Source organism: Melanostigma gelatinosum (genome assembly GCF_949748355.1).
Source record: "Melanostigma gelatinosum genome assembly, chromosome: 23".
Classification (NCBI taxonomy): Eukaryota; Metazoa; Chordata; class Actinopteri; order Perciformes; family Zoarcidae; genus Melanostigma; species Melanostigma gelatinosum.
This window is the reverse complement of record NC_136656.1, coordinates 2,645,449-2,705,492: the sequence shown is the minus strand read 5'-3', so window position 1 is coordinate 2,705,492 and position 60,044 is coordinate 2,645,449. Positions and strand designations below refer to the sequence as shown.

The following is a 60,044-nucleotide window of genomic DNA, read 5'->3' as shown; positions in this document are numbered from 1 at the left end:
TGCTGTGGATTGATTCAGCCATCTGGTTTTTTTAAATATTTATTTCAGTTCAAATTGTATTCAGTCTCACCTGCAGACCACTGCGTTATACTGGGCATGTCAAGTCCCAGTCAGGTGGAACAGATGGATTCAACATCTGCTGCAGGCCCCAAGTGGATTTCACTTGACTCAAGACCATTGTTCTGGACCACACCGGCTTTCATGGATCATAAAGCGCTGGAGAATCTCAGGGCCTGTGAGCTGGCGTTCAGAAAAAGCTCTCGGGTCAAAAACGTGTCACGTTTTCTATAAAGCTTGGTGTTGAACTCGACTTGATTTTCTCTAAAGTCTCACTCTAGACTTGGTTTCAACCCCCTTTTGAATCTAAGCAAAAGTCTGAGCAGTAGAAAAAGTCTGACGGTCTGTAGCTGTCTGACTGGAAGCGAACCAAGCTCATCTGCCTCCTCGATCAACATCGCTGACCGCTGGGCACGCGCAGACCGCTTACAGGTGTTTGTGGTGATGTAAAGGCAGCAAAAGAAAGGCTGTTGAGAGGAGAGAGAGAGAGAGGAGAGAGAGGGAGCGAGAGAGAGAGTGAGTGAGAGAGCGAGAGAGAGCGAGTGAGAGAGAGAGTTTCTACTTTGCAATTACATATTCTGAGAGAAGACAAAGAAATCTCTATTCACCAACAAAAAAAAAAAATATCACTTGAGAGTTAACTGCACGATATGTCTTTTTTAGTCACTTTCCAATGGGACAAATAATGAACAAAACATATTAATGTCCCTTTAAATGATCTATCTGCTGTTGCTTTTCTTGCAATGTTCTGCTTTGGCAACGTGTGGCATTAGTGCCCCACGAGAGAGCACTGTTGAAACAGAGGGGGGGGGGGGGGAAGGGAGGGAGAGAAAGAAAGAGAGCTCCAGGGTGATGAAGAGGTTAAGCCAGCCCCCTCTTGCAGCCCATCAGTCCACCGCTGCCTCCCTCAGCAGCTTTACGCAGAGGTTCAACCTCCGCTTTACGCAGCAGCTGAGGACAGATCGGAACTGTTTTAACTTCCAGGTCGTGCGTCTCCTCTCCGGCCCGCTCGCGTCTCCTCCCCTCGCTCCTCACGAGAAGCCCCATCGTCGGCAGCAGCGGACGCATGGAGATCTAACTCCTCCACATTCTTTTTTTCTCGCTCGTTTTTGGCTGCTCCGTCGGATCTTTTTTGTTTGTTTGTTGTTGTGGTCTGCTCATGCGTCCGGGAATGCCATGGCCACTCCGAGCGCACAGCAGCAGGATTATTTCAGATCGGTGAGCAGCGAGTCCACCACCTACATGATGGTCCCGGCCGGCGGGCCGAGCGGGACGAGGCGCCGGGAGGCGCCGTCCAAGGTGTGGGTGGCGATGGTGGTGATCGTGGTGGTGGTGCTGCAGATCGCCTCCACCACGGGGCTCTTCCTCTACCTGAACATGTCCATATCGCAGGTAAGAGCTGGCTGTAACCCTGCATAGAATGCGCTCTTTTGCGCACTGATTCAGCGAGAAATACATGCTTTGCGCGAGGGAAGTTTTCATGTGTGGAAACTTCGTCCCCGCGCTCTCACGCGGAGAACAGCTCAGCGTGACTGAATTTGTGAAACAATGCAATCCGGAGTTTACAAGCACAAAAGACCAGAGGGAATGAGCCGGCAGCGTGTAGCCAACGAAACGGGTCTAAACTGCGTGCTTAAGTCAACATATTGGAGCCATTTGGGTCGAAAGTAGTGCCTTTAAGTTGCCTTTAAGTAGGTTGCAGATGTTGTGTGCAGAGGTGAACTATGCAGGTCAGTGATGGAGGTGGGATAACACCCTCCTCGGGTTTTATTCAAGCCCTTTTTATCCACTTTCTAAATATATTTCTACAACCTCCAGAGCAACAAGTCCTCTGCTGCAACATTTGCACAGCTGAGGTTTGATTGCTGCACTCTAGAAATCAGAGCTGCTGTGGCCGCGGGAGAATCTCTGTGGCACTGCAGATGTGCACGTGAGTGTTGCCCCATCAGGGGGGGAAACACGAAATTAAATCAGCAGCTTCGGTTCAGTGCAGCGAGGCAGAAGTCCACTTTAACATCACTGTGCTCATCCTCATCATCTGTTATGGATTTAAGGAACAGTTGCTGTGATTTAAAGGCACACACACGATAAGGAAGACAAATGATACGCAAGGTTTTCCTTCAGAGGCTTTTGCGGCAATCAAAACAGCGGGTGTTGACATTCAAAGCTTTCTAAGCTACTGCTTTTACCAGGAAGGGAGTGAGCCATCAGGGGCTCGGTGTGATGGAACATTTGTGTGTTGAAAGCATCACATTTTTGGACATTTTGGCGAGCCGGCGTTGAGCAACAAGTGGAAACAATCCCGGTATCTTTAGCTCATCGCCGTATTGTTTTTACTCCCCATCAATAGATGCTTTTGTGTGAAGAAGACAGAACTACAGGTTGCATATACGTTACAATAGCATGACGCACTGCCTTCAACAGCAAACTAACAGAAAGGTTTCTTAACGAATGAAAGGATTAAGTTGAGCAAAAGCAAGTTAACATCTGTCTCGGATGTGAGTGCGAACACAGAGGATGAAAACTGATTTTAAATCATGCATTGAACCTTTTTGCATCAGAATTTCTGAATTTCTTTTTGTACACGACTGTCCTGCCACGAGAGGAACTTGCCTGCTTCCAATTGACTTACTGTCATGAAACATGAAAGCAACAATCCTGTGCATCACAGCGGCGCAGCGATAGAAATGTATTGTACGTGCGTCATCGCATTAGATCATAAGTGAATACATCGATGTGTTAGGGAGGTCAAAAGGCTAAGTTACAGCTCCATCTCTGGGTTTGATTTCTTCAGGAAATCGCATCAGGAATAGTTTAGGGATGACACCGGAGGGAGACCGGAGGGGACAACACGGCGCTGTATCGCCCGCATGGTGAGGATTTGGGAATCCCCCGGTTCTCAAGCGAAGGCCAGCTATTTTTACATCTGGAAACAGGCCCCTGTTCTTTGAATCGCAGTGGAGTCACCACCCCGAACGCCGCGCCGGCGGAGACAAAAAAGATGCCGAACAAATGAACGGGGCACAAAGAGGAACGCTCCGGTGTTGCCTCGGCTGCTGCATTCACAAACAAAGCAAGCAAACACGCAGATGTAGCCTCAATACAGAAGCTCGCTGGATGTTTCCTGCCGGTTCGTGTCGGGATGAGGCTGTTTGTGCAAACCGGTTATTTCTACGTGAACGCGCGGACAGATTGAGAAATGCTTCTCCATTTCTAACTCCAGAGGCGGAATTAAACCCAGTGGTTGAGTCACATCTCCCAGTTGGCTCGCAGAGACAGTGAACTCAAGACCGACGTCCCGTTTGGAGGAATAATAGACCTTTTCATTGGCGTTCCGTTGCGAGGACAACAGCTTCGGTCCAAGTTTAACTTCCTGTTCGCTGAAGCATTAACAAACACTAACAGGAAATACAAAAGGAGCCCATTCAGATGGTTTATGTTCATTCAGATGGTTTATGTTCATTCAGATGGTTTATGTTCTCGAGCAGGTAGAAATAGAACAGGAGCAGAACGGACAAAAGACAATGGTGATTGTTGTTAGCTGTCATGGTGACAACGCATGTAAGTGGGGCCATAAAGTGTGACGGCAGCTCGCTGGGAGGAGAGCGGCCCATTGTAACCGGTGCAGCATTAAAGCACGGTGGCATTAGCTTACTAGCGAGCTACTTAGCTAGCGTGCTAATGCCACCGTGCTTTAATGCTGCACCGGTTACTGAAAATGAGCCCAAACAGAGTTTTAGTCGGCGGTTTGCCGTAAGTCTGTTTTGTTTCTGCACTAGTTAGCCCGCTACGACGCTCCCAATGACAACGAATGAATTAATCAGTAAAACACACATGAGTTGCAGCCCGTCTGTCTGTTATCTATCTTTGTGTCTTTGTCAAGACTGAAGAGATGAAACCATATCAGCTGTGTTTCAGTTGCAATGTGTTCCATCTTTTGATCTTAAAATGGGGGTTTTCTGTGTGTGTGTGTGATTGGCATTCCATTCCTCACACTTCACTGGTCCACTTTATTATTGTTTGGGTTCACAGACAGGCTGACTCACCCCTACATGCAACAATACACCCGGTGTGTGTGTGTGTGTGTGTGTGTGTGTGTGTGTGTGTGTGTGTGTGTGTGTGTGTGTGTGTTTGTGGTCTGACTCACACAGAAGAAGCTTACTGTGGACGTTTCTTAGGGTGTGTGGTCCGGTTAGCCACCCCCAAAAAGTCTATTTTTTGGTCTTTTCTGTGTGTTTGTGTGATTTAAGTGTGTTTTTACGTGTGTGATCGTATGCTGTTATCTTTGTGATAACATGAAAACCTCCACACATAGAACAAATATGTCAGGTCCACGAAGAAACAGATTTTACTTTGGATCAGGTGTTAAGAGTTCGGCTGAAGTTACAGTAGATACGGTAACCAGCCTTATTAGAGCACTTCAGTTCTTTGACAACCAAATAATTACATTTTGAACGCTTATTGTCAACAACACTGAACTCTCGTGGATCGTTTCTGCACAGTTTTTCGGTGGGAGCCGGTACATTTGCAAGTGATCCGAGCAAAGTCGCTAGAGATAAAAGGCAGCGCTGCAGTTGATTCATCTAACAGCCGATCAACAGAAAATTAAGCTGCAACTTTTTTGATCATCAAAAACTCGTTTAAGTCATTAAACACAAAGATTTCATGCTTTTCTTTGCCGCAGAGGATAGTAAACTACACATCTTGGGGTTTTGGACTGTTGGTTGCACGTAATAAGACGTCATGTTGGGATGTTTTATAAACAAAATGATTAATAGACGAATCGATAAAGCAGATTCATTGATCGTCAACATTTACAGTTCTTTACAGCTAGAGATCCAGCAGACATTTGCCCTCCAAAGGTGGCATGTTTAATCACACCGTCCCCGGTTAAAACGCTGCATTCTCTCTACTGTCCACCAGGGGGCGACTCCTCTGATTGTATAGAAGTCTGTGAGTTGTACTTAGCTCCACCCTCTGGTGTCACTTCTGGTTGCTAAAAACCAAGATGGCGACGGCCAAAATGCCAAATTTAAGGCTTCAAAAACAGCAGTCCACAAAAACCAATGGGTGACGTCACAGTGAATACGTCTACTGCCTACATACAGTTCATGGTCACCTTCCATATTTCATCTTTAACTCTACATTTAACCGTCAAATCAAGACAGAAATCCCCTTCATTTAAGAGTTAAAAGTGGAACAAAATGAATCTGTGTCGATAATGTCTGCAAACAAATGTTGCTCTGATTCCTCTGGGATTTCCCTTCATAAAGATAGCGCCTGACGAGGAGCCGGACAGGAAACACGAGGAGAGAGATCTTTCAGTGTGTTCATCATCAGACACCAATTTAGACTCAAATCATATCCTACACTGCAAATATTTAGATTTAATTTAAAGCTTCTAATATAAACCTCCATCACCAGACTCCGTTGCCAAAATACACATCTTTCGGCCTCTCTCTTCATCGCACCTTCCTTCTTTCCTTCTCTCTCTCCCTGTCTCCCCCCCCTGCAGTCTCTGGTGTTATGGTTCAAGTCCAAATCGGAGAATCGAGTTACAGTTTTAGGACTCTTGGGGGAGGGAGGATGAATTTTTCAGGAGTGACACGCAAGCAGTTCTTTTCTTTTGCTTTTTATGGAGGTAGGAGTGGAGGAGTTATTCTTTGGCAGTGGATGTGTGTGTGTGTGTGTGCATCTAAACAGGGCCTGGGCCGCTCTCCAAAGTTACGCGAGGTGTTTATATGGGTGTAACACAAGAAGAACAAGGCACGGTTAACGGGAGACGGTGAAAGACATATATTTGGCCTTATTTCGCCTTCATGACTCAACGAAGACGACGAGGCCAAAACTGACGTCAACTGAGTAATCCCAGAGTAACAGACATGTCGGCTACAGCAGTTTAATACACACGTTATTAAAAATGACAAACCTTTGCGACCCAATTTACAAGAGGTCATTATTTTTACTGCCATTTCCACCAAAAAACTGCTTTGTTTTACGCGTGTTTTATTGAAAACACAAACACACGTTAACTACTTTGTGAATGAGGCTAAATGAATGCATTCAGGTGGCGTTTACAGACTCTGAAGTCACTCTTTGGGAGTCACACATTCGGACAATCTCCGTGGTTTTGTTGCTAAAACAATAATAGAGTTGGAAAAAAACCTGCTCGGCAGAACCAGTCTTAAGCTCGGCTCTTCATATTTGGGCGTGACGTGCAGAAGTTGCTTGTAAACACTCGTCATAGCAGAAACACACGCACAGACCTGCTGTTTCTGCAGCTGCTCCGCTAACGTGCTAACGTGCTAACAGACTGTTCACCCGTTGTTGCTGCTGTTCAAAGATTGGACAATAAACTTATGGAGATACACGGTTGTGTCTTTGATGATGAGAAAGACGGTCGTGATGATGATGAGAAATGGATATGAGGTTCTTCAATTAGACTTCTAGACTTTTAAATCCTACATTTCTTTGCCTTTTTCCAAACATTTGAAAGCTCCCTTTAGAGCCAAACGAGACATAACCCAAATGTTTTCACAAGCTGAGAAGTACTCCTCAGGATGGGTGAACTGTGTGAAATTGATAGTGAATGTTGAATCAGAATACTTAAAGATTTAAACTCTGATGAACTCTTCTGTGGCTCCTATTTTTTGCAAACTCATGTCGTTCAGCGGAGCAGGATTTAAACCCAGAGTTCTATATTTCAAATTCCCCAAAGTCTCCGAAAATATCAAATATGTCAGCTTCAAGTCCAAGCAAACGTGTGAAATCCAGTATATTTTCATTTGAATAAATGTTACAGCTGTTGGCATCTTGGGTTTGAATAATACTTGAAGTGAAGCGTTATGAATATATATGATCCGATGCTGTGTCTTCTAAAAGATAAACATATTTAAGGGGAAAGTCGAGAACTGAAGAAGTTAAAGTCTTAACTAAACATGTCTTTTCCACTATTTGTGCTAAGCTAAGCTAACTGGCTGCTGTGCCGGTGTTACAGACACGAAAGTAGCATCAATCTATTCGTCCAAGTCTCTGCAAGAAGGGAACATACGGTATTTCCCAAAACATTGAACTGTTCCTTCAATACGACTCTTAGAAAACCAACAGTAAGATCTCAGGAAACAAGATTATCAAAAACTTTTGAGGAAAATATCATTTTAAATTAGAAGTCATTTAAATGCACGCAGCACTCAAGACAAGCAGAAATAAATTTCGCTCTAAAATCCTCGCAGCTATGATGTGTTTGAGCCTTAATCTGCAACCTTTGGGCGCATCATCTTTGCTCCCAATCTTTCCCGTTTCTGAGACAAGATTTCTAACAAATGAGGTAATAAAAGTTAGCAAACATGGCGTTTCCTCACCACAAAGTGTCTCATCAGTGGTGGAAGATGCAGTTGCAACAGAGAGAGATCATCAACGAGGACTGGAGAGGAGTCTGTCGCTGTGCATTACGTCATATGATGGACGGCAGATCCCCCCCCCCCCCCCACACACACACGCACACACACACACACACACACACACACACACACACAACCTTGGTTCAGCAGCTTGACACATGAAAACAGGATTCCCCGTTGTGTTTCCGCGTTGGAATGCTCATTAGGATGTGGCTACAGCTGTGTGTGTGTGTGTGTGTGTGTGTGTGTGTGTGTGTGTGTGCCAACAGCTGGTACTGTGTTATCACTCTTGTTTGCTCAGTCAACATGGCTATAAAGCGCTGATGAACTATTTTGGGGCGCTGATGGACCTCTGCTACGTGCGGTGGCTGATATCGGTGCTGCCGAACCTTCTGTGCACACGTTAGCGCCTGTTTTCACTTCTTTAGATATGTTTATGGCGCGTTGACTGCCGAGTCAGCTGAATATCTGTGCTCTGCATATTCGAGTCAGTTGGTCACCGTCTCCGGCCGATGAGATGAAAATCAAGACTTTGAATGACAGTGAGACGAAAAGGAGGAAAGAGATGAAACGTATTGAGCACAGGAAGTAGAAATGTCTTAGTTCAGTGGAACCTGTTGCATCAGTCTCACAATACTTGTGTTATTACAACAACTTTATCAGAATCACAATAAAAAGAATTTGAATAAAAACAGCTGATATCATGCTTTCTCCTCAGTAAGAAACAACAAACGGTGCGGTCTGTATGAACCTGAAATGGAGTTTGTCGGTTTATTTAACAGAAACAGACCTGGGAGCCGACGCGTGATTCAGTTTCGGTAAATAAGCCTCTGGAAAACACACACACACACACACACACACACACACGCCTAATGTGCTGAATATGCACCTCCTGTAACACCTGGAATCACTGAGCGCACAACTCTTTGACAAAACTCCTTGAGTTCATGTTTCTCTCCACTTGAGCTTAAAGGATTTATTGATTAGAAAATAAATCATTTTGATATTAACTTTGGTTTCAGGCTCTCACTTCTTCCTTTCAAGTGACCGCAAAGTGGATTTTGGACCGTTTCCTGGACTATATTTGACATCGTGTGTCGACCAAACAATGAAACATTCTGCAGGTTAATTGATAATGAATATACAGATAATTGTGAGTAAAGAACAGGCTTGTGCCATCATTGTGCTGTGATGGTAATGCTACACGGTGGTTACAGAAAAAGTCAAAGAAAAGATGTGAGTGTGTGTGTGTGTGTGTGTGTGTGTGATTAGCCAGTGGTTGATTGGATGGAAAGTTCTAGTCGGTCGAACGTGATCTGATGCTGGGAATGGGCACACATCTCTGTCCTGGGCACAAGAAGGAGGGCTTGTTAGTGTCAGTTGAAAATCTGTCCAATCCAAGTACGCACGCACACACACACACACACACACACACACACACACGCCCGCACACACACACACACACATGCTTGTTCTCTCTCCGATATCAGCATTGGACTCTCTCAGTAACAGAACCCTCCTGTCAGCTCTCATTTCTCTACCAATTAAACGACCGGTGAACTCGTTTCTCCCTCCAACATTATCTCCTCCATCTTTCCACCCACTCGTGTCCCACTTCCACAGCCCCCTCCGTGAACCGCAGTGTTGGCCGTCCTTTTGTCTCGCTCCCGTCTCATCGACTGTCAAGAACAACTTTTTTTTGGGGGGGGGGGGGGGGGGGGGGCTTTTAATGAAAGCATACCCGAAGCCTATCATCACTGGCTTTTGTATAGATCCAAAAAAGCCACAGGAAAACATAATGGCTGATGCTTCACTTCCTCAGCTCTCCGCTGAGCTCCAGACTGCTGCTTGTTCTTTGGCTTCGTGACTCACAACAGAACACGGAGTCGTTGGAGGCGTGTTAGGTTCTTGGGCGATCGCAGGTCATCCGTGACTCAGTGAATCAAACCCTGAGCAGGGATTTGGCTTCGTGTGCAGCTGCTGAATGAAAAACCTTCATAAAAAAGAAAAGCTCCGGAAAAAGGACGGAAGACTTAGAAATAACGTGAGTTTTCTGCTCAAAGTTTGGTCAGTTAAAAGTTGGCGGCTAAGCAAGTTTAAGAGTGCAGACGTTGGCTCCGTTGCTAACGGCGCCGTAACTTTAGCCGTATAATTTTAGCTCTCTCGGAAATTAAAAGTTGGACGAACGAGTCGGGCAATTTATGTTGTTTCGATCTGCATCAGCACGAGTCATCGTTGATGAAAAGAAGGCAATTGCCGGCCTCTGGAATTCACGGCGTCTTACGTTAAAGCTCAGTTGCAGCTGGCAAGGATCTAAATCAGTGGTGCCAGATATAGTTTTGATTTTGGGCCACAAACAGAAAAATAGGCCGAACAATAGTGAATGAGTTCACAGGAGTTTAACACCGCGCATTGCCTAAGTGCCAACTTAGAATATTACAATGGTGTGTGTAATTAGAGGTACAACACGCCAAATGCTGGTGTCTGTTCGTGGCCTGGAGGCCCGCTGAGAAGATTAGGATGCAAATGTAAATCTGTAAGTCTTACATTTCCTGTTTCGAGAGGTCAAGACGGAGGTGACGCAGGAGTTCCGTCAACCCCAGATCCAAATCACTCCGTCTATCCAGAGGAAATGAAGGCCAACATACTGTACTTGTTTGGACGAAAAGACAGAAGTCAAGCTACTGCACACTGATGTCTTGGCCTCTTGTGGAGGAGATACACATCTTGTATGAAAGGTTATGAAAACATGTGTCTGATGGAGTATTGAGTTTCTCTGCTGTCCAAAAAGGTCTCAGATCTCAGGCTTTGTTGCTTCCAAAATATTATGACTAGAGAGGGATACTTGAGACAAATCGAGATTGTGACCACGAGAGGTTGAAAAGGCTATTTTTAAGTCACAATAGTTTATTTTAGTTGAGGACAAAGACAGAATGTTGAAAAAAAAAAGAGCCATGTTGAAGTTAAATAGCTATTCATCCTGAGGGGGACGTGGACGTCTCCACCATATTTCACGGTAATCCATCTGATCTTTGTGTTTCGAGGACGGAGGACGGAGTTTAGTCGACAGTAAGAACCGGATTAACTTCCCGCTTTAGATTCTCAGAAAGGCCAACGGTATGTTTTTGGCAGATAACAGAATGAGCAGCGGAGAATCCCATCGGGGAGATCGCAGAGATCCTTTTTAGGAGTTGGCAAAAAGAAGTGCGAGCTGGCAGCGAATGCAGCGCTCATGAGACGTTCGATTAAATGCAGGAAAAAAAAGGGCCGACGCGCTTCACGTCAACAGATAGCAGCCGCCGAAAGGGTTCAATGCTGCAAATCAATCTGTTTCTTTACCGAATGAAGCTCGACCGATTCAAGTCACGACTGAAGTGAGCAACACGTTTTTAGACAATGAGGGAAACGAAGGGGATACGTTCAATGTCAGTCTCCATAAAGGGAGTTAACTCATTCTTCCTCACCCGTCCGAGTCGTCTGAGACTGTTGAAAGGATTCGGAGCCTCGTGATCAGTCACGGTGACGGCTCGCGATAACCTTTGACCTCGCCGTCAAGCTGTCGTCGAAGTCTCGCCTGATGAAGTGTGGTCATTTTGAGAGTTATCTGCGTCATCGCCATTTCTAATGAATGTAGTTTACCTTGGTAGGCTCTTTCTCTTCTAGTGTTACAACCCCTGCAGATAGATATCCTTCTACAGGTATTAGCATTTAGTTTGAATATTTCACAGTAACGCAGGAAACTGAAGCTTAAAATTTCACGTATACATAAGCGATCATACATTTTTTGTGTATTCAGTGTTTTGTGTAGAAGAAGTATGTAATTTTGAGAAAATTGTGGATTTGTTTTGTTGCAGTGACCCTAAATAATCTACAGTAATACACTGTTATTTGTGCCATATGTGTGCAGAGACTCATTCATGCATTACTACAATATCCCACACACAGGAGGGACGCCATCGGACCTCCAAATGAGCAGTTATTTAAAAAAGACAACCTTATTTTTCCTCTTCACCCTGGCTGCTTGTTTTAACTTTGCCATCTTGAGCATTATATGAACATGAAATGCATTGGTAAGCTCTTGTTCAACCCCCTTTGTTTTTTTGTTACATTTCTAAAAATAATTCTGACCTTTGTCTGAGAAATAACCATTCAACGGGCATTCTGGTGGGAACCTCTGGTCCCCACCAGAGAACACACAGATCAGCTACAGTCTCTGAGAACAATAACTCTCGTAAAGGCCTCACTTGAGTCATACCCGCTCGCCGGCTCCGGCACAAAGACAACCACATTTCCTGACACTTTTGTTGCCCACCCATGCTGGACCTGCCCACCCACCAGCACCCAGAGGACCCCACAGCAGCCTGCCGACCTGAACCGCTTCAACTGCATTGTGTGTTCTTTGGTGGAACATCCACCTTCGTTTTCACCCTGTAAGTTTCCCAAATGTGATCATCCAGTGGTGGAACATATCATCTGAAGTCAAAGTGTTATCGTAAGAGGCAGAGTTGCTAAGTGGCTCATTGGACGAAGCTAAAACCAGTTCTTAATCCTATCAGAGCGACAGCTAAACACCTGAAGGACACCTAAATGATCTCTAATGATCTCCAGCTGTTTGACTTGTTTGGATTCGGTTGCCATGGAGCGACCATTAGCATCAATTCACGGCTGGCATACAAGTCCACACGTCAAGACAGATTACATCGACGTCAACGGGACCCGATGGATCAGGACAAGCAGCTTTCTCCGGTCTGAATTTGTTTCTCTTCCCAGAAGCCACCACGCGCCAATCAGATTGTTCACTGTTTGTTCTCGATAACAGCCTGGGTGTGTTCGCGTATATTACTTTTTACTTGGTGCACTATTTGCCGGTTGGCCCTTATGCGTTTTAAGTTACACGTCAAATTTGGGGCTCCATTTGGTAAACTTGGAAATGATTGAGCTGCACCATTAGTTTGGCAGCAGCTCATCTATCCTCCTTTTAAATCGTTCTTTGTCTCGCTCACATCAACCTCGTCGCCCGGAGCGTTTCTTTTCCTCGGTGTGTGCGCACAGGTGACTGAGACTAACTGGAAAGTCCCGACCTCTTCTTGCTCTCGTCTTTTTCTTTTTCCTCTTCCCCGTTCAGAGCCAGATGACAAGAACCAGAAACTTAACCCTTGGAACGAGAGCAAAAGTTTTACGGCGACTCTTTAATTTCTCAGTGATAAGGCAGCTCACACTCTCATAAACAGAGCTTACAGTAAACTCTTGAGATAAGTTTTTACAACTTTGCTTCAACCTAAACAGCAGCATTCTCAATTGTCTCTACGGGCAACAAGGAAGTTAAAAGAGAAAGGACGAAATGACCGGAATATCAGCAGGCAGGTCCACCCTTTCTTCAAACCTTATTTAAACTGGAAGGAATCCAAAACAGCAGAAACTGACAAAGAGAGGTCATAGGTCCACACGAGAAGGCTGGGAGTGGTACTGCTGCCCCGCTGCCGAGGGATCATTAACGCTGCCTCCTGCAATCATTTGCATTGATGCAAACACGCAATCGTGCAAAGACAAACACGTAGCGTGCACAGATTTGCGGTGAAGCTCGCAGGTAAAAACAAAGAAAACCCGTCGGATCACTTGCAGCATTCCTCGTCACAAAGGAACGCTAAATAGTTTAAACACACGCGCACAAACAAACACACTGAACAGGACGCAACGAGAGGGAAACTGCCTGCAAGTAATCCCATGAATGCCTCTAAGCAGAAGCAGACTGTCCTTTAGACTGACGTTATAATGGGTTGGGTGAGAGCATGTGCGGGCCATGTTTGCATGTCTTTTTAGAAGTATGTAGAAAAATCACTACCTGCAGCTCATTACCGAATACTTTCTAATGTGCACACAATCACGGTTTGTTGGCGGTGGTTTAAAGCTGCGGCAAGAGCAACTCTTTGAAAGTCGTGTGTGAGCGATCGTCACCGTCGTTAATGTCCAAAAAGGGCAGAAATCAAAGTTCAAAGACGGGAGTTTTGAGCGAGGATATGGTGAGGAAACAAAGGGCAGTGGTGAGGCGACGGGATTGGAATCGAATGGCGAACACGATATCATTTTGGAATGGCGCCTCTAAACGTCATCTAAAGCTGCACCGATGCTTGTCCGTCAGCCTCTGAATCACGAGCTTGTTGTTCTAAATGTTTCGCTTCCTATTCGACTCACGAGTAGAATGTGTTGCTGTGAAAGCATCGTCTTGACCTCGACGAAGCCGACTCATCTCTGGATGTTGAGGCACCTGCAGACCAAACACGCATTCCCAGATGACTGCCGTTTCAAGGAAAGACAAGTGAGCCATTGAGAAGAAGGGGGAGGTAGAGTTTGGAAGTTGAGGATTAGGTGTTTTTTTTTTTGATCACCTTTAGGCTCCGGACGTCCTCGTGTTTCACGATGAACGGCGATTTGAGGATCAATTTCCAAAGCCTGTTTATTCACAGTACCGATTATTTACACACCAGACTGCAGACCTGTCACGAGCACTCAATAGTGAGGCGGGTTGAGACGTAAACCCGACGCGCACGCTGCTATTAGCTGCACTTTTCTACTTTTCTTTTGGATAATGTCTCTGTCTTTGCCTATAATGTGGTTCCTCCAGGCAAACTGATGATGGCATGTGAGGTCGGGCCAGGACGCATGTGGTTCTATGAAACCGTGTAAAAAGCAGTGGTTTCTGATCCCTAATCTTCTAATTGTTCCTTTGGCTAAGATCCTAAAAATACTCCCCTGAAAGCTGTTTGTACGTGTGCTGGGCTGTGGTTGGTTAATCAACTCAGACGGTTTCTGATTCTGATCCTGATTCTGATTCTGAAAATGGCCTTTGTTAAATACCTTTGTGAGCGGTTGGCAATCAAAACAAACCCCGGTCCTGTTCGCTCCTTAACGTGCTGGATTGCTGAGAAAGCTGTTGGTCATTAAAAGCAGAGCAGGCAGCTCTAACAAACAAATCTACGTTGGCACCGAGCCGGATGCCAGAGACACCGAAGCCCCGAAGGGATGAAGACACAAGTGCGTTTGTACTAGACGCCGTAACAAATCATGCGTATAAACCCGTGCATGCACATAAACCCGTGCATGCACATAAACCCGTGCATGCACATAAACCCGTGCATGCACATAAACCCGTGCATGCACATAAACCCGTGCATGCACAAGTACATAAACCCGTGCATGCACAAGTACATAAACACGCATGCGCTTGTCACGTAAAACAACTTATAAAGGACTCTCACCCTTGCACACACGAGTATAAATAAGAAGAGAATTGTTGTTTAACTTCACTACATTCATTCTTTCATGATGTTCATGTCCACTGATTACTGAGTGTTCGTGGGCCTCGAAAGCAGATGTTTTAAGAACACAGCGATCGATGAAACACACCAATTCAAAAGATGTTATTTCTGTGAGTCAACACTTTTGTGGCTACTTTTCTCTCGATAGTGTTCATGGGTGTTGGTAGCTGGCTATGCAAGATCAAAACTCTGAAGGATTAATTGTTTCTCCAAAAAGGTAAAACACTTGTTGATGAATCAGAGGAGTTTGGTAGTATTCGTACAGAGAATGCACAGATTTTCCCAATAAAGCTTTTCTTTTTAATTTTGGCATTTCCGCGCTTTTTGTCGGGAGGTTGTTTTGAAACATCTCATTGACAAAATAGTTTTATACAACGATGAACAAAGCTTGATACAGGAGAACAACGTGGAGGAAAAAAGAGCTGTACGTGCAGAATGTTGACCTTTCATATAGAACGTTGAACGCGTGCAGAAATACGCAATACCATGTTATTAACGTTTCATATATTTCGTTAGGTTTAGGCAAAAAAGGTTGTGGGTTAAGGTTAGAAAAAAGATTTTGTTTTGCGTTATAACAATAACCTGACGCAACAACATAACAATGTTGTCAACATTCTTTCTCTCCTGGTGCCTGGGCTGCCACCACTACAAGCTGCTTTGGAGAGCGCAGACATTACCAGACATTTATTACGTTCAGAACTCCAAATTGTGAGTAAATACGTTTTTTCCCCCAAATTAAAACAGTCAAAGTCAAGTCTTCTCCCGTTGCCTTCTATTAGTGTTCGCTGTTCATCCCCCAACACACACACACACACACACACACACACACACACACACACATCATCAAAACCTCTCGTCTGCTGGATTTGAGTTACTTGGCCAACTTCTCCTCTTCCTAATCCCTTCCAATGAGAGTTCTGGACTGCCAAGGAACTCCCAGACCAGCACACACAAAATACATATGTGCACACACTCACACACGGGAGGGAACAGTGGAGCATTGTTCACTGCTTCCTGAGAGAGCTGGCATCGGGATCACAGGAGCTCCGTCAGCCCCGGACCCTCCAGTTCAGTATGGACAGCAGTGAGAGACCATGTCCTCCGGCGAAGAGGTGCGTGGACCGCTCCAACCTGTATGCATTGTGTTGGTGTACTGCAGTATTTATGTGTTTATGTGCAACCCATTGGTTTTGCGTACGCCGACACGAAGAAACAACTTTTCTTCGGGAAGACATTACGTTACGAAATGAAAGTTGGGTTTAGGCAACAAAAGCTGTGTTGAACACCGGTCTTGAGGTTAAACGTCCTGTTTGTTGGACTCATCCAGCTCCCCTCCCGTCGACCATAAGTCAATTCTACACTCTGTCACTTGGTCCAACAAACAGCGATCTTTTCAGCCAGGAGACCGCTGTTGGTTCCCCGTGTGGAACGAGGTACGAGGCCGGATGCAGACCACTATCCACGTACATCAGGCTGTTTCACCTCAAAGACCACCAACATGGCCGCCTTATAGCGTCAGACGTTAAATCCCCTGAGAGTAAACCAGATATGTTTGGGAATTTACAGACACACTCTTCTTTCTTTTCCTGACATCTGAGCCAAAATCAGGCACTCGACAAAGATTAACAACCAAACAGAGAGTTACAGCACAGCTCGCTGTGTTGCTGGATGTTGTGAAAGCAGATTATGAGCTACTATGAGATTACGTTTCCTCTGAAGACCTTTGTTTCGGAATGAAAAGTTCCCGATCAACTCTTTCTCAGAAAGAAGACGTTATGGTTTTACAATTCTAACAGCCGGTCAGCTCATTGTGGGTCGTTGAATCATCGGGTGTAACTTGTTCCTGCAACGATGGATGACGGGGGACAAAAATGCAATTTTGCAAAAGAGTCATGACTTGGCAAGTTTCCGTCGAAAGGAGCACTCAGGCGAGGAGGGGAGGGTCTTCTTCGGACCGCGTGGAGCCGTTCCAGTTGCATGCTCCCGGGGCACGGTCATGATGAAGAGTCCGCCCCCGTCTCTGGAGGCCTGCGTGTCTCTACTGGCCTACTCAGTCTCTCACAGTTTCCTCTCAGCTTTCCAACAGTTCTACTTAACCAAAAACACGATGCGTAAAAGGAAATAACTGATATTATCATCATGCAAACGTCAGTTCTTTGGCCTTAAAAGGAGAATTGGATATTGTTACATGAACACAACATGATAGTGTCGGGGTGCAACAGATCGGATCGGCACGAAAGAAAAAAGGGAGCAAATTTGACTTTTAGAGTTCCCCTAATCACACTTTTTTACCGCCGATCATTGATGATCCACATTGGCAGATAAAGATCGTTTGTATTTGTTTCGTTATAGCAGCTGAACTACAAGACTGCTAACTGTCCCAAAAATCATTTCCACCGCTCTGAAGTCAGGAAACCACCAAAAAATCTCAATGTTATCCTTTTACTTTGTTATACTCATCTAATGTACAATGCTTTTTGTATTAAAACACAAGATTCAAATGATTAGGAAATAAAAATATTGTTTTTTCATTGATAAAAAAATATTTGTTGTCGTTTTATGATGTTTTATAAGCTGCTTAGAGCTAGTGTCAGGACATAATTCCTTCTCTAATATCTAGTTATGTTTTACTGCTATCCTTCCTCCTGTAAATTCAACCTGATTTGTTCTCATGTGACATCAGGGATCGGCGGCTAGAAAGCATAAATGCCGATGTCCTGATCACATATTTTTACTGAATATAACGCTGTGAATCAAAGAGTCTCTGCGGACTGAGTTGAGCTGCAGCGTTGACTGCAGTTCACTTTCGCTGCCGGATATAAATACATTTTAACCGAACGCTTCTTCGCTTCCCTGAAGTCATAAAGCGATGGGCGGCGTAGCGTGATTAAAATAATGAAATCAAAATTATGTATCAAAAGAAAATCCTGTCAAATTAGTTGAGTCAATCTTTTCACAAGTGATGAGTCATGTTTACTTCTTTTAACAAGTGATGAGTCATGTTTACTTCTTTTAACAAGTGATGAGTCATGTTGACTTATTTTCAGCAGCACCCTAATGTTCTTCTGCCCTAACTGAAGTCATGAGAGCTGCAACAAATTACTATTTTATAAATGTCAATGCTGTGGCAATAAATCTGTCAATTACTTCTATTAACGATAAGTTCTTTGGTCGATAAAATGTCAGAAAATGGGGAAAATGTTTATTGGTATTTCCCAAAAACGGAGACGACAACATTTAAAAAGATGGCACCAGATCATTTTCACTTTTAATAAAATAGTCAAACCGATTCATCGATTATCAAAGTAGTTGCCGACTAATTAAATAATTGACAACGATGAATTTATTGTTGCAGCTCTAGAAATGATGCATGCGTCTCATTTGCGTGTCATATATTGTTATTTGTCCCGAACTTTCAACCTTTCAGAAATAAAAAGATCGCTCACAAACCTCTTCTTTGTGCAGCTTAGAACCCTGAGAAAAGAAAGCGTGTCAACGTGACGACAATGCTTCTCTGCATAGCTCGGTTTAGCCTCTGGCCTCGTCTTCGTGTACTAATGGAGCAGAAAGTTGTCTGCTAATCTTGTTTTTTAGCTGAGTGCAGCGGTGTGTACGGGCTTTTATCTCCTCACGAACATGGACGAGGCACTCCCTACCGGCCCTGTCCAAACATAATGGACAGACATACACACTCTTTCCCCTATGAAGTCTAACCTTCTATTCTCCCGTACAAAACACACTCCTCAATAACAATCAATCCTTCAACCAGAACAACCAAAGCAGGGAGTGTGTTTTGGCAGAGGCTCCGGGGTAGAAATGAAGGCCTATACTTTGGCTCCATTTGTTGCTGATTGAACGGGCTCAGTATCCACCCATTCGTGTGCGAAACCTCCCCAACGCCTCTGCCAGTGGAAGCCGTCATCACAAGCGACCTGACCATAGACGAACTGCCTCTGCCCAGACGCCGCCGTCGGCAGTTTTGGTTGGGAAGCGTCCCGACTGTATGCAGATGATTCGTTACTGTCGCTTTCTGGACGTGCGAGTCCTGGTGACTTTAAGTTGCTTCCGCTTGTCTTTTCAATGCAGCTTTTGTCCGTCAAGTCTGTCCGCTCCGAGATTGGATCTTGCTCTCGTTGGGATCCAGCCAGACCACATGCGGTGGATGCGGCGTGGACCACAGGCGGTCTAAAATATAGACGTGGTCTCGATGACGTCACCCCAAAAGGTGATTGGAAAGTCGTTTACTTACGTTTACGTTCCTTTTACTGCCAATCTTTATGAGCTGATATTCAGTAAGAATCCCTTATAATCCTACAAGTGTGAGCAGCAACAATAACAGGGGACGTTCCCAAAAAACATTTCCCAATAAAAGAAAATCTGATGCATTATTATAGATTAAACCAGCAAACAGTATATAAAGTGGTGACTTAAACGATGTAGCAGTAACAATAGTCCAATATTATATGTTAAATAATGATAATATATCACTCTGAAAGGGACTAATGTGCATAACGAGTAGATAAGTACATTTTTGCTGATGATATTTTTTACTTTTTCTTGATTACACCTTTGAATGCAGGACTTTTAACTGCACTGGAAGGTTTTTCATATGACATATTGGTGCTATAACTTTAGTCAAGTATCTGAAAGCCTCTTCCACCGCCGGGTCTTGGACAACAAAAAGCAGTGCTCGCAATATTCTAGCGAGGCAAAACGTATAATTTCGTTTAAAAGCTTCAAAATGGAGCTGAAATAGAGAAGATCGTTCCAGTCACACTCGTAAAAACAAAACAAAAAGCTTTAGAGTTGTAACGTTTGCCCAAATTAAAATCACGATCCCAGGTGCAGACATTTCTCTGCCAACAGGAAGAAATAAATCTAAAACATAAAAAACACTTGACCGTTTTGTCTCTCGTGTCTTGTTCAAAAGGATAAAATGGAGAAGTTCCCTCTCAGCTTCACGCGCTTGGCATACGTGACATTATTTGACAAAGTTGACCTCGACCTGGATAGACGCTCGCAACCGGAATGTGCACCGACTAGAACAATTACATGTGTATCCAATAAGACTCATTGTGGGTTTTTTTGTCCCCGCAAAGACTCGTGAAACCATTAAAGACACGAGTCATCCCTCTTCAGGACCGGGCAACAACTTGAGACTGTTCTCTTTTTCTTCCCGTAAGCGCCGTGTCCTTTCTCGCTTGGTTTGATCGCTTCATACAAGACCAGACGCCGCCATCTTCCCTGGAAAAAGGGAAATCCACTCACGCATAAACATGGACAGTATCGCAAAGAGAGGAGTGACGGGGAAGAAAGAAAAGACAAAAGCAGCGGGTTTCATTCGTAAAAGGGTGAAGGAGCGGGGAATCAAGCGGAAAGAAATGAATATGAAATAAATAACAGGGGTGAAGGACTGCAGCTCTAATCGCTGCCTCCTCATCGGTGCTTGTTAGAGAGTCATTAGCAGGGCTTTCAGACCGTGACGCTTACAGCCTCCCTGAAGGGTACCGAGCCTCGCCAAGCCTCCCGCTGCATATCAGTTCCCCAAGAAGTCTGAGTCGAGGTCGCTGCCGAACAGGAAACGCAGCAAAAAAAAGGGGGAAAGAAAGGACTTATTGGGTGTCTCGATATGGACGCAGGAGAACCTCCTCAGTAAGGCCGAGCATGCCCTCAGCGTTACATAAGGAGTTGTGTTACAAGCTGCCCGAGCCAGCAGTCCCGGATGCCAAAACATTTGCTGTCAGCTTCTTTCACTCAGAATTTTGTTTCCACCATGTGTGTTCTCTTTCATTTTCTTTTTTTTACGAGTCACCACAAGACAAATGTTTTCCCCCCTCGGACAGTCACACTCATGGGGTTTTATGGGCACACAAAACCCCGAAATAGTAAAATGTGTATGTGAAAACGAGAAAAACATGGGAGGAACTCATCGAAGAGGCTCCCGCGCTGAAGGTACAGCATGTTGTATTGAATGACCAAAAACACGATGAACGTCTTGCATAGATGTGGTCTTTTTGTTGTTGTTTTTTCAACAGTCAGTAAAAACTTTCTCGATCTTCGTTCCCTGTGTGTTGGCTCTGTAGGTGCGTAGCCAGGGAGTGACGGAGGAGCTGAAGTGCCTGAGTTTACTGAACGCTCTGGATAAGGACCAGGACATCCCCGACCAGCTGGCCCAGCTCTTCGGAGAGCCCTGCATCAAACTGGCCGAAGGCATCAAAGCGTACATCTCCAAGGTAAGAGGAGAAACTAAAACACGACACAATATGGTCCTTTAAAATAAACATGACACCAACACGTCAACACTGAACGAGTAATAAGGCATCCCATGCATCTTATTGTTAGTCGAGAGCAAATGAATCCATCTGATGGAAGGATGGTTTAGCTGGAGGTGTTTTTGTAAATGGAAAGCAGGAAACAATCAGAACTACATCACGAGAAATAATCGGGGCGAAACAAAACAAATGTTATGAAGGGAAGAGAATTAAATTAAATTAAAACCACTCCTACATTCTGAAACATCGACTTTACGTCTCGACAGCGCGAACTGACAAAACTGCCAGACTGTAATCTGGAATTCCTAAATGATATATTTTGGATATGAAGTGAAGTGTGCGCAGCAGACTCTGCTGACCCCGGGTTAGAGAACAGATGGAGGCTGGTTCCAGAGCGCAGGAATCCGCCCGGTGACAGTGAGCTCAGAAACATGTGTGGACCGATGCAGAACTGAACCTCTGGGTGGGACTAATTGGGTGTATTTGTCATCGTTACGGAGGAACCTTCAGCTGCGAGGGCGTAACACATGAATAAACGGGGCACATGTGTTGAATCACACAAACCGAGATAGTCCTAAGACACTTTTTCATTTTCGATCAAAAACAGCAGGTCTGCTTTTGATAAAAGTTTTATTCAAGTTTTATTCAATAAAAGTACGTTTCTCACTCGTCCAATGGTGACGTTATGGCCCGTTTCATCTGGTCAGTCATGCTATTTGTAGCTCTAGGTGCATCTTTAAACAAAAGTGAAACATTTAGGACAGTGAGTATGATAATCATATCAATGTAGGAGTTGGATTGAGTGGAAGAGTATTGGAAATGTGAGAGTACGACAGCTTCTCAGTTTGTACCCGTTGACCATCCAGCGTTTTCCTAAACCTGACGACGTGGATTTGGTACTCAAACCTCAAACTAAGTATTTCACGATCTTTTCTTAAAGCTAACTAAGTATTTCACGATATTTTCTTAAACCTAACTAAGTATTTCACCATCTTTTCCTAAAACTAAGTATTTCACGATATTTTCTTAAACCTAACTAAGTATTTCACCATCTTTTCCTAAAACTAAGTATTTCACGATCTTTTCTTAAACCTAACTCAGTATTTCACCATCTTTTCTTAAACCTAACTAAGTATTTCACGATCTTTTCCAAAACCTAACTCAGTATTTCACGATCTTTTCCTAAAACTAAGTATTTCACGATCTTTTCTTAAACCTAACTATTTCACCATCTTTTCTTAAACCTAACTAAGTATTTCACAATCTTTTCCTAACCCTAACTCAGTATTTCACGACCTTTTCTTAAACCTAACTCAGTATTAAACAATCTTTTCCTAAACCTAACTCAGTATTTCACGATCTTTTCTTAAATCTAACTAAGTATTTCACGATCTTTTCTTAAACCTAACTAAGTATTTCACGATCTTTTCTTAAACCTAACTAAGTATTTCACCATCTTTTCTTAAACCTAACTAAGTATTTCACCATCTTTTCTTCAACCTAACTAAGTATTTCACCATCTTTTCTTCAACCTAACTAAGTATTTCACCATCTTTTCTTCAACCTAACTAAGTATTTCACCATCTTTTCTTCAACCTAACTAAGTATTTTCCAATCTTGACCTAAACCCAACTAAACAGTTTTGTTTCCTAAACCTATCCAAGTTTATTTTTGAAAAGACTGTATGCATGTAACGAGCAAAAATAGACACGTGTTGCTAGACTTCTGTAGGAAAATGCAGTTTGAGTAAGTTTTCGTAAGATATCATACAAACCATTGGAGGATTCATTGACTCTGCTACAGACAGTTAAAACAGCAACCCATCAGCATCATTGGGGTTATTTTCTTGACGTTCGTGGAGAGGTAGTTGGTGATGGTGGCGGTATGTGCAAGTATAAACACAACTTTCTGATTAAGGCTGTCAACTGTATATCACAAAACCAATCAATAACGGTGAACTGCTGACCTCAGAGCCGAAAATGAATAATAAATCACGGAGCCTGTTTTCCTACATGTTTACATTTATGTGCTCTAACTTGTGTGTTTTATGAGTCAGTGCTTGAGACAGTTCTTTTCTGGGTGTTTTTGAGGCAAACACACAGTTTTGAATACACACTTCCAGCTGAGCTGTTGTATGCGGGGCCAAGTGTTTGGGTTGAACTCGTTTTGTTTTCACCAGCGTTATATGTAAAACTGATGTTTCATGAACCTGTGCCAGACCTCAGTCAAAAACAGTTCACAGTAGAAAAGTGCACTCGGCGTAGATCTCCGCCAGGTGTGTCTGCAACAGACACTGTTGTAATGTTGTAAACCGGGCGGCAACATCTGGTTCTGAAAAGTGAAACCAAGTAGAAAGTGTCTTAAAGATGCATTCTCTTGAATGTCCAGCAGGGGGCGACTCCTCTGGTTGTTTAGAAGTCTATGAGAAAATGACTCTACTTCTCTCTTGATTTATTACCTCAGTAAACATTGTAAACATGAGTTTATGTCTCAATCTCTAGTTTCAAGTGTTCTTCAATACAGCATGATGTTCATTTAGTACATTATGGTCCATTTAGAGTCACACAGACCATAAAGCAGGGGATGCTTTAGGGCGGGGCTACTGTGATTGACAGGTCTCTATCATTGCATTGTCCGGTCTGGGAGTTACTCTTCTTAGAACTTTAACCCTTTTAGAGTGTTTTTAGTGTATGAAAGTTAATTGTAACATTGTTGGTTACACAATCTTTCACAGCAGAGACCGCCGTTTAATCCGCTTGAAGTGAAAACATTTTTACTCATCAAGCGTGTGTCAAGCTCTGCTTACGCGAGACACCGAACCACCAGTTTGCTCCTGATTGACATGTTGTGGGGGTGAAAACGTGCGAATGCAACGTCTTTGTGCTGAAGCACTTGAGCCTCGGGGCACCTCTCCATCTGTTCAATTATAAACACCTGGTATTACTTGGCATCGACCAGTGGGATCTGATCAGACAAGCGATTTGCTTTCCACCAAGACGGGAGTTTGTATTCCTCATTGCACATAAAGAAGTGTTTATACACACAAGAATTAAATCACCCGAAAAAAGGTCTAGACGTCGGTCAATCACAATAAATACCCAAAGACCGCTGCAGTAGGTAAACGCATTCCTATCCGTGCATATGTTGAATCAGCATGGAAACACAGAGGACTCCAGGAAGCTGTGGTTGGAGAGTCACTCCGTTGATACAAGTCATCTTCTTGCAGACATAGTCAAGAGGACTTCTGCCGCTTCGTCTGAATGTCTGGACGCTGACAGCAGTAAACCTTCAGCCCCCTCATTTCCTACAACCCCCCCAAACAAATACACACAAACCACCACGTTTGCCTTTGTTAAAGCCTCTCTTGTCCTTTTCCTTCAACTCTCTTTCTCTGCTCTACTTGCACTGCTGCATGCCCCTGTGCTCCTCAGTGGACGGGAACAGGAATGTCTAGTTTGTGTAAATGCTGGTGACACACCATCCAAACAAATTCACATCCAATTACATGTTTCCCCCCTCAAACATTCACACATCCCAGTATTATCAAGCTAATCCCATGCATTTCCATGTCAGCACTTTGTTTTTATTCTACTTTTCCAACGGACCGATCGGCTCCAGCAGAGCATCTTGGTGGCTGTGGGTCACGCTCATGTTGTACAACAACACTGAATTGTTTTCTTCATCAGCTTGCGTCCAGGGATTAAGAAAAAAAAAGGAAGAAATGGAATTGTTGAGTCAAAAGGCCAAAATGGTGGTGAGATCGAGCTGGCAGACCAAGAAGGCACCGTCTCTTTCCTTAGAAAGTGCTTCAGTGAGAGTACCGGAGATCACACCAATCTTCTTTTTGTTTAACACTGTTTAGCTCTGTCCAAAGCTGGAAAAGATCCACCTACCTGCAATATGGTTTATCTCAATTAGTGTTGGAAAGCTGAGGCTAAGCTAACCATCTCCTAGCCCCCCTCCCCAGCAGCCTCCCATGTATTAGCTTACATTTGGGTCACAGAGGTAACCAACGGTTTCTTTAAAAAGACCATCAATCAGCGTTGTTTGAAAACCCCCCGTGAACGTAGAGTAGAGGGTCACCGGGATGAAAGACGTAACATTCCCAAGTCTAACCGAAGCCACTTGCAGAGGCGTGTTGCTGCAGCTTGTTGGTCTCCTTAAAGAATCCCAGCTGCTGCAGCTAACAGGTGCCGGCAGGACAAGCAGATCACGGCCCCTTACCGCAAAAGCAAATCTACCACACTACCCACATAAATGCAATAAAATTTCAGTAATAAGTTTAAGAAATCTCTCACAAAACAGTCCAAGTCCAAAACAGAAGCTTGGATTTAGTTTCTTTGATAAACTTGAATTAAGCGGTTTGAATGCACAACAATGGCGGCTCCTGAAGAGGTTCTGTGTCAGATATCGTTGAAAGAAGACCAAAGAACGGCGGAGATGTTTTCGCTCTTCTCCCGACCGGCGTTGGTAAAAGATTGATTGACAGATGGTTTATCAATCACCTGCGAAGTATTTCGGGTTTTTTAACCGCCTGCCATTTTCCATCAACAGCTTCTCTGATATATAACGGGGGTTTTTCAGAAAATGAGAATGATGACGAGATGAGCGTTGAGAATGAGGTGGCGAGAAAAGAATGGAAAACTAATAAAGACAGATGATGTAAAAGAGGAGCATCGGTGGAGTTGATCTCCTGGAGATTATTATTAATGCGTGCTGGCTCTGCATGGAGATTGCTCTGTGTGAGCGATGACGTAATGACGTGACAAATGTGTGTGAGAGAGAAGGCGATGACAGCATTGGTGTTGGCATGAGATGATGATGATGGTGAGGATGATGAAGTAGACCGTGAGCGATCGATGGGAGTGCAGAACGAAGCCGAACCGGATGAGTCATAAGAAACAGTTAATGAAAGAAAGAGCAAAGGAGGGAGGAAGAGAGAAGGGGAAAGAAGCCCAGCCATACAGGAACAAATGAAAGAGACGAGCGACGAGGAGGAAATACTCAGAATGAGGTTTTAATTAAACACAACTGAGCGGAGGAAATAGAAGGGAAAGAAAAAGTCAGGGGCGGGTCTCAGCAATATTTGTTGAACAGCCAATCCAAAAGGTTGTTTTTTCTTTGCATTTTCTTTTTTGATCCCGTTTTACCACATGTACTGCAGACAACCGGCTGTGTCCAAATGGCTTGACGCTTCAATGAACCGCAGCTATTTCGTTTGAAGAAGAGCGATCTTCCCCTTTCCTCCGGTATAAGTCATTTAGGGAGGAACCAAAACCATACCCATTTTTAGATCTCCGGATTTCAAAATCAAAGTCTGTCTTTCACCAGCTGAATGTGATCAAATATAAAAGTGAGAACAATTCGGTTAAAAAGTTCATTCTCAGCTTTGGACACAGCGAAAAAGTCTCCCCCTAGGTCCATTTAAAAAGCTATGATGCTTGATTAAAAAATAATACAACTTTACAATTTTCTTGTATGATTTTCAGAATCTAATAACAACAATAATAATAATTAAAGATGAAGAAGTCGTCTTATCTGTACTTAAGCCTTCTGACCCGACGCTAAGGTATTTCTAATCTCTTTCTTTAAAGCTCGCACAGATGCATTGTGGGTGCCATATCTTTAAAATCTGCTCTGTGTCGAAGCAGTGATGTTACAGCAAATATTTGGCTTCTGACTGCTGATGTAAAGCAGCTGTTTTGGCGTTACCCGTGAGGGTGTGGACAGACACCCAGCGGGCTTCAAAGAAAGCAGTGGACCATGGAAGTCCGTGTGAAGCAAAATGATGCAGCGCAGTGACGGGAGGCATTTGGGATGTGCGGGGGTCTGTTTTCGAGGGTTGTTTCTGAGTGGACTCTGTCTCTTGTTTGTCATGCGAAAGATTAGAAATCAGCGCGAAAATAGTTATTTTATTGAGGAAGCGCTCAGAGAATTATCTCCAGATAAAAGAAAGTAGATGGAGTGCGCTGAAATGACCCTCGGACAAACACCGAACTGTACATTGTTAATTCACAAAGCTCCGATAGAAGTCGAGAGACGCGTGATTCTGCAATGTATGATCAAGCGTAATAAAAACAAAAGTTAGAGGCTGAAAGAAAAGTCTTGGGACATTCAATTGAGCAACCCTTGCAAGAATCCCCTTCAGTGTCAGCGATAAAACAGCAGCTTTCATTTATAAATTGCCCGCAGTTGTTTTCTAGAAAACTAGTTTGACTGTGTGAAGCACAGCTGTGTGCAGCTACCATATCACGCTTGCTCTTACAGTCGCTTGACTATTGAAGGGCTTTTTGGACATATCTTTACAACTGAGAATCACACAAAAGCACTCTTTCAAGTCTCGTGTTTACCAGAGATGTGCTCAAAGGGTTCTTTGAAATAAGTTAATCAGCATGAAAAAAGCGTAAAAGAATGACAAACCGGGACCGAAACGACCGGTTATTCGCCGAAGCGACAAAGAGGGTGGCAGGGATAGTGCAGCGTGTGCTATGGGCGTCGATCAAAAGCTAGTGTCAGTCATTGTGCTCACACAGTGTTGTTTGGTGATTTCCAGCTGATACACAAACACAAAAGACCTCCGTGTCCGGTGTCGACCACCCTCCCAGTCCTCATTCATCCCTCAGGCCGAGTTCCAGTCAAGCAAGCGCCCCTCCAAATCAAAAAAGAAGCGTACTTTCTGTAGCTTCTTTAGCATCAGCCACTCGTCTAACCTGAAACACCAGAAGCCTCTGTGCTCTCACGATACATGTAGCAAACGCCAGACTCTCATGATCTTCAGGGAATTTCCAGAGAGCAGAAAACTCCCATGAGAGGAACAACGTCGGTCGCCCGTTCTCAGTCTTGTTCATACACACAGCACATTCCCGGGTGTTTTGCAAAACGGGTATAATAAAGCGAACATTCAGCATTCCTGCAGTATGCGGCTTTAACTCGCACTAAGTCCTGCGTAAAGCCCGAAGTGACTTTGCTTCTCCACGTCAACACGTTCCCCCCGCTCCAAACAAAGTCGTGCTGGTCTGGAGCGAGCGCTGGAACCAACAGAAGCCAGACTCGTGTTAATATTTCCCACAAATTTGTGCCGTTGACGTGCAGCAAACTATCCCGACAGCGCTGACCTTTGAGGGGACGGACAGCCAGAAATTGGGGGTTCTGTTGTTTATTAGCCCCGTCTACTTTTATTTAACCTCCTCTGTCCGGGTACAAGAGTTGAACTTAGGTTACAACGGGCAGCGCCGCTGCAAAAACCCTTATAAGGATGCAGAACCTCGTGGGATCAGCATATTTGTACAAGAGGCATTTACAGACCAAATATTGTTGCACATTTGGCTTTTTTTCTTCCAGCCTCAGCTGAAAACTCAGCAGTGGTTCTTTTGGGATAAACAAGCCCAACACTGTCTCCGTTATAACACGGCTTTTAAAAAACAATTCGGCTGCGTCTGATGAAGTTGCGGCTCCATTACCTCAATCAAGGATGACTTTGTGTACAAAGGCTTTTATTGAGTCGTCTCAATAAAGAATAAAGAAAGAATAAAATCCACACAGTACACTTCTGTGACTCGTTAAAGTCTTTCTGTCTCATATCGTCTCTCGGCCACATCGTCGCCATTGGCTCGGCTTTTCATCTCTTTCTTTTATAATTCAGAGAGCGGGATACTGGCACAAGCACGACCGTGAGATGAAAGAGTTTAATAAACACAGGACTCTGATGAAGTCACCGCGCTGCAAGCACAACGGCTGAAACTGGTAAACGGCTTCGTTTTCGACAGTCTAAACAAGACACGTTTGAGGCTCTCCACCCTGCAGACCCACCAGCTGTGTTCTTTATGTAAAGTACATTTCTAAATGAAAAAGGCTGCACTTTTCTCTTCTTTTGGTCCTTTAGAGATGATTTAGTGTAAACTGCAGCTCGGCCAACCAGTTTTGTTGCGTTAAAAAACTTTTATCTTGAACACCATCTTTTTTTATTTTAGTTTTCTGATCTTACTGCATTTTTCTTCCTTAATTTTTTCTTTATTTTCTAGATAACATTTTAACAAAATTGATCTAACTTTTATCGTAATTCTATTTCATTAGTACTACTTTATTTATTTTTATTCTTCCGTTTTAGTACATATGACACCATTTCTACGTAGAAATACTTCTGCTCTTTCAGGTCCTTGGTTTTGACTTGTGCTCTGCAGGCCGTTAACACGAGAGCCCGCGAGAGGCTTTTGATGGGAGACGTGTTGTAACGTGTACGTGCACGTAGAAGATGTAGAACCTGCGGTAACGGACACGTTAAACAGATGTAGCTGTTGCAGTGAGGCACAGAGACACTTTGCAGAAAGCCAGGTCTCTGAATCTGTGAAGACGTGTTTACACGGTAAAACTTCTCGACTTTTTCACGTGTACGTTATAATCTGTGTTTTTGTGGCGAGTCAGCATAAACCGACACGGCCCGAGTTCTTCCCGGGAACAATAAAACAGATTGAGAAGATATCGCGGATGATGGCGTTTACGTGCACGAATGAGGCAAGCATCTATGCTTTCGGTTTTATGTTTTTATGGAGGTGTGAGCAGACGTTTACCCGATTACAACGCCCACTTCTTCACAGGATGATCAACAAGCTGAGATGAAATGCAGAACCTTTTGAGCAATTCCGCAGGATTTGATGTTCGTGGTACACGCGTAGCGTTTACTTTGATTACGACTCCGTCGGCAGTGTGATTGTGGACTTAAAAGTAGCAACAACAAAAAATCTCCCCCGCCAAAAAAGCTAACGTACGTCACGCGCTGAGGTTGCATTCTGCTGTCCCAGAGAACGCAGCTGCCATTTAGCATGATATGTCTGTCTTTGTCTTTTTTATGACGCACCCATACAGGTATTTGCTCGTGTGAAATGAAACTTAAAAAACACAGACTGTGAAACAACGCCGCCCCTGGCCTACTTTCATGTTTGTGTCCTGAGGAGCAACAAGAAAGCGCGTTGTTAAAGATAAGATCAACTTCATTAGTCCCGCAGCGGGGACATCTTGCAGGATTACAGCAGCAGAGTGGACGCTGCAACAAGAGACATGAGTCGAAAACTAAACAAGAAAGTAAAAATAGATTAAAGGTGACACACAGAGGGAGGAGACAGAGGATAACGCAACAGTCAGCGGTGTAGGAACTCCTCCACTGTGGGTTTCATGTTTGTGATTGTGGCCAGTACAGAAAGAGACACAAACAAACAGGAAGGTGAACTCGAGAGCAGACTCGGAACAACCCAAAGTCTGGTCTGTGTGAAACGAGACTCTGAATAAAAAGCAATGAAAGTTTGATATCCATCTGTTGTTTCTCGTGTGTGCTTCCTCGGCGGTACACAGCGAACAGGTCTGCTATCAGTGACTGGCATCGAGGCATCGTAAAACCTTTACTCGCTGCTTCTAGACACTTCCCAAAAAAAGACATTTTCACGCACACTGAATCTGGACGACACACACACACACACACACACACACACACTGCCGGTCCAGGCCTGTCGGGGTCGAGCAGCATATTAAAGTATTGGGTTGCAGCTCCTGCTAATCTGCAGAAGAAACGCTCCTTCATGTGCATACTTGTCCCTCTTTTCCTCTCAATCCTCTCTTTCAGTCCTCCTGTCCACGCTGACTCTCCTCTCTGTTTCCCGAAACCTTTTTTTTTTTCTTCACTTTTAATCCTCATTCCTCTTCTTCTCTCCTTTCCTCATAATTGTCCGTCATCTTTCGTTCTCTGGGAGGTTTTTTTCCCACCAACTTCTGATTTTTGGCGCTGCATTCTCACGCACTCTGAAGTCAAAACGGTAAGAAAAAGATATTCTAAAGTTTGGACACAAAAGGCAAAATACTAATAATTTGACTTGATGCATTCATGACGTTTGACGTACAATCCTTTGATTTAAATTGTTTTATTTAATTTATAAAGTACTGGTTTTGCTCCAAACTGCTGCAAAAAGATAGACGTATAAACCTACACATAGAGACATAAATGTGCATCGATGTGGAGCTAAATAAAGCAAGATTCAAATAGAAAGACGTTTAAATCAGAATCAGCTTTACCATGTGTGCTTACGCATACATGGAATTTGTCACCGGTTTCCACTCCGCTCTCAATGTACAAACACAATGTACAAACACAAATTTACAATAAACAAGAAAGATATATGTGTAAAGAATCAAAAAGGGCAGCAAAAAAAAGTCCGCTCTGAGGAGTTGGAAACAACTAAAAGCCAGAGAATAAAAGTGGCTCAACTGGTCTTGCATATTGTGCAGTACCAAGACAGAGTTGCATTGTGGGAGGTGTAGGGTCTGGTGTTTTTTGGAGCTCGGCCCACGAGGACTAAAAGTCAGGTCATCGCTGCAACACCTGCTGTGACATCTGTACTCTGGAGAGGAGGCTGTACAAGTGGATGAGACGAGCCAAGAAGGATTTACTCACAGCAACCTCTCATGTCTCTGTTATTTATGCTTTTTTTTTACGTGTGGCTGCAGACAAAGTGTGAGGAAACCAGACTATTTCTGTCCGTCTGTTCTAAACAGGGAGAGAGAGGAGAGTTCAGGGTTTATTTGTTGTTGGTGTTTTTGCAGCTGGTGAGGTTTTGAAGACTTATGGCTTTACAGGCTGTCATAAGCCCTTAGAGAGAGAGACACCCACACACACACACACTGCCCTGGTGGCCGTACACACACACACACCAACATAAAGGTCACGCTGGCAGTGAACTTGTCCCATCAGAGGCTGCAGGACGATACCCTGGAAACAAAAAGCAGCCCACTTAACGAGGGTCTCTCAGAGTAAAACCAAGATGAAAACGCATAAATATGACTTAATCCCAATGTGCTCTCTGCCACCAGGAAGTGACCCTCTAGCGAGGTCAGTCGTACAGTATTTATTGTTTAAAAAAAACAACGAAACATCACAAAGCGTTTCAGTGAGTCCTGGCTGATGTTTAACGGTTAGAGAGTTGAAACCCGACTCATCGGATCCACTTAAGTGTCTGTAACGATGTGTTCACACCAGGTTTGACCACGGGATCGTTTGTGGTTGTTTGTGTCAATCTCTGCCGAAAAACCAACTGTTGCTGCTTTCACGATTGCTGCTTTCACTGTTGCTACTTTCACTGTTGCTGCTTTAACTATTGCTGCTTTCACTGTTGCTACTTTCACTGTTGCTGCTTTAACTATTGCTGCTTTCACTGTTGCTACTTTCACTGTTGCTGCTTTAACTATTGCTGCTTTCACTGTTGCTACTTTCACTGTTGCTCCTTTAACTATTGCTGCTTTCACTGTTGCTGCTTTCACTATTGCTGCTTTCACTATTGCTGCTTTCACTGTTGCTGCTTTAACTATTGCTCCTTTAACTATTGCTGCTTTCACTGTTGCTGCTTTAACTATTGCTGCTTTCACTGTTGCTGCTTTTTAGGTTTTAAGAAGTGATTTGATAGAGATCACTGATTATACGAGCCTCGTCTCAGGCAGGTCGTTTCCAAAGCCGAGGGATCCTGATAGCAAAAGCACGGTCACCTTTTAGTTTTCAGCCTGGACTTTGGAACAGATCCACCTGAGGATCTCAGGCTGCTAGCTGGAGGCCAGTGAAGAGAAGCCAGGATCGGGGGGGGGGGACGCGAGAAGCCCCGCTGCTGCGTTGTGAACTAGCTGGAGGCGAAAGAGTGACTTTTTAGTTGATGCCAGAGAGGAGGGAGGGGAGGGAGGGACGTCACCAGTCCGTCAAACTGCTAACAAACATTCTGGAGAGCAAGAAGTGTCGGAGAAACACATTTCAGGGGCGCTAAGTCACCAGAGGCCATGTTGGTGCCCCTCAGGCATGCATGCCGTGCGGTCCTGCTTGTGACCTTTTAACCCATATCCTCTCTTTAAAAGAGACATCCCTGAAACAAAAGGTGATAAAAACTAGAAGTTGCCTGCAGAGCTGCTCCTTATATAACCGCTGGAGTGAGATATCTGGCTCACCTTACAGAATATATACCCAGGGAGCCGTCTGGGTTGTCCCAGAAGCATCTAAAGAAGACAGATTTACTAGGACTGCTGCTCCTTTGTTGCAGCCGAATGCTGCTCACGGCAGCCGAGAGAAATACTAACGACGTGGCTCCACAAAGAAAACAACACATGGCGCTGGCATCCACTTGATTGAGGGACAGGAGAATTAAGAAAAAGTGAAATTTGCTGTAGATCGGGATCGTTGTTTTTCAAAGATTGACGCTTCCTGTTCTTTAGTTTCAGGCTGTTTCTGCAAGCTTTCCTTCCTCCGAATGTAAACAAGACGACTCAATAAGAAAACCACTAGAAAGTGGTTCTGTTGTATTTTTGTTTCATGTATTCTGTCTCTATGACGTTTATGATTCTCTCCCGGTTTATAATGTATTTTTTTTAACTGTAATGTCTGTCAGCGGAGTGCAGATGTGTGCAGAATTACTGCCAATGCTAAATCCCCCCCTTGGGGACAATAAAGTATATCTTAATATATATCATCCTACTGTTAAATACAGAGAAGAAGAATGTATAGAGATCCTTTCTCACGATCACAACCAAATTATCTTGTTCCATGTTATCCTGACATATCAATGAATATTTTGACATGCGAAAACATGTCTTTTATCTATTTTCTTATATAAATAAATGTTAAATTACTCTCGATGTAAATATATAAAAGGTTTTGCTTTCATGGATCTTTATGGTACAACAACCCCTTTCTGATAGCGAGGATCGGCTGGTATAATCTGGACATTGGCGTCTTTCGGTGTAAATTTCGTGAACGAAAACGAAATATGTTCGTCAATGACCAAATCAACATGCGATATCATTGCAGTTTAAGAAACAAAAACCTTTTCAAAATCTCTTTGTTTTCATTGGCGATGGAGAGGAAATGTAATATTCGATTTTTATATTTTAATGGAGCAGTTTTGTTCAATATTTTGGCGAAAGTTGTTTGCTAATGTTCAATATAATCTGATGACTAAAAGAAGAATAACTAAAGCCACACTAAAATTACTTCTAGTTTCTTTGAGTAAGTAAACTAAAAACGTGACTAAAAACGTGAGGTCGACGAAATGTTATTAAAAAACAACTAGCAGGAACATTTGACGACAGACTACGACTAAATTAAGAAAAACTAAATCGGACAAATTTAACTCTAGTTTCATTTACATCACGCTCTCGTCATCAAACTGAAGCCTTCATCATGTGGGATTATCTCATGATGTCAGCAACTGACCTTTCAATTAAAGTGCAGAATAATGACTTCAAGCTGGAAACAAGCCAGGAAGTTAAAAGCTGCTGCCAAATGTATCTCACTTAAACCACCCGTGGAGCCAAGAACGTACCGTTTATAACGAGTTACACCTGATTACAGCCGTGTGTTTAGGTCTACGTTGTTTCTGGTGTTTTGAATATGAAAAATGAAGACTTAATTGGGCACAGCCAGAGTTTTATCTGAACTGTATTGCGCCATGTTGAGTTATTTTGTTTCCACGTCTCCATGGACGTCTCCGACTGGAAATGAATTCTCAAATCGTCTCATTCATTTTCTCTAATCGAGTGTCTTTAAGATTCAAGCAGGTTTTTTATGACTTTTACTGCGAGCGTGTAAATATCCGACCGCACATTATGCAAACCAGATGCACATGTGAGAGTAAGAAAACGCTGTAAGTGGACGATAACTCTGCGTGGCGGCGGTGTTCACCTCTCAATGTACCTCGGGAGGCCGTAGAAAGCTTCCACCGCTGTGCAGAACATGAATTATGCACGAAGCCTCGGCGGAGTTCACGCTTTAGCCATCCGACAGTTTCCCATGTGAGCGTTTAAGCTTCTACAAGACAGCAGGCGGGAACTCCTATTGAAAACATGTCGCCCCGAAACGCTTGAGCCCAAGCGGCTTTTTTTACATTTCTTTTTACTTTTCTTGTTCGACCACAGCCACATGCTGGGCTAGAAAATCTCGAGGCAATTTCCCCTCTTTTCTTTAAGTGTGCGTGGTTCATTTTCTGCTTTCGGGACATTGAGGCGGAGACGGGCACGACACGCCCGGTGCTTTGCCGTATTGGGTTCCCCTTAAAGTAAAGAGGGTATACACTGCATTCACACACACACACACACACACACACACGCCAAACCCCAGAGCCATCACCTCCAATTAGCCGCGCTGCGTCGAGCGTTCAGTTTGGGGAGAAAACGGGCTCGCTGCCAAGCGTAACACCACGGTTAGAGCTGGATGACCGTTGTAAAAAACACCGGTGGAATTCATCATATTCAAGGTTTTGTGGCCTTTCAGCACATTAATCAGGGAGATTTATACCACAGGGGGGGGGTAGTGCCTTGCTTAAGGGACTTTAGACCACATGACCAGCAACAGGTGAGTAAACCTGTGATCTTATAACTGAAAATACATTCAAAGGAGCGACTGAGGTTTGATTTACAAAGTGAGAAAGACAAAAACAAGGTCAACAGAAAGCGCTCACGTGTGTGTGCGTGCGTGCGTGCGTGTGTGTGTGTGTGTGTGTGTGTGTGTGTGTGTGTCTCCATCTGGTGAGATGAAACGGAGTTAGAATGATGATGTATCGCTGAAATAGAGCAGAGACGGCACAGAGAGGAGGCGTGTGCTGTCGGCAAGAAAAGAGGGAGAGGTTTATTTTTGGGGTTAATTACTGCGCTGATGAAAGTAGGAGGAAGAGGAGGAAGAGGAGGAAGAGGAGGAAGATGTGGCCCGTCTTCTAACTTCAAACCAGACTTAATCAGAACCTTGTTTGGAGAGCGATATGGCACATTCAGACAGCAAAGAACGCCACATCGGACTTTACAATACTACCATATACACTGAAGTGACAGAGTGGTGTTGACAGATGCCGTTTTCCCACAATGCAATGCATGACAGAGTGGGAGGAGCTACTCCCAGCTGCAAGAAAGTGACTTCTTGTTCGCCAAAATACTTCTCTGTGAAGATTTTTATTCACAGTAAAAGCAGAGTTTAGACGCCGTGAGGAACTTTACAGCGTATGGAAGTCATGATTAACTCCACACTCGTTATCAAAGTCAAATGAAGCCGTTTGTTCTCCTCTCACATCGTTGTTGACCTGCTGCTTTTCTTTCAGGTGACAGAGAACATCATCTCCAAACAAACCTTCATAGGTGAGGAACTCTCTCTCTCTCACACACACACCACAATGCAACAACCGCCATTTTTATTCTAACACTCCCCCCTCCCCTCCCCCCAGGGGCCAGAACCATGCCTCGCCCCTTCAACACCTCGGGGTCAAAGTTCATGACCTCGGTGGCCCAGAGGCCGTCGGCCCACTTGACCCTCAGAGACAGCAGCTCTCCAGGTGAGGCGTGTTTCTCTAACGGGGGAATGAAGAGTGGAAAGGATTATCACGGCCTGTTTGTGTTGAGATGTCAGAGGTTCATGAGGTCTGTGGCTGCTGCTGTGTTCATGATTTGTAATCTTTAAACATCACATCGTTACACATGCACTCATGGTTAATCATTTATTCGTAAACCGTTTATAAACGCGTGGAAGCTTTCATGAAGTTCTAATTGATGATTAAAATACTTTGTTAAATGTTTAATATTTTTTAAAGCATCTATAAAAATGTACATATTATAGTTCGTTAATAATTGGTTTCTGTTCCATCTATTAAACATTTATTGATGTTTTACTAACGATTTTTTTAACAATTAACAAATACTTGATGTCATTTATGAAATGTTAAACGTGTGCAACAAAGAACGTAATAGTTTACTGATGTAATCAGAGTATAATTGTCCCTTATCAGCTGTGATTCAATACTTCATTTACAGTCTAATTATTTCACATTACTGAAACTAATAATAAGAATTATAGCGTTAGTACCAATAAGTAATAATGATTCATGATCATTTCATTGTTAAAATAACTATTAAATAAAGTTTTCATTTATTAATGATGGAAGAAAAGAGAGAACGTGCGTGCGTGTGTGTGTGTGTGTGTGTGTGTGTGTGTGTGTGTGTGTGTGTGTGTGTGTGTGTGTGTGTGTGTGTGTGGAGAGAAGAAGGAAGAGAGGCTGATGTTCGCATACACACTTGGCCTGCATTTCTCATAAGGAAGCAGGACAGAAAGAGACTTTGATGGTCTTAAGAATCACATTATCCTACAAATGTGAAGGAAACAATCGTGTGTTGGGGAAGTTAGTGCATTTACACACACACACACACACACACACACACACACACACACACACACACACACACACAAAGTAGAGAGACAGGAAATGATGCAAACATGCACAGGAGGAGAGATGCTTGTTGAAATATGTAAAGCCCGATGCAGACGAGCTGGTCTCTCTTTTACATCTATATATAAATATATATACATATAAATATATATATTTTATTTTCTTTCCTCACCACCAGGGTTCCCTCCCTACCCGATCCCCACGCCGGGTCTCCACCAGTCCTGTCGCCACGTAGTCCGCACGTGGGCCAATCAGAGCTTCGGAGCTCACCTGCACAACATGTCGCTGTCCAACGGGAAGCTGCGAGTGCCTCAGGACGGCCGGTACTACCTGTACTCACAGGTGAGCGGTTCACTTCGGAGGAAAACCTCCGTTTGTTCTTGCTTTCATGGAGATATGGAGCAAACCTGTTCCTCTTTCTTGCCAACTACTTGTTTGATATTTGCAATTCAGCTCAAATGACAAACGAGAAGAAGAAATAAAAGCTATAAATCCACATTTTGGTAATCCTCACACATTTATGGAACATTTTTAGGATTAATAAATCAGATAATGGTGTTTTTTTTTTATGCATGCCTCTACAAAACGACTGGAACGAGCCTAATATCTACTATATCTCCCTGCTCGGCTGTCTGCTGCCTCCAGGTGTATTTCCGTTATCCGTCCCCAGCAGCCAGTGAAGGAGACCAGCGCAGCGTCAGCCACCAGCTGGTGCAGTGCGTCTACAAGAAGACCTCCTACCCGAGTCCCATACAGGTACGTGAGCCGCACCATCGTTCTCAGTGCCGTCGAGTGGTCCGCCAACACCCGTCTTACCTTTTCAACCGTCCCCTGTTCTTTGCATCCAGCTCCTGAAGGGGGTGGGAACGAAGTGCTGGGCTCCGGACGCCGAGTACGCCCTGCACTCCGTCTACCAGGGGGGGCTGTTCGAGCTGAGGGCCGGCGACGAGCTCTTCGTCTCCGTCTCCTCCCCGACCATGGTCAACGCCGACGACTCCTCCAGCTACTTCGGCGCCTTCCGCCTGGACCTCTGAGAGGAAGGGATGGGAAGAATTACTTTTAAAAAAAGGAGCAGATGGATAAATGGGACGGGGGCCTTTTGAATATCCGTGTACGAATGTCATTTAAGGCAGAGCCGTGGGATCTTGGATTCCTCAAAGTTTGCTTGGACGGATACAATGAAGGACGGAAGGATTGGGGGAAGGAAAATTACGCTTTTTGGATGTCCAAAAGAGAAAAAACACACTAGAAACCTTATAAATCGATCAAAAACACGAGGCCGCCCTGCTGCCCGTTTCCCCCCAAAATAAGATGAACCTCAGTGTCTCTCGCACGCCAGCGAAGCAGTCGGGAACCCCTCGGATTTGGATTCAAGACCGAAGAATGTACACGTAACACACAATAGAAAGTGAAATGATCAAAGCAACTGAAGTGGAATAAACGTCTTTGTTTTAAAGCGTGCCATCAGAGCGCTGTACATATGAATGGCTGAGACTCTTAGACAATGAACTGCGGTGATTTTGAAAGTAATTCTTATGTATTTTACGCTGACTGGACTTAAAACCACTTGGAGTTTGCCGAGGACTTTACACTAGAGCTGTGGATTGTATGCAGAGACTTTAAGAGGATGAGGATTGCTTCGTCTGGATACAGAGTGCCTTTTTATTTCACAAACGAGTCTGCAAGGAAGAGGAGGAATGAAAACCAGGAGGAGGCAGAAATCTTGTAAAAAGGACGATAAGGATGAGGGCGGTGTGCAGCCCGACCGGCCTGTGGTGTTGATCTCTCTTCTGTCTCTTTCACTTCACAATCTCTCTCTCTCTTCTCTCTTCTCTCGTAAAGAATGTTTAACATCTCGTCCTTCTGGTTCGACTCTGCGAAGCTGCACTCGGTTTATGTTTGAAGGATCGGTCGAGCGAAACAGAAACAAAACAGAGCGGGAGCAAGATGGCGGCTCGTCGCACAAACACAACAACACGGACGCCGAGGTTGAGATGGTTTCGAGCCGCTTCACACTGAAAACACGCTCACTGAAACGTCACTCGACGCATCAAACAAGAACCACTTTTGCACCAAATTCTGCCAAATATTCTCTCCTGCAAATCACTGATGAATGAAAGATGTCACGCAACATTAAAAATAAAGTCCTCAGGAGATTTGAAGGCACATAAAAATACAAAAACAACATCTGGACACCAAAAGAGAGACTAGAAATCTGAGCAGACCTGCATCGTTTTAGCAGATAAAACATGAAAAGAAAACTCTTGCAGCTTTCTTGCCAAGATTTTTAATGGAGGACAGAGGACAGTTAGCTTAGCTTAGCACAAAGACTGGAAGCTGTTTCCACTCTTTGTGCTAAGCTAAGCGTCACTTTGGCACCAAAGTTAACCTTTAAGTTCTTTACAAGACAGCAAACAGACCTCTTCCTTTAATATGCAACCAGCAGCCACGCACCGTTCTCGTGACCGTGAACCCGACGAACAGCGAGCGCCAACAAGAAAACAGAGGAAACCGCTGACGCAGCAGCAGAGCTGGCAACACGGACACATTCACGGGAACACGCGCACCATTGTGACACTGAAACACACACACACACACACACACACCATACAAACCAGTTCAGCAAGCAAACAGGAAGAAAAGGTGAATTTAAGGGAAAAGGAGCGGATTCACGAACAAGACACAGACGCACATAAAGAAAGATTTGGATGAGTGAGAGGATATTCACAGACATGAACCATGCACGGACCAGCGCCGACTGGACCCCTACACGCTGTTTTTATCTGGCAACACACACACACACACACACACACACACACACCACCTCCAGACTCGTGTGTGTGCCGCAGACACACACATCATGCTGTGTCACATTGTAAAGACACAAGAAACACACGCTCATTTATCCACACTGCCATCTGGTAGTTGTCAGTGATCAGTCGGCGGCATGCAGGGAGAGTGTGTGTGTGTGTGTGTGTGTGTGTGTGTGGACCCATGTTTGTTCAAAGGGCTCAGACAATTCATAACACTAACACACACATTGTGGAGCTTCTATTAGTTTTCCCTGAGAGAGAGCGCGTTCACACATAGCTGTGTGTATTTACTCGATGCCGGGTCACCGTATACTCTGGTTTGTTTCACAGCACACACACACACACACACACACACACACTCTCTTTATTTTTCTGTGCAAAGCACAAAATTGGAGGCACATTTCACTGAGTTTGATTGCTGTTGTTCGCTGCTATCTTTTGTTCTTTTTTCTGCCGGGTGTTCGAGCACCTGCTCACGTCAGTTTATTATCCGGGGTGAACTTCAACAATCATTTTCCTTCCTTGCACTCCGACCGGCACCAACAGATCACTGAAAACAATGTCGAGCGATGGCGATAATGCAACGCACACACACACACACACACACACACACACTCTGATTACAGTGGTGTAAAAGCCCCTTCGGGCCGGCTGGGAAAACGTTTGCATTGAATGTGTGTTTGTACTGGACGCTTGTGTAGCTGTGAACATGTGTAGCACGTTTGTTGCTGAGAAAATAAAGAAATATTTGAACCTTGAACGTGTACGTGGACTTTTACAGCGTGGAGAGCAAGTTTCCTGAGAAAATCAAAGTCATGAAGAACTATTGTTTCAAAAGGCATTTTAACGACGAGATCTCAGCAGTTACAACGTTCACACAGTCACATTTAAATGCTTCACAAATGGTGATATGTAATGTGAAAGAGGAAAAAGCAGAACACGTTTAGATTGGTTTTGGGAATTTATTTTCGGGTCTTTGCTTTTTTTTTGTTCGATGGTAGTTGATTTGTTTTAAAGGAGCAGTGTGTGGGATTTAGTGCCATCTAGAGGTGAGGCGGCAGACTGCAGCCAGCTGAACACCCCTCTGTTCACTACGGCGCCTTCAGGTAACGTAGAAACACTGAAGTCTCTCGTGATCTAGACTTCTAGGCCAATGCTCACCAGGACCTCGTCTGCTGCCGACTCCTGACCTTTGTGGATGTTTTGGAGCCTCGACCTTTCCCTCCGCTCACCGCATACGCAGCACCAACAGAACACTCACATCCACATGGTGGTCGTATCCGATTTGGGAGAAAGTGCAGCTCAAACTTACACTTCTCAAAGGAAAACAGCTGATTGGCCAATTAAAATCAGATCAGCTGGACAGAACTGCTTATTGGAGTGTCACTTCATATCATATATACGTGTATATATTTGAGTTAGGGAGTGTGTGTGTGTGTGTGTGCGTGTTGACATTTGAAACCAACAGTTAGCGGTCTGCTGTGAATCCAATAGGAGACCACAGCTCAATACTGTTGAACTTGGCAGTTGTGTTTGCGTTGTTGAATCGCTCCCATGTTCCATATTTACGTAAAACAATCTCTGTGTGTTATTCAGTCGGTCTTGTGTTTGGCTCCGCACAAAAGTGCTTTTCCATTTCTAAAAGTTCGTAGAGTTGGAAAATAGAAAACTGCCCGGCGGCCGGCCGCACGCATCATCCATCATCCAGCTCCGCTCTGAGCTCCCGTCCGTGAGACTCATGCTGTGTTCATATTTATAAAAGCGTTGCGGCTCGCTGAGCATCACTTCCAAAGGAAATCCATCACGAGACATCTTCCAGTTTTGAAATCGTCCAAAAGAAACAGTTTCTTCTGCTTGGAGAGTGAAAAACAAAAGCAAGCCACCGCTGGCTACTGGTGATAAACGCAGCAGATCATCGCCTACAATGGTGTTGAAACGCTTCCCTGTGGACTTGATGACATTCACTGGTTCCCACCTACATTAATAGTGTGTATCTTTGAGGACTAGTAACATAGAAACATTTGTAAAGTCAATTTTTCGATACGGTTTAAATCGTATCGGCTCAACTTGGCTTTTGGCAGATTTCTTCCTTTTCTTCCCGTGAAACGCGAATATGCACGAGTGAAATTAACGAAGGAATGTTTTCTTTTACTTTGCAAAAACTCACAACTGCTGCTGCTTTATTTGCCGCGCTGCAACGCAAACACCGGCGAACCAGAGGCCCGTTTAAATAACACACGACCGCGCCAAGCTCCTCATTCGTCCACAAACTTTACCCGCTGACGTAACGGAGTTTGAAGTGAAGAATTTCTGCTGCTGTCAGATTTATCTTTGTGATGAATGGACAGAGAAACAGAGCGTTTCCCTTCAAATGGACCTTTACAGCAATCAGTGTTTAAAAACACCAGAACAAAGAGTTGTTGATCAAGTGCTGTCAAAGTCACATCAGCAACGTCTGAAGTGACTCTTTGTATTCATGCAGACGTATGAACCGTGAGGGGTTCGGACAGGACAGCCATGTTGACTGCATTCAGTTTGTATCAACTCCGGCTCAACTTAATCATAAGACGAAGCAAAAGTTATCTTCTTTCTCTGCTTTGGGTCGCTGCGGCCGAGCCTTTCATCTTTATTATTGTAGAGTAGTTTAACACACACACACACACACACACACACACACACGTTGCCCTTCTACTGTAGACGCAACTTTAGCGAAACCTTGTTGAGCAATTTTCTCGGCAACAGAAATACGGCCGAACAGACTTTTTAGAACGAAGTCATGACGTTATATGTAAAATTAATTTGTCAAATTAAACACACAAAAAGACAAACTGTGCATCACTTTCACAACGTCGTTGAAGGTTCTACTTGCTGCAGCTTCACATTAAGTCACAGTGATTTTGCTCTGCATAGTCACATGACTCGTGTGAGCGATGGAGGCCATCGGTCTCAAACCCTTTATCTTGTTTCTGTGTTTTCATACGAGTGTTAACAAAAGACTTATTGCTGGTTGTATAACCTGCCCCCCCGATACAGTACCACCCTTCCTGAAACACACAAACCAGCCACCTACATGCATGTGGCTATCTCCATATCAGCATTCTCCTCATACACACACACACACACACACACTTCATATCAACAGTGCTGCCGTTCTCTCCACGTCTCCTGTATTATTACCCAGCATGCTCTCTGTTTTCCTAAGAGCCAGCCAGGAAATTAGTTTCATAAAGCTCCAAAGTGCGCGCACACACACACACACACACAAAAACCCAAAACATCCTGAAGAGACTAAGTGGGGCCAGACAAGCGCTCAACCTGACACACACACACACACACACACACAAACACACACACACACTTGTTTTTAGGGAGAACAATACTGGAGTTTAACCGACTACCGGTCATTGGAAATGTGGATTTGAGAATCAGAGGGAGTGGTGCCATCATACCTTACAGGGCAACTACACAATGCAGTTGTTCCTGCAGCGTTGGAGCCTTCGATAAGGTCGGGAAAGCAGTTGTTGCAGGAAGCTGAAGGAAACCACCCGCAGAGAATGAGAAAGTGAAAAGCCGTGTGGCTCAGAGTCTGAACTTTTTCACACACACACACGTCTAAAAAGAAGCAGAATGCCGTGAACAGCCTGGAAGAAGGGAGGAACCCGACCTGATGAAAGAAAACAAGCTGAGGAGACGGATCGGCCTTTACTTCTTTAGATAGAGGAACGGATATAAAACACTAAAGATATTTTAAAAGGAAATCATCACATTTTATGTCTGATGTGGAATTACGTCCTCTATCTTATTGTTTTTAATGTATTTATTTGTTTTTATCGTCTACAGATTGGTTGTTTTTCATGCTTCTTGTCATTGCTTTAGTATTCCTCAGAATGATGCATATTATTATTATTCTTGTCTTTGTTGTGTCATCGTTTGTCTTTCTTCTGAAGCAGACTGGAGGTCTGTTGCGTGAGCTTGTCGCTGCTTCTTGTCCTTCATTATCTGGATCTCATGAAGTCTCATGTGCGTGCAAATAAAACTAAATATGAAGAGAAGAACGCTTTGAATCGACACAATAGAAACACGATCTCCGCTCCGAACAGCAGCAGATACTCTGGCTACGTCACGCTCATCTCTTCTCATGTGACCTTTGACATTAAATGTTGCGCTCGCTCAGAGACGGCTTCGGGATCATAAATGAAAGGAGTCAGCTGACACTGCAGAGAGGAGGAGCAGGCAGCAGGAGTAACGGGGGACTTTTATTCTGGAGAATTTGGAGGAAATTAAATGTTTATAAACCGTTTTACAGCCACGAAATATAACTCGGCTCATTCGGGGAAGAGGAAGCAACGTTAAACCTGATGCCGTAAGGTTGCAACAGATATTTAATTGAGAAAACAAAGAGCTCTTCAGTTGAATATAAGAGAGAATGGAGGTACGAGAAGGTCAACAGGGCTGAAAATACACAAATAAAACAAAGAGACTAAAAACATGAGGTCTTCCACTTATCTAATGAAAATAAAGACTTACTGACTAAAAGGTACAACAAACTGGCACAACCTGTTCCTGTTCAAACAGCAAAACACCTCAACTATCAAGACGCCTACAGACATGTTTTGGTTGAAGTACGATAGATTTTAAAAGTGAGTTTGGGAATAGGACGACTTCACAGCGGGATTTATAAACACTGTGGTGAGAAGTCATTACACAACAGCTGTGTACTTACTGTGTAAAATAACTACTATTACATTTACTTCTTCTGTTTTCCACTTATCTTTAGGTAGACACTTTACAGAGCGATCCATGTTTCCAAATGAGATTATACTGCAGACTAGAACAAGAGTAATCTCATCTCGCTATCGTGTATCTGCATCTTCTGCGACAACAAAACGAAAAAGGAGTGAAAACACATTTCATTGACATACCAGACGTCTCCAGAAGCAGGTCGCAGATTGGGTCAAAGCTCTGCTGCTCCACGTGTGTCGGGCTGTCGACGTCCATTCACTTTTATTCATCCTGAAATTTGGAATCGGGGCAAAACGTACACATGCATCACCTAAAAAACATTTCAACAAAAAAAGGCATCCTGTTCAAAATAACTGTTTTTTGATACTAAAATGAGCTTAAATACAATCAAATTCAATGTTTAAAATGTCAACTTTGACTTACATTGCTCAAAGAGTGTCCCTGGGTATCTAAATAAAGTTGTATGTGCTTCATTGCTCTTTTATGATGGATTCAATCTCCATCAAACCTGCCCTCTAGCTAGCACTCTTTGGGCTAGCAGTTAGCTACTGGCTACCATTAGCTGCATTAGCTAACAGGTGTGAGCTGGAGTAGCTTGTTAAGATAGTGTTTTTACATATAGATATTACATATAAATATAGTAGTTTTTTCTATAATGTATATGTAAAAATAGTGCTTTACCCCAAAAAGTATGATTTGCTTACCAGGCAGGGCTAACGTCAACTGGCTAACGTCAACTGGCTAACGTCAGCGGGCTAACGTCAGCTGGCTAGGTGCATTTGATGGAGTAGCTGCATGTTGTTTTGTTCTTTAATCAGGGAAATTGGTCTCCAGACTTGTGCAATTATCATCTTCCTGCACACCTGTGCATGAAGCCACAGGTGCACTGTTTAACTTAAGAGAGTAAAGGAGGACTCTTTAAACAACTGTACGCTATTTATAGTATATATATATATATATAATATCATCTTTATTTATTTAGTAACTTTGCATGTGACTGTTTTCGTGTCATAAAAAAAATCACAACATCTGTCCAGCAGAGGAACACGCTGGGAGACATCGGATCCACTTCTTTGTGTTGAGGTCAGAATGAAGAACTGATCCAAGCCGTCCACACCGGGTTAAACCAAAGCCGCCAGAGAGAAGATGAATTCATGTGGCGCTGGTATATTTTAGATTACTTCCAGAGTGTGTTTTGGTGCCGTGAGACCACTTCCTTCCCACTTTTCTCTGGATTCTAACGCGGCCTTAAGAAAGAAGTGTCGCCTCAACTCTCGCCAGACGGCTGCGTGTTCAACCGAGGAATGTAGTTCTTCTTGTTTTCGTGCTTGTTTCATTTGATTAACTACCAGCAGAGGCCAAACAGGCTCAAACCCTAAAAAAGAAACTAATTCAGTGCAGAGAAATAACTATTTTGGCAGTTAAAGTTGTGCTGGAGCTACATTCTGTGCGCCTCGGCTCAGAATGTTTGAGGTACACGCTGCGTTTTGTTTTTTTAATCCTAAAAAGTCTCTCCCCAGGTACCAGGAAGGCATAAATAGTTCGTCAGCCTCTTCTTGAACTTCCCCAGACGGATGAGTTCAGGAGGGTTCAGACTGTTCCATTACCAGTTAGGTGTGGGCCTTCTGGGAGAGATCGGGTCTCTGAAATCCCTCATTGGAAGTGGGCTGTTTGTCGGGACGAAATCGGTTCCTCTCAGAGAATTTAAGCGTCTTAAAAGCTCCTTTATTTTGGTTTTACTGCCCCGCAACGTTACTGCTTTGGTGTTGTGTTAGTCAGCACCGAACGACAGCAGCCAAAACATTGATTCAATCTTTCCTCCAGGACTAAAATGAGAGTGAAGATGGGATTGTGTGGTCAGAAACAACTTCATTGGCTTTAGGTTGGTTCTCATGTAAAAAGGTCAGTGAGGCCTGGAAGGAAGAGATGCAACACCGTGAAGTGGATCGGATTGCGCACACACACACACACACACACACACACACACACCTACATAATCCTAAATACTTGCTTGCTTGAATCCAGCCCTCAGGTCACCTGTTTGCATGCAGCATGAAGGCTCAGAGGAAAGGTGATTTGACACTCCGTGGTGTAGTGAGACACCATGGAAGTTGGCCACGTCACCACACTGAAATGTTCTCACTGCTTTGTAATGCTGCACCGATGACAATGGCAGGCCTGGGAACCGGGGATGGCCGATACGAGCGAGAGAAGCACATGAAGTAAGGAGACTTGTTTCATAGAGAACATACCGGAGGGGAGAGACGCCAGGAACAAACAGGAAATGGATTATGGGGAGGGGGGGGGGGAGTTTTGAGGTGTGAGAATGCAGACACCACGAGCAGGTCGGTAACTGGAGCTCCATGTGAAGCCTCCAGAATACACCGAGTCATCACGAAGCAGCTACAATGCACTCAGGTTCCCCCAAACACACACACACACACACACACACTTCTTTAACTTCTCACAGAGGTTTTGTGGCCACGGAACGAGCTGCGACTCGCTGCCGGAGACGGTTAGGTCGAGAGTGACACCCTGACAACTGGAAACAGATGTTTTAATGAAGACATCACAAACCGCCGGCACCCGCCGCGCAACAACAGATCCGAGCTGGACAAGTGAGGAAGACTCTCGATGGTGTTGCATTCGATGCAGAGACATGAAATCAATCCGGTTGAAATGCAGATTGAATCCTGTTGGAAGTGAAGGATCACTTGGTGACGGTTGCTGCAGGTTAACGTCGTTTTGACCAGACCACACGGTGGGGCCGCAAGTCCGATATTCGATCTCCTTTTAGCTCCGTTTTTGGTCTCCACCAACTCCTGAGTGCCCAAAAACAAAAGGTCACGCTTCTCCAAACAGTCAACAAGTTAATAAATTAGTTATAAGTCAAGTTTCAGCATCCCTGGAATGTTTTTAAAGGACGTACAAAGCAGCTTCCAGGTGTGACGGGGTGGATAAATAAAGAGTGAAGGAGCCGAGGCTGCAAAGAAAGAGACAATTAAATCTGTTCCAATCCATCATTGGATCTATTTAGGTTTTTAGAAAAAGAATAAATCCCAATAAGAATATTTAAGAAGGAACAATCTATTGTCTTATATTTATATTTGGTAATAAAAACAAACAGGTATTTCATCAAGCGAAATGTAAAATATTCACAAGATTATGATCGACATACAAATAAAACACAGACACGTTTAACTCAGTGAAATAATTTAGTGGGACAAACAATTTACATTGACATAAATTAACTTGTGTTGTCGTGTTATTTTAGCCCTTCCACAGCAGCCAGAAACACACACACACCCTCTTCAATAAGGCATGGTGTGCTTTATATGCAGCATTGTCATTTATGCGTGCATGATTTTTATTTTGAGAATTATAACTAACCAATCGGAGAGACAACACTGCTTAGTTGCCGGGCAAATCACAAGTCTACACAATGAAAAAAACACACAAAAAGAGACATTTCTGGAGAGCTCCCAGGCTGTCATGAAGTCTTCATGGAGTGTAAGTGTGTGTGTGTTAGATCGTCTTCTCACACCTGTATGCTTAGCCCCCCCGAGGCTGCAGGAGGGAGGAGGAGGAGGAGGAAGGGGGCATCCATCAGCCCAGCTCAGAGTGCTCTGTCTGGGCTCGCTGTGACGGCAGGAGGCCCCCGGCACGGAGCTCCCCAAAACACTCTTTTCATTTAATCTTCCCCGATGTCTCCATCACTCTTGTCAGTGACGGAGGGTTAACTGCCCCCCCCCTCCTCTCTTGTGAGAGAGAGGAAAGGAAGGAATGGAAGAAAGAGGAGATGTGAACTTTGTTTCCATCTTATTGCTCGTGTGTATCTGAACTACATCCTTCAGGGTTGAACAAGACGTTGGGGCCAGCAGTGTCGGTGAGGAAGAGCCAAAAACAAAAAGCCCAAAAACGCCTCCATCAACAAAGAAATAGGAGCCGTTGTTCTCTAGTCGCCTGTGCAAATGGAGCTCGACTTACTTGGCTCTCTCCCAACGGCCCTTTTAAAAATAAGAGGTAAAAGGTGCATTTCATTCGAGTGAGCAAGCTGGTGTCTCCCCCCCCCCCCCCACGAGAGAGAGAGAGATGAGTAGATGGACGGAGGAGAGAGGTCAGTTGAAGAGGATGGAGTCGGGGTCTCTGTTGGCGATGTGCGCCATGTGTTTCAGGATGTCTTTTTTTGTGATGATTCCCAGCAGCCTCCTGGTCACACACACACACACACACACACACACACACACACGGAAAAGATTATTACTTCACATGGTACGGTGTGAGGTCTCCTCACGGTCAAAGATGTGACAGAAAGCAGAGCGTGGAGGTCTGGCCCCCCCGAGTCTTGACGTCGTGGTTTTGGTTTTATTTCGGTCTCTGGGGGATCAGAGTAACGCCACGGTAACACGGGGTAAACAGAGGGAAGAGAAGGGGGGGGGGGCTGAGCAAACATCTCCCAAAAACATCAAAACACAATTTATTCCATTCAGACACTCAAGCGCTTCAGAGACGTCAAGGCTGAGGGGTGTTTTTGTGGTTTCTTGATTTTCTCCTTGTTTTCCAGAATAAAACGTGGCTGAATCTAAGCAAAGGAAAACAGACTCTAGATATGCTGCCGATGCGTCGGCCTTGACCTGAAGATGTAAAAACCACATTCAGAGGTATGAAACCAACAGCATCCACGGCCTCAAGGTCTGTCTTTTGGTTTTTTTGCAGCGTGTGTCATCTCCATTCCCAGACGATGAGTGAGAAACTTTCTCTGAGAGCTCACGTGAAAACAGATCCGTCCTCGACTCCTCGCCCTGAAGCCACAGCTTTCCCCTCCTGAGCTAAACGTGGACCCACTCTGTGCCTTTCTGTTGCCAACGAGCAGCCCATCTGAAGCCCATCTGCCCTGAAGAAGTCATCGAGCTGCAGCTCAGCTCCTGAACCAAAGAGAGCTGTGTGTTTGAAGAGACAGCCCAACAAACGAAGTGCGACTCTGTGAGGGAATATGTTTGAGGTTTACAAAGTGTAAACGCAGCATCGTTGGTCTATAAAAGCACGCAGCTCTATTTCCTGTGTGTAAATCAGAACCATTTACGCCGACATCGGCAGCAAATATTCTCTGTGGTTTAAACTGCCGGTTGGACAAAATAAGACATCGACAACATCGCGGACAAACCGATGAACTGGTGGACAAAAGTATCGAGCAGAAAAAATAGATGCTCACAGGGGAGGGCGGGGCTTAGCAGAAGCATGAACATGCACTCGTCCTCAACCCCCCCCCCCCCCCCCCAAATAACAGCCCGTAAATCATCGCTTCGAAGCCGCCGGTTCGACTCTGAAGATCCAATTTAATGAGCTGCCTGAGACGTGATATACGGATGTTCTCCGTAAAAATGTCTTCTGTGAAGTTGCTTGCGAGGAGATTTTGGGTAAACACACCTGAAGAGTTTCCTGTGTTCTCTCTCACTGCCCCCCCCCTCCATTAGCTTTCTATGTCTTCCTCCCGAACCGCTTTAATGCACGAGCTGACAGCCGAGCGACCCGGGACGCTCCCACACACCCATCACTCCACGAGCCCGACGCCCTGAAGACCTCTCGCTTTAACGCCTGCAAGCGTGGGAGAGTGGTCGGTTTGTGTGTGTGTGTGTGTGTGTGTGTGTGTGTTCTCACCCGTTGTGTGTCACCAGACACTGCCGGAGCCCCAGCTTCCTGAAGATGTCCACGGTGATGTCCATGGGCGTGTGGTCCGACACCGTGAAGGGGCTCAGGTCCAAGATGCCTCGGAGGCGGAGGTGCGGCGGGGCGTCGGCGGCCGGAGCCGGAGCGTGCTCAGTGAGGACCACCTGGGACGCGCTGACCACGCCCTCCTGCCGCTTCCGGGCATTGTCTGAAAGGAGAGGAGGCCGTCACGACGTAATCGACACATCCAACATGTTTCTGACCTACAGTGAAGGACGGCAGCTTTACTCCTGACCTATTGATATGAGCAGGTCTCTCCTGAGTACAAAGCCCACCAGCCTCTGGGACTGCTGGGAGACGACCACCGGGAAGCCGCTGTAGTGAGTGCTTTCCACCAGAGCCTGAGGACCAAACACAACAGTTCACACCGTGCTTTCCGTACGCAGCGGCGCGTTGCTCTCGTTAGCGGCGAGGCCGTTACCTCCACCTCCCCGACCGTCATGCCCTCCTGCGTGAGCACAGCCAGCGCCGGGTCCGACCTCCTGGGCCGCATCACGTCCACCGTCAGGCTGCTGTGGTCGAACTCCTCTTTGGGCTCCAGGAACGGGTATCCGTTCAGCCGGATGTGAGCCTGAGGAGTGGACCACAGACTTAAATACTGATTCTTCCTCTTACCTGTAGAGCTATTCATCAGATAATATTCATATAACGGGACGAGAGAGAAACCAGACATTTGTGCGGCTGATATCTACAAAACTAGGCAACAGATAAGAGGAACGAAAGATGTGGTTTTCATTTTGGGGTGAACTGTCTCTTTAAAAACAAATGTGTATGTGTTTAGCAGGAGAGATGGTATGTATCCACACACACACACACACACACACACACCTCATAGATTCCCTCTCTTCCGAGCGCGTCTGCCACCCACTTGCTGGTCATGGTGGCGGCCATGAGGGGGACGATGTACTCGAGGCCGCCGGTCAGCTCAAACATGATGACCACCAGAGACACCGTCATGCGAGTCACTCCGCCTGGAAGAGAGAGAGAGAGAGAGAGAGAGAGAGAGAGAGAGAGAGAGAGCGAGAGCGAGAGCGAGCGAGAGATTAATTAATGAACATCAATCATCGTGTCTACGCCGTTAGGAGTGTTTTCTGAACGCGGCTCCCGTTGAGAATGAGAAGAAGTCCTCCGAGTTCGTCTGACCACATGAACGCACATCTCTTTATCTGAACCTTTGAGCTCTTGATCTTCCCCTCGTCCTCACATGGAAATGTTGACGCTCGCGTGGTGAATTCAATTACCATCACCTCGCTCGGTTGCGGGCAGAAAACCAGCACCACACTCTAAAGTCGATGCTCCTCTGAGGCCTCACGTCAAACGTTTCATTGTGGCTGTTGGGAGTTTTCTCTGGTTCGTTAAAAAGAACAAAAGCAAAAATGGAATTGTTCCCAGATGAGGATTGCTGTGTAGTTTCGTGTTTTCAGAGAGAGAATGAAGATATTGTCCTCAAACAGAGTTGTTTGTTTGTTGGCCAAACTGTCGCTTCTTTTCTCAAACATTTTTATTGTACTGTTAAAAATGTGTCAGAATTTGTGACATTTTGTTTATTTCAGTCTATAAAAACCAAAATAAGTCTTAAAAACAAGGGAAAAAGACTGATATTTATTAAATACTTTACATTTAAGACCTTCTGGGTTTGAAAACCACCGTCTCCCTCAGTCTGTCCATCAAACACCAGGAAGCTGCTCTCTGGACATCTTATTTTTTCGCCCCCGGTTTCTCACCTAAACACGCGGCGGCGCCGACCATGGCGTAGAGCCCCGGGGTGATGCAGTCGGCTCCCGGCGAGCACCACCCTTTGAAGATGAAGGAGTCGTGGTTGTAGTAGGCCAGCTGCTCCATGCCGACGCCCAGCAGCCGGCCGGCGATGGCTCCCACCGCCATGCTGGGGATGAAGAGGCCGGAGGGAACCTGGGAGGGCGAAGAGGAGGAGGAGGAAGCAGCGAGACGTTGTAAAGTACTCGTCTATGATGAGACATAAGTGTGTGTGTGTGTGTGTGTGTGGACAGACCTTCATGCCGAATGTAATCACAGTGATCATCATCTTGAAGACTAAAGCCAGGGCGAGCTGCCACAGAGCCGTGTACAGACCTTCACCCGCCGGCCGGTCCGCCAGGCTGTTACCTACAGCGGCTTCTGTTGTGATGTTTGGCTGAGAGGGACGACACAGAGGGAGAGATTCATACACAATGATGGAGATTAAGATATATATATATATATATATATATATATATATATATATATATATATATATATATATATATATATATATATATATATATATATTCAGCAGGGAGATGAAAATCAATCAAAATCTCTACATTTGCTTATTTTGAGGAGGTAAAAATGACAAACGAACACAACCTCTGTACACAAACTCTCTCTATCCCTCTGTCCGTCTCCCTCCATCCCTCCGTCCTTCCCTGTCCGTCTCTCTCTCCGTCCCCCCCTCCTCTCCCCCCCTCTCCCTCCCTCTCGCTCTCTGTCTGTCCCTCTCTCTCCGTCCCCCCATCCGTCCGCCTCCCTCCCTCCGTCCCCCCATCCGTCCGCCTCCCTCCCTCCGTCCCCCCTCTCCCTCTGTCCGTCTCTCTCCCTCCCTCTGTCCGTCTCTCTCCCTCTGTCTCCCTCCCTCCCTCTGTCCGTCTCTCTCCCTCTGTCCGTCTCTCTCCCTCCCTCTGTCCGTCTCTCGCCCTCCCTCTGTCCGTCTCCCTCTCCCCCCTGTCTGTCTCTCTCCCTCTGGCCGTCTCTCTCCCTCTGTCCGTCTCCCTCTCCCCCCGTCTCCCTCCCTCCCTCCCTCCCTCTGTCCGTCTCCCTCCCTCTGTCCATCTCTCTCCCTCTGTCCGTCTCTCTCTCCCCCCCTGTCTCCCTCTGTCCGTCTCTCTCCCTCTGTCCGTCTCCCTCTCCCCCCGTCTCCCTCCCTCCCTCCCTCTCTCCGTCTCTCTCCCTCTGTCCGTCTCTCTCCCTCCGTCCGTCTCCCTCCCTCCGTCTGTCTCTCTCCCTCTGTCCGTCTCCCTCTCCCCCCGTCTCCCTCCCTCCCTCCCTCTGTCCGTCTCCCTCCCTCTGTCCATCTCTCTCCCTCTGTCCGTCTCTCTCTCCCCCCTGTCTCCCTCTGTCCGTCTCTCTCCCTCTGTCCGTCTCCCTCTCCCCCCGTCTCCCTCCCTCCCTCCCTCTGTCCGTCTCTCTCCCTCTGTCACTCTCTCCCTCTCTCCGTCTCCCTTCCTCTGTCCGTCTCTCTCCCTCTGTCCGTCTCTCTCCCTCTCTCCGTCTCTCTCCCTCTGTCCGTCTCTCTCCCTCCGTCCGTCTCCCTCCCTCTGTCCGTCTCCCTCTCCCCCCGTCTCCCTCCCTCCCTCCGTCCGTCTCTCTCCCTCTGTCACTCTCTCCCTCTCTCCGTCTCCCTCCCTCTGTCCGTCTCTCTCCCTCTGTCCGTCTCTCTCCCTCTCTCCGTCCCTCCGTCCGTCTCTCTCCCTCCGTCCGTCTCCCTCCCTCCGGCCGTCTCTCTCCCTCTGTCCGTCTCTCTCTCCCCCCGTCTCCCTCCCTCCCTCCCTCCGTCCGTCTCCCTCCCTCTGTCCGTCTCTCTCCCTCTGTCCGTCTCCCTCTCCCCCCGTCTCCCTCCCTCCCTCCCTCTGTCCGTCTCTCTCCCTCTGTCCGTCTCCCTCTCCCCCCGTCTCCCTCCCGCCCTCCGTCCGTCTCTCTCCCTCTGTCACTCTCTCCCTCTCTCCGTCTCCCTCCCTCTGTCCGTCTCTCTCCCTCTGTCCGTCTCTCTCCCTCTCTCCGTCTCTCTCCCTCTCTCCGTCTCTCTCCCTCCGTCCGTCTCTCTCCCTCCGTCCGTCTCCCTCCCTCTGGCCGTCTCTCTCCCTCTGTCCGTCTCTCTCTCCCTCTGTCCGTCTCTCTCCCTCTGTCCGTCTCTCTCCCTCCGGCCGTCTCTCTCTCCCCCCCCCGTCTCCCTCCCTCCCTCCCTCCGTCCGTCTCTCTCCCTCCGTCCGTCTCTCTCTCTCTCTCCCTCTGTCCGTCTCCCTCTCCCCCCGTCTCCCTCCGTCCGTCTCCCTCCCTCTGTCCGTCTCTCTCTCCCCCCGTCTCCCTCCCTCCGGCCGTCTCCCTCTCTCTGCTGACCTGTTTGTAGCCACAGAGCTGTGAGGAGTCGAGCAGCGAGCAGTCGTTGAAGAGCTCTGCGATGAGCTCTGCGCCGCCCATCCTGGTGTAGCTGTTGGGGAAGGCCAGCACGCCGGTCAGAGCCGTGACCACCAGCACCTCCGTGACGGGGTAGTGACCCAGACGAGTGGTTTTACCTTTTCAAAGCAAAACGGATCAATAAGAAGAGAAAAGGGCTTTTCGTTCTGCACACATTGGGAATAAAGTCCCAGACTCACGGAGCCTGCACCAGGCGATGTTGGCCCTGATGAACAGCGCCCCCCACAGGCCTCCGAATATGCCCAGCAGGATGAAGGGGGCCAGCTCCACCAGGTGCCACGGGGCGTGGAACTCCACGTAGAACAGCACCAGGCGGCTGTTCCCGAACGGGTTGATGGCGCGCAGAGTGAAGGCCGCGACCAGGGCGGCGAAGAACGAGCGCCACAGGGTCTTCAGGGGGAAGTAGTAACTCACCTGAAGGCAGAAAAAGAAGAGAAAGAGTCTCTCTCTTCTAGGGCTGCAGTTAAATGTGCACCACTGAGGAGCCAAATATGCAATGAAACAAGGTGTTGTCTGGTGCTGAGGAGACTGTGATCCTGAGACTGACTCTCAGCAGGTGTGTGTTGTACACTGGTGGTGTGTCTGGGATCTCAGCACCGGTCTAAACAGCTGCTTGAAGGAGACCACGAGCACTTGTCCTCACCTCCTCCAGGCTGAACAGGACTCCTCCAATGGGAGCGCCGAACGCCACGGACACGCCCACCGCCGCCGCCGCCGACAACACCTGCAAGCCAGAAAACAAAAATAATACACACACACAGGTATCATAACAGCTATCAATCAAAAGAACACTGCGTCTCCATTGTTGTTGGAAGAAAACGTTCTTGGGTGCGATCGGTTTACTGACCTCGATGAAGGCCAAATCCAAACAGAGCGACTGAAGCGGTGAGTTTAATGTGGCGTTAGGACTCCGTACAGACGACATAAGAGCCGCCGAGTATCTCTCTTTGCTTCTGTTTATCGAGGGTTTCAGAGAATATGTTCACAGAGTATTGAACCTTGTAGTTCTCTGTTCCCCTTCTGTCTTGGATTTGCATAGATTGGGTATAACTGGCTCTTGTGATACCAAATCACAGAAAGGATTTTTCTACGGCGTTTTTCCAAGTCTTGGTGTCGTAATTTAGATCTTTCTTCATCTACTCTGGAGCTGGGCCCCCTTAAAGCTGCTCTACGTGGGTCTCTAGATAGTAACCGTCCTCCACTAACTGGTGCGTGAAAGTAAAAAACAAATAAAGTGCAAACAGCTGCAGGATTTGCAGCCACATAGAGCTTGTTTTAACACTTTTGTCCCAATAAAACAAAGACTGTGATGAAATCCCACCTCTCGCCGCTTGGCCTCATTCTTGCGGTACTTGGTGAACAGGTGACACAGGATGTTGGCGCAGCAGCAGGCCACGTGGACCAGCGGGCCCTCCTTCCCCAAGCTGAGCCCCGAGGACACGGCCAGGACCAGGGTGATGGTCTTGATGATCAGGGTCCACTTCCCCAGGTAGCCCCGGATGATGAACCCACTGAGGATGGTCTTAATCTGAGCGAGAGAGAGAGCCGGAGGAGAGTGTGAGATGAACAGCGGGGGGGTTTGTGCTCCGGGTTTGAAGCTACGCTCGTGGCATCAATGATTGATATGTTGCCTGAAGAAGAGATGAGCGACGCTGCAGTCTCACCTCCGGTATTCCTGATCCACATGCGTACGGAGCGAAGGCCCTGACCAGCGTGACGGCCAGCAGAGCGAAGAGCAGAGCCCAGACCATGTACATCAGGTAGTTCACTATGTAGGGAAACGCTCCCTGCAGGGACAGACGAGGGACACGTAATCTCATGTCATGACGTTTATAACCACTAGATGGAACTAAAGCACTATAGCACTAAGAGAGAGAGCATGACTGCACATTTACAGACACTGCATGGCTCTAAGAGAGCAGAACACCCCCCCCCCCCCCGGATTAACCGTCTCTGTACCTCCGACGTCCCCGTGATGAGCTCGGCCCAGCTCTGCCACTGAGGACAGCTGTCCCTCTCCTGGAACGTCGTCTCGTTGTACGTCCAGCAGCAGTGCTCGTGGTTGAACCAGAAGCCGACGAGGCAGATGCCCTCCTTCAAGTCCGTCAGCCAGTGGGCCGCGATGTCGATGCCGCCGGCGAGAGCACCTGGAGGAGGAGGGGGAGGGGGAGGGGGAGGGGGAGGTTAGTTCTGCCTCTGTGCCTTGTGTCTAAACTTAACTTTTTTTGTCTTGCGAACAAACCAGTTCCTCAGATTAAAGGACAAGTGTTCAGACCACAGTTCAGTACCTGACATCAGTCCCACCAGCAGCATGAGCAGCCACCCCGAGAAGGCGTCGCTGACGCTGTGCAGCAGAGCCGCAGTGGACTGTCGGCTCTTTTTGGTGATCTGGACGGAGACGGAGAGGAGGACGTCAATGTTAGTCAGTGATTCATGCAGTTCAGTTCAGTTCCGGCTCCTAGGAACAGAGGGAGCTGCTGCTTCTTCCTACCTCTCTGTGGCGGTCGCGGTCCTTGCTCTTCTCCCTCACCCAGTCGATGGTGTTGAAGTCCTCGTAGGTGCCCAGTCCGGCCAGCGGGTCCTCCAGAGGGTCCACCAGTTTACTGGGACCGGTACCGTTCATACCGGCTGCTCTGCTGCTGCTGCTCTCCTCATAGTCTCCTAGCGGGAGGGAGGGAGACACAAACCAACATCGTCAGCCACATTGTTTGAAACATTGATTTCTGTTGTTGTTTTTCCCTCATGTTGTTTCTGAGTGACTCAAATCTATTTAAATATTTGGTTTGTGACGTGTGTGTTGTTCTTGTGGTCAGCTGAGAGCTCCTCCACACAGAGAGAAGAACTCCAGCAGTGTTTCCCACACGGACACTGAATGTGTGCGTTGATCTGTTGAGCAACGTCTTCTCTAATATCTACAACCTGCTGAAGCACAGCCGAGAGCCGAGCTGGAGGCAGCGTTCACGTCGAGAGGCAAACGTCCTGCGGTGTTTATTAAACCACCAAACACAAGAGGAACACTTCACTCTGAGCCTCAGCGGTGGGCTGACAACGTAAAGAGTGCTGAGGGAAGTTATTAAAGTCTAAATGAGTTCAGCATTCATTTCATCCGTCGAGCAAACCCGCGACTGCTGCTCTGCTGACGGTTGTTACCGTGTTCATGAGTGTAGAGCTACGAGACTTCAGCTGCACGCGGCTCACAACACAGCTTTGAATACGCGACCGCAACAATTAACCACACAGCAGCCAGCAGCCAATCAGAAGCCAGCTAACGGACGGAAACGGGGAAACGAGACCGCCGGTGAGCGACCGACAACTGAAACTGAAAAGCAGGGTTTTGGTTTGAGTATTCACAGAAGACGGACTGTGAATGATGGAGGAGACGGTGCTTCTCGTCTGTGGAAACAGAAGCTGAATGAGCTCGTTACTGATGTGGGATTCACATGCACGGTGGTGAAACAGTCAGTGATATCAGACATGTATTCTAAGCATCGCTTCATCCTCTGAACTCCACCTCTGGGGTTAGAAAGCATGTTTTCTTTAAACAGTGGTCAGAACTACACCGTTTATCATCACCGGAAGCTGTAAAAAACAACATTATTGTCAGATTTTCATCTTTCCCACGGTCCTTGAACTCATCATGTGCGACAAACGCTTCCCTGAGAAAAAGAAATCAAAGCTTAAAATTGTGATATTTCATCAAAATGAAACATTTTATACTGGTCTCATTTAAAATAAACCTTTTACTCGGATTAGATTCTGTTGAAGACATTAAACTCTGAGCTCCTCTGAAGCCATGATTGACTCATCTGAGACCAACAGTCATGTGACCAACACTTCTGTGGCGCCTCGCCTGAAACTTCTGGTGGTTCAGAGGAGCAACATGTCCTCTCGTATTTCAGACGGATCACGAAGTTTTATCCTTTGTTCTTGTGTCAGAGTAATGTTTGAAGGAAGAGAACACAACAATGGATGTTTGCACATTCAGGATTCCTTCACATCTTCATTGTAAAATGTATAAAACTTCATCTTAGCTCCACAAACACATTTAACCCGACACAGAGCAGAACACTAAAGGAGCAATTCAACACCGGAGCTGACCAGTTAGACGGGTTATGAACAACAATGAGGAGAAGTTCTGTCTGTCTGTCTCCGTCCGTCCGTCCCAGGAGTCAGCTGATGGTAACTAAACTTCAAAAGTAACTAGATCTTCGTGTTAGGAGGGAGAGCCTCTATGATGACGATGCTTGCGGTTGGTTTTACCCGTTCTGTCCCTCAGCTTGTGTAACAATCTGTTGTCCCGTCTCGCCTCTCTTAAACCAGCCTCGCTGTCTAATGCATGCTGGGATACGCTGACCCGGTACAGGACTGTCTGAGAACCTTTAAATCATGCAACAGTATTTATTCTCCTCATGTATTTCTACAGGAGCTCCTTTGAACGTCCTAAACATGGGATCCATAGTTACATGAGTTTATATCTCCCAGCTGGAGAGAAATCACAAAAAACATTAAAAAATGTTGGAGTGCAAAAAGTTGAAATGACAGTGAAGTAGAACTGTTTAAAAAAAATGAATAATAAAAAGAAGGACCAGATTGAGAATAAGAAAAATATGAAATAAAGTGATTTTTTCATTCCAGTACTACATTGTTATTTTTAACAGAGCGGATAACGAACGTGAAGCCATCACACTCCTCAGCGCGTTCACTGTTTCTACTTCGGTGGATGTGTCCCATTGAAGTCACAACTGTGAGAAACCTTTGCAGCTCATTCAGGACGGCGGAGACACAAACCCAGTGAAACCAGAAAGCAATCACACAACACACTTTTTTTTGGGGGAAAAAGGGGACGAATGTGACTCCGGAGCGAAAATATTCACTGCTCGGTATGGAGTGGAAAGAGAAGAAGAGAATACGGTGATGACCGTATAAAAAGAAACAAACCGGCCTCATGCATGAAACACACAAACACAGAATCCATCATGTGTCAGCCGCAGCCTCATGAGCGGTGTTCATGGTTAAACTCCACCGGGTTTCAGGCATCAGCAGAAACACAATTTAAAAAACAAACAGAAGAAGAGTTTGAATCAAAAGGAGCCGCAGACTCACAAAGAGGAAGCAAAAGACGTACAACTGGTTACTCAAGAACGACCGGTGTGAGCTATTCTTCTTCTCTGACTGCATCTTAAACTGTGTGTGTGTGTGTGTACACTTCATCAGAGACACAAACACAAAGCTTCCACACGAGTCTCAAACTCACCATCTTCAACCAGCACCTCCTCATTCAGCTGCTTGCTCCAGAACTCCCAGT

General features: G+C 45.5%; 2 protein-coding genes across 4 annotated transcripts in view; one reads left to right on the top strand and one right to left on the bottom strand.

Moving 5' to 3' along the window:
* The first annotated feature begins 995 nt into the window (after positions 1-995).
* On the top strand, positions 996-40,456 carry tnfsf10l (TNF superfamily member 10, like). Its single transcript, XM_079295684.1, has 7 exons — positions 996-1,449; positions 20,857-21,006; positions 36,150-36,186; positions 36,273-36,380; positions 37,447-37,610; positions 37,914-38,024; positions 38,117-40,456. The coding sequence occupies exons 1-7, from the start codon at positions 1,234-1,236 to the stop codon at positions 38,300-38,302; spliced, it is 972 nt and encodes a 323-aa protein (XP_079151810.1). The 5' UTR covers positions 996-1,233; the 3' UTR covers positions 38,303-40,456.
* A 7,576-nt stretch (positions 40,457-48,032) lies between these two features.
* clcn5b (chloride channel, voltage-sensitive 5b) overlaps positions 48,033-60,044 on the bottom strand; it is a 15,889-nt gene continuing 3,877 nt past the window's right edge. For 2 of the 3 annotated variants that reach the window (XM_079295297.1, XM_079295295.1), the window contains exons 3-17: positions 57,231-57,400; positions 57,028-57,127; positions 56,699-56,886; positions 56,404-56,526; positions 56,061-56,267; positions 55,383-55,463; positions 54,919-55,153; positions 54,662-54,837; positions 52,563-52,703; positions 52,276-52,462; positions 51,380-51,522; positions 50,973-51,122; positions 50,787-50,892; positions 50,483-50,699; positions 48,033-49,033 (exon numbers count right to left, since the gene is read on the bottom strand). In XM_079295297.1, the coding sequence (XP_079151423.1) occupies positions 48,943-49,033; positions 50,483-50,699; positions 50,787-50,892; positions 50,973-51,122; positions 51,380-51,522; positions 52,276-52,462; positions 52,563-52,703; positions 54,662-54,837; positions 54,919-55,153; positions 55,383-55,463; positions 56,061-56,267; positions 56,404-56,526; positions 56,699-56,886; positions 57,028-57,127; positions 57,231-57,400 (2,315 nt within the window). In that variant the 3' untranslated portion in view covers positions 48,033-48,942. The remainder of the gene's footprint in view (positions 49,034-50,482; positions 50,700-50,786; positions 50,893-50,972; positions 51,123-51,379; positions 51,523-52,275; positions 52,463-52,562; positions 52,704-54,661; positions 54,838-54,918; positions 55,154-55,382; positions 55,464-56,060; positions 56,268-56,403; positions 56,527-56,698; positions 56,887-57,027; positions 57,128-57,230; positions 57,401-60,044) is intronic. The other variant, XM_079295296.1, reaches the window with a different exon arrangement.

What these genes read in the sequence shown, in the direction of transcription:
- tnfsf10l (XM_079295684.1), top strand. Translation starts at nt 1,234, where the DNA reads ATGGCCACTCCGAGCGCACAGCAGCAGGATTATTTCAGATCGGTGAGC. An exon ending in TCAAAGCGTACATCTCCAAG is followed by an intron (nt 21,007 to 36,149) that starts GTAAGAGGAGAA and finishes CTTTTCTTTCAG; the next exon opens with GTGACAGAGAACATCATCTC. An exon ending in GGTACTACCTGTACTCACAG is followed by an intron (nt 37,611 to 37,913) that starts GTGAGCGGTTCA and finishes TGCTGCCTCCAG; the next exon opens with GTGTATTTCCGTTATCCGTC.